Here is a 72,089-nt window from a genome sequence, read left to right as displayed (position 1 = left end):
ATGACAACAGAATTAAACTGGGTGGAATGAGTATTACAATATCCTACTCGAGTAGAAGCATTGTTATTTGACTTTTTTTGTTAATTGACATTTCTTGTTACATTACACAGTAAACAGTGTTAATTTAACACTGATTTAACTATCTTCTGAGTTAAATTAATAACAGGGATGTTATCCTTGTATGGTCACTTTGAAAGGGGCTTATATGGCATCCTGACTGCAATGCCCAACCAACCAATTCAGTGATGCTCTTGAATGTTGTGACCATCTGTTCTTTATGAGAATGATTTCTTATGGATTACCTTATGCTTATTATTTCCAGGCAGTATACATTCCAGACTCAGAGGGGGCAATTCGGATCCAGTACAGTACATGCAGCATGTTTTCATCTCTAACAGGCTGGTACTGTACATACAGTTGCACAATGCCGTCATCTGAAGCCTATACTCTCTAATCACTCTTCATCTCTCCTGCCACTTCACCACTCAGACAGTCTATAGTATACAGTACGTTTCCAGCTGACCTTTACTGCACCAGCATATGGAAATGTCAGAGTAACAGGGCCCCACAGCTGCTGGGCTATACTGAGAGCAGTATAGAATTCATATTTTGACTTGTCCTACCCATGTTTTTTTTAATGTACATCTACTGCTGTATAGAGTCAAATATCTACCATGTCATCCCAAAATCATGTAAACAACCTGACAATAAAAACAAAACAATCATGTATAGACAATAATAAAATGTGTTATTTTTACATTTAAGTAAATGCACTCATTGGTAAGTTTAAGCCTTGATTTAAAGGCAATAACGGGTTGAATCAACTCACAGAGGAAACAATGAAAGGTTACTGAAATTCTTTGAGGTACCATTACAGCTGTTGGATGGATTAAGGCCAGCCATTTGCAACACTAATTGCATGACACCTGTTAGTATTATATTTTTTAAATAGTAAAAAAGTAGCTAATCGTTGCCTATTATTTTCAAGTATAACAAGTATTTTCAAAAAACAATTAGATGCATCATCCTATTCAGCATTGATATCTGAGAAGAAGATGCATTTATCTGGTCTCCCTTACCCTGCCAGCTCCAGCAGTAAGCCCCTCAAGCTGAGACCCTTGGACGACTTCGCTTTTGTCAGAATAAGTATCTGTGGGAGTTTGTTAACCAAACAAATAAAAAATGTGCTATAATTAGCAAAGCTTAAAAAAAGACTCAGTCCATCCATTGTTTTTAAAATATGGGAAAGCTCCTTGAGGAGAAGAGTCCCCTTGACGAGCTAGCGACAGCTTTGTTCCGGAATGGACTCAGGCATACAGTCAGACTCCTGACAGGCGACAGGAATCCCCAGAAACATGAGAACTAAAGATTCTAGGGGGGTAAGCCTAGGAGAAAGTGAGACACTGACCGTCTGGCATAAGGAAATTGCATCTGGAAATTATTTTCAGTCAACACCATTTTGTATAGAAAATAATTTAGGCCTAGTTCTCTACATATTAAAATGATTAGCAGTTGGTAGTTTGTTTTTAAAGCCTCTCCTCTCTTGGAAAGCATGGAAAGTGAGTGGGTGCAATAAATCTTTTAAGATGGCCTGAAGCGAATTGGCACTCACCATACCTAAAGGTAATGGCCCATGAATCATATTTCACTTAAATAGCCTAATCTATTCTACATAATATTTTGTAGCATACTGTTTGTCCTAGTTAGGCCCAGTATGTTGTGAATGTAGAATATATAACAACCCACTGTAGGCTATTACCAGAGTGTACTGTATATAGACCCGGTCTTCACTTGGAAACTATTTTCTAAAGTTCTTGGGAACAAACTCATCTCAGTGTCTGCACACAACAGGTAAGATAGTAATTGAGCACATTAGCCTTATCATATTTCTTAGTTGTCACAAGTAGTAAAGATCCACCAAGAATAGGCTAGGATACTGTCTTTATCTCAGGTCACCATAAGCAGTATGACAGGTCTACATACATAGGCTACAGATACAACAGCGATAACCCTCATGGTAGAATATCCCCTTTCGACCACAACTATTGATTTGATTTAATACTTTATTAGTCAGAAATGTAAACGGCACAAGGTACAGTCAGACATAAGGCTAAAAGGATAACACGAGAAAGTCCTGGGGACTTGTTTCCATTGTGGTCATTGTGGAACTAACCATCACACATCACATGATTGGAATCGAATACTTGTAGTAGTCTTGTGTGTACTATACTACATGTTATTCCTAGTCTGCAGTATATCATATAATGCACACAGTACTTCTTTACTATGGTTGCTCTGGTGCCCTTGACATGGAGGCCATGTGACAGCAGTATACTAGGCTACATGGTAATTATCACAACTGTACCACCAGGCCATTCAATTCACTTGTGTTAGAAGTTCACTTGTGGAGACATTTACTTCAGTTAAATGTCACCTTTGCAGGGATGAGGCACTGAGGTGGATGTGCAGACAGTGCAGCAGTTGTCATGCAGGTGGACATGTGACATATTAACTCTTGAATTGAGAACTTGGCTTGTAATGTAATTTAGACAGCATGTTATGTCGACAGATGCCAGGTGTTGTGATATAGGAGATAAGGCTGCCCCCTGTGTTGACGCAGGTAGTTCTAAAATAAAGATGGCTGACTGATAACACAAGGACCGGTCTCTCTGAATATTATCTTACAGTAATATTGCATGGTGTCAGTGGCAAGCTGCATCTATGCTTAGACCCAAAGGAACTCAACACTGCCATCCGCAGGGGGCAGACTGTTTCATTTGTAGACCTGGCATCCTATAGTGTGTATAGTTTCAATGTACAGATTATAGATTTTTTTTGACATTATACTGTTTAGACTGATGATAGGTTCTTGGTTTACCTATGATCCGAGATTACCATTGCTATACATTTGATGTATTACCTGATGTTTTCCTTGCTTACTGTAAATCCCTCTGGATTAGGCATTTCTGCTAAATGCCTAAATTATAATTGTAAATTGTAAATTGTAGAATGTGCCCTCTGCTGACAGATTTGTTTCGTTTCGTTACAGTTATGCTTTCCAGTTGCAGCGATGCATTCTTTGACGGTAAAATGCAATTAGCTTTTTTTTCTTTGTAATATCATAACTGACATTTGAGCATTGTCTTTATGTGTAGGTGCATTAAGATGCTTCAGTTGCACTTGAACAATCAAGTCATTTTGTGTTTCTTTTTACTAAATTTTTTATCCCGCGATTTTTGTAACCCATATTTTTCACCCGGTGCCAATTTCCTAAGTGATCCTGGGCGCTACACCAGCCCTACACCAGCACTACACCAGTCCCCCACAGTAGGGAGGCCAGGGCCGAGCTCATGCTTCCTTCAGGCATGAGAGCCAACTGACCTTCTTGTCACCTGACAGGGGGGAGTTTCCCTGGTTGGACGTAGCGCGTGGAAGGAACACGTTATTCCAACCAGTTCCCTTCCCCTCCATCAGGCGCCCCGGCTGTCATGGGGGAGGCGGTATAGCGACCAGGATTACTACATGTTTTTGTGAGGGTATTAACTACCCTAGGAGACACGGGGAGAACATGCAAACTCCACACAGAGTAGGCCCTTTCGCCAACCCCACCTAGGGTATGGGCGCTGATGACGCGGAGGAGAAGACACGCCCCCAGCGCCCACAGCGTCCCCGGCAGGAATCGAACCCAGGACCTTCTAGCTGTGAGGCTACAGCGCTACCGACTGCGCCACCGTGCCTCCCGTCATTTTGTGTTTCATGCAGAAATATTTTGTTTAGGTGTTTGGGGGCCTCAGAAAGGTAGGTAGACCAGGAGGAGGTCTTAACGTTGTGGCTTCATATGGATCTCAGACTTCATGTGGCCAAACTTTTACGTCAGTTATCTATGATGTATCTATGATGTATGACTCCATGTGTGGGCATGGTTTCAGCCTGATCTGAGCTGATCTGATGTTGACCTCCATCATAAAAATTAAAGTTAAATTAATATTTAAAAATATCAAACATACATGAAAATTAATTTGCAGAGGTACTACGTTGGCAGTGTGCATGAAAATATGTTGCTGTTCTGTTCAGTGGTTTGTGAGATTAGCCCCAGATATTGATTGATTGAATATTTTATTGATTTTTAAAGTACAGCAGTGCATCGAGTTAAAAACTGCCAAATGGATGAGACACAAAAAAGCCAAAGGCTTGTTTCCATTGTGGTCCATAAAGATTCAATACCCAAACAACTGGACAAACAATGATACAGATTATAAAATATTACGATATATACAATTCATGATAATATAAAAAGGTAGTGTGGGGCCAGAGATACGAATACGTGGAGGATGCCATGCCATAAAGATCTTATACAAAGCACAGAGACTGACTGGTGTCAGTGAATCATTTAACAGTAGGCAAACCAGGCTTTTATCATCATAAGATATCTCATCCTAATTGCATGTACCCCTTGGCTTGTTCTGTCCTTGATCGATGCGTAATTTCAGATTGGATTTTGATCTCTTGTCAAATGTTTATTACAGGATTTGAGTAGGATTTCATAGACTCTGTGGGGAAAATATTTGCTCTACCGATAAAGGCCACATCATGCATGACAACTAATCACAGTTTTACAAAAAACAGACATAAAGTTCAAACTTCTCAGCTCGTCATAAACTTTTAATGCCCATATCGAAACAATTCAATTACCCTACTGATTCAGTTATTGGTCTCTCTCTCTCTCTCTCTCTCTGCCCCTTATTTCCCTCATTATGTAAAAAATAAAAAGTGAATCCAAAGTACAAAGCAAGGTAAACACATAGCTTATCATCAGCTAGTAAACCAAGTAACATTAGACATTCATGAAACTTCAAAAGTCTACACTTCCACCCCTTTCAGAAGCGACAGTATTACAGTATTGCATAGCATCATATCTTAGCATCACAACAAACATAGATTACCAAATGATGGACTTTCCCTGCAGGACAGTGGCATAAGTGTTCTGGAACTGGTTGTCCTTGACTGTGTGATGACTCGTCTTTGTTTACTCACTAAACAGTTACTACATCAGAGGAAACCTGCTCCCAAAAGGACAAAACATTTGTCAGTCAGGACTACAGGGATCGAATATAAGGATTCATTTTTGACCGACTCATTCAGTTTCTACCTTCAAAACAACAGTAAGTTGCATTTTATTACCCACTTCATTGACTCTGCATGAGCTGAAAATATTATCAGTCAACAACTTTTGTCTTATTTCTTGTCGATCATTTTTTGCATGAATGTAGATTGTACAATGGCATATTTTACAGTCAAATCTAATATTTCAATTTTCTTTTGTTTCTTAGCAATGACATTCTGGTTCACCCTCGCTCTATTGTGCTTGGCATGCTGTTGCCATGGCACCATGTCTTGTCCAACACTTTGCAAATGCTACCCCAGAAGAGCTGAGGTGGTCTGTAATGAGGTTCCCCTCACGCAATTCCCATCAGAGGGTCTCCCGGAGAACACAACTCTCCTGACAATACAATACACAAACATCACCTCTATCACAGAGGAAGACCTCAATGCCATACCCCTCCTGGAAGGTCTACACCTATACAGTAACAACTTGAAGAATCTTTCCTCTGATCTTCTCAGGGGTGTTCCTCGCCTGAACACCCTGGATCTCACCGATAACAAATTGGCCTATCTGCCTCCGAATGTCTTCAGCCACGCTCCCCTTCAGACTCTGGTGCTAAAAATCAATCTGCTCGGAAAAGTGCACGGAGAGTGGTTTTCTCACAGCAGTAACCTGACCTTTTTGGACCTGTCAGGGAATCGTTTAACTACAGTCCCTTCAGCCCTGCTTCAGACAATGCCCCATCTGGAGAATCTAGACCTCGCCCACAACCGTCTGGAGAAGATCTCCCCTAATTCGCTGGACAGCCTGACCAAACTCGAAAGACTTAATCTGCAGAATAACAAGCTGACCAGCTTGGATCCCTCTATGTTCACCAACAACCGTAACCTAACGTATCTCTTTGTCTCTGAGAACCAGTTGGAAAATCTCCCTGCGACCATTTTGCAGGGGCTTACTAAACTCCAAGGCGTGAGTCTGGACGACAACCAGCTGACCCATATCCCCCCAGGTCTGCTGGACCAGCTGCCTTCCTTACACGACGAAGGCCTGGACCTGACCATCAACCCCTGGCTGTGTGATGGGAAGGCAGAGTACCTCTGGAGGTGGCTTCAGAAGAACAAGGCCAAGGCTTTCATAGCACAGAACATCATTTGTGCTAAACCTCTGTCTCTAAAAGGACGCTCAGTATTGGCACTGAAAGAGGGTGAACTCAAATCTTAGTCTTAGTTTACTGTTCCTTTAATTATATACTTTGGTGAAAAAAATTTGTCAGTCTGCCCTCCTTCTTTTGCTGCCTGTTAAGTGCTTAATGAGTTTAATCACATACAATACAATAATTGTGATTTGTAACATGTTTTAAGTGTTGTTGTTTTTTTAGTGTTTTAAGTGTTCCTACTATGTAGATGTGATTAAATAAATATTGTTCAAACATGTAAAATGTTTGTAAAAAGTACTACATTTAATGTGTTTGTGCACACAATCAAGTACTTTCATATCATATCACCCTTTAAAAAACCATACTGCCTCCTCAAAATATTTGTATTAATGATATTGGAACTTGTGTGTGGTAAAAAACAAAAAGAGGGAAAAAAGAAGAAAAAAAGATGGTCATATAATCATTCACTGATAGACAAACAGGTGTGTTTGCTTGGTTTTGTTTATCATTATGCAACATTTCTCCAGTGGTAACCAAAACCACACAGGGATAATGTATAAAAGGAGGCACACAAGTCACAATCAAGGTGCAAAGTAACAAGAAACACTACTGTGACCCGCAGGTGAGCTGAGCTATTTAAAATAATCTGACCGATTCTAAAACATAAGTGTTTTTTTTCCTCATATATATTCCAAGACAAAACTACTGTAGAATGATACTTAGAACAGAACTAATGAGTTTATATCCTGCATGTATGTTCTTTTTATACAATGCAACGAGATTACTCAATTCAAAACTTTATTTCAACTCAGAAATCACTGAGGTTACCCTCATTTCTGTGTGTGTGTGTGTGTGTGTGTGTGTGTGTGTGTGTGTGTGTGTGTGTGTGTGTGTGTGTGTGTGTGTGTGTGTGTGTGTGTGTGTGTGTGTGTGTGTGTGTGTGTGTGTGTGTGTGTGATATTTGTATATTTTCTTTGTTAATTTAAAAACAATGTGCTTCTATACCCTGTCTTTGCAATGCAGTGATACTCTGCTTTTTCTTTTTTCTATAGGCCTATTTCTAGATTTAAGAATGTACTTGTGGATTTTGCTGGCCCTCAGCATGCTGGCTGATTGCCACTATCAAAACAGAAGCACTCTTTCTTGCCCGGATCTATGCTCCTGTTCCTTTTCCAATCGGAAAGCTGAGGTGGCTTGCAGTCAAAGCTCCCTAACACATTTCTCCTTGGATGGATTACCACTTAACATCAGTCATTTGTCCATCCAGTCCACCAACCTCAGTATAATTACAAACGGTAAATTGAGTGCTATGCCCTTTTTGAATGACCTGCAACTGTACCATACTAACCTGGAGAGTCTTCCTTCTGATCTTCTGAGGGGTGTTCCTCACCTGAGAACCTTGGATCTCACAGGTAACAAACTGGTTACCCTTCCTCCAAACGTCTTTAGTCACGCTCCTCTCCAAAGCCTGGTGCTGAAGAACAACCTGATTGAAAAAGCAGATGCTGACTGGCTTTCTCACAACAGCAACCTGACCTGGCTGGACTTATCAGGGAACCGTTTAACGGTCGTCCCTTCGCTCTTGCTTCAGAAAATGCCCCATTTGGAGAGTTTGGACCTAGGTTTCAACAACATACAGGTGCTGCAACCAGACGCACTGAAGAGTCTGCCTCTTTTAGACACTCTGAATCTCGCTGGCAACAAATTAAGCATCCTGAGCGCCTCAACGTTCACAAACGCCCACAAACTGAACAAACTGTTCCTGCAGGAGAATCAGTTACGCGAGCTTCCGCCAACACTTCTGCAAAACCTTCATAGCCTTCAGCTCGTGCTACTCCATCAAAACCAGCTGCAGCACCTGCCTTCTGGACTACTGGATACCATCCACCAGGGGGACAGGGGCTCCCTGTGTATGGTCGCCTTATCATTTAACCCTTGGGTGTGTGACATGAAGACAGAGTACTTTTGGAGGTGGCTTACTATGTATCCCCAGAATGTGCTCTTTCTGGAGGAGGTGACATGTGCCAGCCCTGAGGTTCTTAAAAACCGACAGGTGGTGTCTTTAAGTAAGAGTGAGCTAGGTCTCTGAAAATGAAACAGGGCTTAAAATAATTGATGAGAGAGTAGAAAAGACAGGTGGCATCCTCCTCGTCACATTATGTTTTATTTACCTTCTGTGTTGCAGTGAAATGACATCAGATTAGGAATTATTGATGCTATGCACCCCCAGTGTTGCAGTGCACTTCAAATAAAAGTGAAATTAAGCTATCACACTGATTATCTTTTGGGGTTTGGAATTGTTGTGATTAGAAGTTATCTCAAAGGTACATTTGTCATTTTTTCTCTCTTTACCATTATCTTCTTTTGGATATCGACCAGTCCACAGGGTGGCGTACCATGCTGGTTAAATGTTCAAAGCAGGAAACTGAATAGACTGGTTCTCATTGTAAAATGGTCTTGCATACTGTATAACTGCAATCAACCAAGGCAACACTGATTTATGTGAATTTTGTAATGCATCAAAAATAGTGTATTTTTTTTTATATAGATGCCATAGAATTTGTTATATTTGTTATATGAATATTACATACTCATCTCAGGGATACAAAAACACATTTTATGAAGGAGGAATATTGTCCTGGAGGCCTAGTTCTACGACCACATTATAAAATCCTGAGCATTAATTTAACAAAGTGTAAAAACAGACAATTTTTTACCATCTCAGAGTTTTACTTTCATAACGTTCAGGATTTTACACAGTAAAAATTAAATAAAACACCATTACGGTAAAAAAAAAAAAGCCTATCAGTAATGGTAGCTGAAAACAAAACAAAAAAACGATTTTATTTCTAATAATGGTTATTCCTTACTCTCATTCTTATTAGATGCAGGTTACACTACTGTTTCAGTGTTGCCATCTGGCTTTTAATGATAATGTGTGTGTGGGAGTGCGTGGGCAGTATACTGGTTGAATTTTGCCACTGAATTAATCTGTGTATGCATGTCTCACTCCCTGTGTGTGTGTGTGTGTGTGTGTGTGTGTGTGTGTGTGTGTGTGTGTGTGTGTGTACACGCGCACGTGTGTGTACACACGCGTGCCCTCTGGATGCCCACAGACTATCCTCAGGAATCCTTTATCACTGTGAGTGCAATGAAATTTATGACTCTTTTAAAACGTAAAACATCACTGCCTCTAGTCACTTATGAAAATAAACCTTGTTCATAAATACTTTCCAAATAACAAAAAAAAGAAGAAAAAAAAACTCAGACACTGTTTGAATCTGTCAAGGGGGACATTCTATTAACTCATGACCTCATCCCTCAGTCTAACAGGACTACAGGGCAGGACATTAGTCCTGTATTCTTGTAGGTTTGAGAACCACTGGTTCCAGTGTCAATCTCAAAGGAGATGGTGCTGAAGCAAATACTGAGAAGCAGGACCAGCAGGACCCGATGGGGTCAGTCAAATGCTGTGCCTACCAACTGTCTTTCATCCCACATCAATCCCTCAAGAAATTCTCACACTGATGCATAAACCTGATTCCAAAGAAAGCCAGAGGGGCGGAGCTGAATGACTTCAGACCAGTGGTTCTGACATCTCAGCCCATGAAGACCTTTGAGCGTGTCCTCATTAATATTCTGAAGTTGCTCCATCCCTCAATCCTCTGCAATTTGTGTATCAGCCAAGAATAGGAGTTGATGCTGCTGATGCATCTATTTTCATAGGGTTTGAACACCTGGAGCAAACAATGTTTCAGTATTATGTTTGTTTTTTACTTCTCTAGTACCTTCAATAGAAATCAACCTAATCTCTTAGCCAGAAAACCCATCCAACTTCAGGTGAATCAAATTGGATAATTACAGATGTCAGTTTAGACTGAAGGGGTATGTTAATTCCGACCTAGTTTTTACCAACACTGACCACCTCAGGGAACAGCTCTGCAATCTTTTCTACTTTCATGCTATATTTCAAATAGTAATTTGTTCACAGTGCTATGAGGCTTTGGAATAATAATAATGGTTGTATGCCTGACTCAGCTGTATCATCTATTGTCCTTCACACTGTGTGAACATGGAACCAGAAAGTAGGACATGGAACATGCAACATGTTCTAGGGCAGCCTGTGACCTGCCCTAATAACCACTGGTAACTGAGAGTCATATAAAAAGTAGTTGGGCAGTTGGCAATCGGCCATGTCTGTAATAGCAGACATGGTTTGTTATTAGATATGAAGTTAAACTGATATGGGACTAGGTAAATAATACATGTAATTGTCTGAAATTGAGACATGATCATGCCTGTAAGTTATGATGGATATATCTTTATTGGTCTCTGAGGGGAAATTGATGAAGCTATCATCACATAAGGGTGGGCACAAAAAGGATTATTTTATATTATGAAATACCATTTTATATTTCGAAATACAGTCTATTGTTGTTCATTATAAGGAAATGTAGTGGTACGACACATTTTGATCTTTACACAATTTGAATAAAGACTACAAAGCAAATAATGACAATCCCCTTCAGTTAGAATACGGATGAAGTCTGAATGTGCCCATTCTGTCAGAAAATGGCAGAATGAGTGCAAAAAGTGTCCAATGCATGAAGCCAAGAAGAAAAATGTAAAAACACAACAGTAAAGACAATTATCATCTATAGTATGAGGGGGGGGGGGGGGCGGAGGGGGGGGGGACATATTTCCCCCAATTTTTTAGAGCGTGGGGTCCCTGATAATATATCAATAATAATATATCCCATTCAGCCAGGGGTTTATCCAGTGAATCGGGCCAACTGAGAGGGCCCCCGACTGAGGGCCCCGAGGCAGTGAACAAAAACCCAGTTTTATTATATAAACTAGAAAATGTGCTCCTCGGAGCACAAGTCTCCGCCAGCAGACCCGTGCTATTTTAATAGCACGGGTCGTCTTGGTAGAACGGGTCGTCTTGGTAGAATGCGCGTGGTTTTTGGTGTCTGTATGTAGTGTCTGCATCTAAAAAATGTTCTTCTTGAAGCAATGTGTCATATGGGAGTCGTCGTAATTGACTGGTTTGTTCAAATGCTTGTCTGTCTTCTTCATCTTCATTGTCTTGAACAGTTTCAGCAGTTGATTGGTGTGTTTGATCTATGTCAGTTTTCTCTAGTGCTACATAATGTATTTGATCAAGGTGGCCAATTGTTACAGTATTAAGACTTCGGCCTTGTTGTGGGATCAATTCAACTCTATAGTCCTCTTCTGTGTTACTGTTGTAGATGAGTATGCTTTCTTAGCTTTGGCCTTCTGCGCCTTTGCTTGACCAATGTTAGGTGTTCTCAGAGGGACACACACACGCACGGACGGGTGATTGTACTGGAAGGTACTGTTCCAATCAAGACTGATTGATCCTGTCTTACCTCACTTCAAAAAACATAAATGTCTTTTTGAAGTGACACACCTATTTATAGGATTTTATTTCGTCATGCGTCCCTCTAGCCAATCAAAGGCATTGGTGTCAACATATTGACACGTGTCACGTGGAGCTTGACCAATGTTAGCTTGGCTAGGAGGGAGGTGAACACACAGCGGGACGAAGCAAAAACATACTCTCCGCCTCCGGCGGAGACAATAAAAACAAAATAAGCATTTAAACCATCAAACATATACTTTACGTACTCATGCACAACAAGCATGTGTATTTTTATATTCACATAACCCTAACCCTAAGAAATGCTAAGCCAAGTGCCCCCCCCCCACACACACACACACAGAAAAAAAGGCGTCCGAAGGATATCTATCTTATATATCTTCAGCACTGCACGGTGCATAATTATTCCCTCATTAACGTGGGGATTTCACAGTTCACGTTCACCTTCCGTGTCTTGTGTCATGATCAGTTGGAAACAAAGACTGAAGAATGTCATACTCATTAAAAACCTATACCTGCAGCTGGGTGAGATGACTCAGAGAGGCCTCCAGTAGCTCTGAGGCATTATCATGCGTAGAGATAACGACAGCCAGCAGAGCCCTCACTGTGCGCTATTGCGGTCTACCCACGCTTCCTGGCCCGGGACTGACAGGCCTGATTCATACACACACACACACACACACACACACACACACACACACACAACGTCGTACGACCGAGCATAAATTAGGCAACATGATGTTGTTTACTGCAGTGGCTCTCAAACATGTTCATGTCAACATTGATATGTATTTGGCCGCGGACCCTCATCTGAAAATATTTTGTGCCTGGACCCCCGAAACAATATTTATGTATGTTCAAGTTGTAATTGTTACAAGTTTTGTTCTTCTTTTTAGAGCAGATCTGATATTTTCAAATAGCTGATGGTTAAACTGAATTTGCTACCCCTGGGGGTCCCTGGAACCCACTTTGAGAACCACTGGTACAGTATGTGTCCAAGCTTGTGCATTATGCTGAAGCAAATCATGGTTCACCCTCTTCATTAAAATTCTGTGGGATTGAGAAAATTGTGATGCCTATCAGCCTATCTAAAGAAACTGGCCCAGAGAGAAATGCAGTGGATATACACACTCAACACTATGACACCCAATGGACTTAATGACGATTATAGCTTAAAATGCTTTTTGGGTTAAAACTATCTTTGATGCCCCTTCACTGTGTATTGGATGTGTTACTTTATGATATGCCTTACATTATCTGTAATTGCCTGTGTTCTTGCATACTAGTGATTGGACCTTGGTGATTGACTTGAGATTTCAGCTGTTGGTGAACTCTGACCTCTTGTATAAAGTGAGTTGAATCTATGTGATATGAATGCTCTGAGGAAGGCTCATAGCCGAAACGCGTAAGCGTTCATTTTATTGGTGTGCCAATAAAAAGTGGAAATGTGAGTAATTTGTCGTCCATTTAATTGAAATTTTTGGATGTGCTACCCTTTTGGATTTTTTTTTTTTCCTTTTTTTGATATGTATACTGGACTTTGGGTCTGGCACTCCACTGAGAACCCATTGTTGATGCGCAACCTCTTTTTCTTATCCATTTTTATACCCTCAGAGATAAATTGATACTCTTTAGACCGTAATAGTGTGGTGACGGCATTCTATGTGACATGCTGTACTCATCCAACATGCTTGTTTAGTTGATTTAACTGATATATTCTACTGAGGGGATGAGGAAATGGGATTCATTATACTGTACTGATATCTTATTTGGTATTTTTCTTTTCTTTTTATTTATCAGAGACCGTAGACCATGACTCCCACAGAGTTCTTAAGCTGCTCATTTTCAGCTGTAGTTTCTGAAAGGTACAATAGAATACATTATTTCAAGTATTAATGCACAACTTCCTACAATACCCTGCAGTTATTTTGTCATAATAACCACTGTAGGCTATAGCTTTATATCACCTTCAAACAATAACACAGTGTTTTGGAAATGTGTTTTTGTCATAGTGTGTGATCTCATTATTGGCAAGAAGCGAGGGCAGGCCACTCCCTCATGTGATTGGTTATGGTAAATGACCTCCGATGCTCCCCAGGGAATGAGCTAATAGCAGGCTCTTCCATGATGGACCTGGTTAGTAATGTGCATCAACAACTGAACTGTTATTCCCTATAAAAGCTTTAATGGAGGCTCACGCAACAGCCCCGGAATATGCACATTTACATGAACACATTAACTCTATACCAATACCAAATATACTGTAAAAGCTATTCATTCATCCTACATGCTGGCTGCCCCCAACAGCCAACAGCCAACAGCCAACAGCCAACAGCCAACACACACGCACACGCACACGCACACGCACACCCACACGCACACGCACATGTCCAAAGTATGCTTTGGAAAATGGTCTGAAATAATGTATTGAACATGCACGGTACACCATTATCAGACCAAATTATACTCTTCAACTTAGGCAATTTGTAGCAATTGTTGAAATATTAGGCCTTGAATGTGAAATGTTCAAGCATGTTCAATTCACCTAAACTTTACCTTATTTCATGCCATTTTCAGAGTATACATTTATTCTATCCTGCTGCGGATAGACACATAGACAGACAGACAGACAGACAGACACACACCGGGGTAAACGCTTGATTTAACATTAATAGTGAGTAGTTAAGGTGAGTGGGAAGATGCTAATGTCACACATTATTTCCATTAGCCTTCTCACAGGAAACAGAAATTGTCTCACCATTAGCCAGCCCACAAGAAACACATGGCTGCTGATCGAGTAACAGAAAAGTAAAGCCCTTGCTCTTGCTCCCTCTCTCTCTCTCTCTCTTTTCTTTTTACTGGCTCATCATCCCTAACCTTGAACAGGACGCTATAGGAATTAAACACAAGCAGCAACTGGCGAAGAAGATAGACAGGTCTCACCTTTCTGTCTCAGAAGTTCTGCCGGTGCATTTTGACCTTTCAGCTGACCTACAGGAAATAGAACGGCATGTCTTACAATTACAGAAAACGAACCCAAGTACTGTTCTCTCTCACACATATTGGGACCTGCAGAGCAGGAGCAAATTATTAGTTAACCTTTTCTTCCTTCCTAACCTCAGCCATTCCAATTAGAGCAGACACTGTGCCACAGGTCTTTGCTCCAGTATATCTGTTCTCTTCTTGCAAGGGCTGTATAAAGTACATTCTGCAGAATCCCACCTTTTTATATCGTTGCTGTCGGGCAGAAACCTCTTATCTCCATATTCTAACTTTTTGTGTGTTTTCACCCTACTTGATCATACTGCAGCGTCACACAAAAGCATCAAAAGTAGCAGATCTGCAAGCTCAGAACGGGGCGCAAAGCGACACGTTTTGTGCTTGTAGATCTGCTACTTTTGCTGTTTTTGAATTTTGAATCCTGGCTGAATCCCTTGGACATATGAGGTTTCCACCAAACATGCCTTGCCTTATGGCATCACTCTGAAGAGGCTAACAATGTTAATAACCGGGGGGTGGGGTGAGGGGTACCATAATCAGTAAACAGCCATCCTAATGATTATGGGTTTTGAATTTGTGTGACTTTTTTTTGGAGGAGGGGTAGGTCAACCTAAATTCTCCTTTGTGTCTCTCAGTTTTTTCTTCACAGGACCATCAATCGTCCTCCTTGTTCCTCCGTGGGGATCACGAAGGCAGATTGATTTCCACATTGGCGTCCATCTGTAATCACCCACACAGGGACGAGGCACAAAGCTGAGGCAGTTTAATTACTTCACGGTACAAAAGCAAGGACACTGGGGCCAGACCTAATCTGCCGAGGGCTTCTTTTTTTTTTTTTGCACTGGCAGTTTGTCTGGTTTCCAGGCTAGCACTCCATCACTGTTTGAGGTCTAAATCTCTCCTATGACTTCTCATTTCCATTGGAGGCTTCTCTTCAAAATCAGTTTGGTACTTCAAGTTCCCCAAATTCCCCTTTTGAAATACTCTGACCGATGTCAACTCGCTTCATCCTCTGCAAAATTCATCTGGCTCCATTTTTCCTGGAGGGCTTTATATGGTTGCTTTTAATGGGCCTCTCAGCTGTTGTTACTTAGCATGGTCAACGTGGTGCCCACCAGGCTTTCAAATGGGCTTTAGAAAGCCTCTTTAGAAGGCAGGCGCAAAGGTCAAGGCTATACTGCAGGATCCTGTGTTACTGGCAATAAGAAAGGCTTGGACTAGTTGTGAGATTGTATGATGAAGAGGAACTTGTCTGAGACGTTTTCATGGGCTGTGGCAGTCATTAACCAGCCTAAATACTTGCTATGCTATAGGCCCCCTCCCCTTTTTCCCTCTTCACCAATATCTTCACCGTTAATAGCCGATATACAAGCTCACAGAACGTCATGTTGTGAGCTTGTAGATCTGCTATTTTTACTGAATGTTCGCCCAAGAATAGGGACACTCGCGTTCAGCTTATTGATGTGTGGCTTTGGAATGGTTTATTCACAGATGCTTGGGTCATAACTAGTTGTGCCAAAATTCTCTGAACTTCCATTATGTTATATTTTAGACCACTGCAACAAAAATGTATTGACATATGATATTAGCTACTCAGATAAATCGTGCAATGCAAGCCTGAATGTCAAAAGTCATTATGTAAAACACACAATCATATTATTTAAGTAAATGTAAATGTCACCACCAATATTTAAGTAAATGTCACCATTAATGCTATATTTATAACTTAATAATTAATAATTAATAATTTCAGTATACAATGTTGAGTTTTACTTTTCGTGCCAGGAATCAATTGCAGAGTAGGAGTCACACTTTTCCGATGATGGATTGCTCATTTTGAAATGAAACTCTTCACTTGGGAGTGTTGCATTAGCATTTTTAATAATGCAGAGCTGTCATACTTTGACATATTGTAAAGGCATGTTTGAAAAACTCTGTGACATGAATAAATCTTGTATGTCACCGTGGATGAATAAACTAGATGACAGCCTTGCTCAATATTGTTTTTATGACCTCACTCCACTCCCTAAATTAATTGTAATCATTGTAGCAGGCCACTGTAGGAGAAGGATGTTCCACTCCATGAAATATAATTGTCTTCGGATGAGATAATTAGCAGTGGCAAGATCATCATCAACCAGGGGAGGACAGATCCATAGCTTAGGTCTCTCAAGGCCATTTGCCTTAATTAGAGGTCCATACATTTATCAGCAGAAGTGTCGCAAGGCCAATATAACATGGCTAGTGCAGTTAAATGTGTGTGCCTCATAAACCAGTGAGGCCCAGACTGTCAGAAAAGGGCATGAAGGAAATGATTGAAAGATAAGAGAAAACTTTTGCCAGCAGGCCATATATTGTTTGTAATGTGTTTTGTATTTGTATTTGCCAGTACAATAGAGAGCAGTTTGCTTTTTCTGTGTGCTATTTATACCTCTATAATGAGCTTCACTCGCTAATTTGAAGTGAACTAAAAGGGTTTTAACTAAGTTATATGAATTACTGAGAGTAGCCAGAGATTTAAACCCTCGGCTGTAATCATCTCACTTAAAAAAAAGGGAAAAGAAAGAAAGAAAGAAAGAAAGAAAACACATCCAGCTGCAACATTATTTGCAACTGGAGCTGACTACATAATTAACTCTCGAGCATGGACATTTTCATATCAGTCTTTATCATATCAATCATTATAAAACCTTGAATAATGGGGGGGAAAAATCAACATTCCCTTTTTAGTTATTTTTTATTTTTGCTTGGATAAATTAGTTTTGGACACAGTAAGGTTGCATAAAACACGACATACTTAAATACAGAAAACATACAACCAGACACAACTACATTTACATCATTTATGTATTTACATGTCTGCTTCTATCTACAGTGCTTGAGGAAATGTTTGGACTGAATAGAATGAAAGTTTGTTCAATTTGCGCTGTACTGAGTCTGCGACTGCCTGGAGGGGGAAGCTGAAACTCCTGGAGTGCATGGGAATGATGTGAAATGGTTCTCCTGACCTGTGTAAAGATGGTCTCTTTAAAGATGGGCTAAAGAGAAAGGTGCTGACTCACACCTGTGACCTTTTAGAACTGTATGAACCAGACACACGTTGTAAGTGTGAGTGCGGTTGTTTACTACATTTACTGAATTGGTATATCCACCCCTAAGATTTATTTTCTTAATTTCAGGTTCACAGTAAACATGCTGCCGCCTCCATACACCCACAATTGTTATCTCATCCACTGTTCTGATGCAGTATGCTACCGTTGTTGCTCTCCCTCACTTATATTTATGCAGCAACAAATGCATGGCACCGTTAACCCCTCTAAACGGCTGAATAACAAATAAATAATTAGTGATAACTATTTGCCAATTACAAAGACCATAGATTTTCTCTCAGTGGTAATTTATGTTGCGTCAATATCTGTAGTCCTAAAATGTTCATGAGCATTGCAGTCAGTAGCATTACATGTTATTTAATGTGCTTTACATTGCCTGCTTTAAGCAGTCCGATGCTTAAGTGTCACTATTGTATTTTAGAATACACACTGACTCGAAATGTTATTGATTCATGCTAAATTATATCCAGCTCAGCTCAGTTCATACATAATGGATAAAATGCCTGCTCGGAAAGGCCCATTTTCCTCCTACTAACTTAAAGACATTCTAAAATAAAGCATAGAAAAAGGATAGGGAAATGGTTGCTCTGTGAGATGATTGCATACTTACTGTTATTTTCTTGAAGGTCATATTTAATGTGTGTAATTATTGCCATGCAATTACAATACGTAACTGCTCCAGGGTGCACCTACACAGGCTTTTAAACTTTTATGTCGAGGTAATAAGAAAAATGTGTCACTTTATAATGTAGCACTCTGGCACATATACAGTAGTTCCTATATTTCTAAATGTGCCATTATAGAGGAAGAGATTACTTTCCCCATTCCTGCAGCTGAGAATATCTGTCAAACAGATACAGGGATGAACAACAGGCACAATAGGATTTTAAGCCTTAGCATTCTTATTTAAATTAATGCAAGTGACCATCAGTTGAATTTGAATCCACCATTAAAAAAGATGATCTGATTTCAATGCACGGAAACATACTCAACTCCATTATTATATCTGCTAGCTGAGTACCTTATTTTTTGTTTGTTTGTTTTGTTTTGTTTTAAGTAGTTCTGGTTTTACATAATGACTTTTGACATTCAGGCTTGCATTGCACGATTTATCTGAGTAGTTTATATCATATGTCAATACATTTTTGCTGCAGTGGTCTAAAGCATTTTTTAAATCATATTAATAAAAATCGGGGAATCCAAAACCAATATTGACCTGCAAATCTTGAGCTCCTTGAGCTCAACAGTAAACTATTAAGACCAGAAGTTCTCTGATTTATATCTTCAGACCAGCTGTGAAAATCTGAGTGGGGAAAGTGAATGAGTAACTTTACGCCCTCTCAACAACTACCACTGTGGTGAGTCAGGATCTTGTCCTTCAACCCTGCCAACCGAAGTGCTCAGTGGTCAACACAGGTCTGTGATTGTACTGGGTTTTTCTGCAAAAAATCCACACAAACAAACAGGGGAAAACAATCTATTTACACCTATTTACATACAGTAGCTATTTGTTTCGACCTATACAGCATTGGTTCACAAAATGGGGTCCGGGGACCCCCAGGGGTCCTTGGGGGGGCTCCAGATGGTCCCCAGCAAAAGTAGTAGCAAAACACTCCACAATGTTTTCTATGTATGTTTCCAAAACCATTTTGTATACAGGAGGTGTAGATGGATGCCCCTATTTTTAGACAGCTGATGTAAGTAGAAAGTCCTCGCCCATTAAAGGTCGAGGAGAGGGGAATGGGAGCAGACAGGGGGTGTCTCTGTCTGTTGCTGCTGCTGCTGTCATCAAAATGGTTTGGGTAACTCAATACTGATGTACGCATCTGTGTCACAAGGAAACAAGTCAGCAGGATGGAACACGTGAATTACTCCTCACTAGATCCATGTGCCTTCACCTGTTACTGGGTGCACTGCGATATCAAACACCATGTCTTGGGCTGGCAGAGGAATAAATCTGCATCGGAAAGAGATTGTTTCCCCTCCAGAGCGATGTATGAATGCGCACCGGAATGGTATAGGCTGAATCTGAACGACGTTGTCACTGACAACATCCTTGTTGCAGAGACTGCAAACAACGGATGAATAGTAATCCATATGGATTTGTCACCGGTAAATATCGGATTAATCATAACACCAGAAAAATCTGTGAGGGGGGAGAAGTGATATTATGGGGAGTGACAATGTCAGAAATAGATACTAGAGATACATGTTATATAATCAGAAACATACCAAAATGTTCAAACAATTGGAACACCTGCCCCTTTGTTCAACAGTTTGTCTATTGAACCATTGCCCTATATTATAAAAGAAATAGAACTTTGGACATTGCAGTGTACATTCCTTCCTATGAAAGTCAAGCTAGTTAGTTGCTGTATCCACTTTCAGGTTGATTCCATCAACCTGAACCTAAAAGTAGCCTAAACACAGTTTGTGTTTAGGCTACTTTTACCTACAGCTAACACTACCATAATTGCTCCAAATCACTAACGACAACCAACACAGTAAGGGAAGAATTGTCTATCCATACAGAGATTGTTGTGAAAATGAACAATTTATACAAAATGGATGAATAAGCACAGTAGTTATTCTGAACACTCGCTAAATGGCTCAAATCTGTCCATTTTTTTTGGTTGTAAGGATTTACAGGGCTTTACTGTAACTGTCCTACAAGTCATAATAGGTCTCTGTAATAATAATAATAATAATAGTAATAACAATGATAATAAACTTTGTCATGCAAAAAAGCATTTTATGTAGAAGCAGAATCTATGCAAAGGAAATATTCACAGACAGTGACAAGTTGACAACTGAAGCAATCATGAAAAAAGTATTTTATGAACCGAAATCCTGCACACTGCTCTTGCTCAGCAGCATCAGTTTTTATTCAAATTGACAGACGTTTCGGTCCCTCTGGACCTTCCTCAAGAGTGATGATGGTCCAGGGGTCTGTCAAATTGAATAAAACCTGATGCTGCTGAGCAAGAGCAGTGTGCAGGATTTTTGTTCATGAATTTTTTTTTCATGATTGCTTCATGTAGTAGCAGAATGAAATGCCTGTTGGGCAACTGGTGAGAAATTGTTAAGAGCAGAAGAGAGATGTTTGTGCGTGTGCCTGTGCGTGTGCGTGTGCGTGTGTGTGTGTGTGTGTGTGTGTGTGTGTGTGTGTGTGTGCGCGTGTGTGCATGTGCATGTAGGTGCGCGTGCATGTGTCTGTATGCATTTGTGAGCATGAGTGGGTGGTGCATGGTATTTGTATAAGCCTGTGTGCGCGCACTTGTAAATCTAAATTTGCATTGAGCAAGCCAAAGGAACATTGTTCCGCAGCACAATGTGCGCCTTTTACATTCCAGCTCCACCTGTTGGGGTGGACAAAGGGCTTCCCCTTGGCTTTGACATTGTGTGAATCTGTTGCCGGCCCCTGTCTGGAGAGATAGCAGGATGATGCGTGGGACGTGTGTGGGTGGACAGCCTGACGACACGTTGCTACCCTCCATCACAACCTCCCTTCTCCTCGCCCACAAGCCCAACTCAGTGGTCAAGTATGCCACACCATCCCTTTAGGACATGTCTTGTTGCAGCCAATGAAATGTATTTGGCAGGCAACTGCTCTGGCACCTGGCACTGTCACTGAGGCCTAAATTACTGCACAATAGGCCTATATTCTGGAGTGTTGGGCCCAGTTAAATTAACACTCCGCATTTGCAATGTGTGGATAAAACTAACAATGAACTGGAAAGTAGATGGTATGAAGTTGCTGTTGTTAGTCACAGCTATATAGCCAGCCTGATGTGTTAACTCATAATTTAAATTATACTAGTGTATCAGTTCAATTTAAAACAGGAATATTGCAACAATGATGAAGAGGATTTTTTTTCTTGCATTCTCTAACAAAACAGACATTATAGTGTATCAAACAGTGGGTAGGCCTATCACTTAATTAGTTTAATATTAGACAATATTCAGAGGAATAGATTACAGTATATTGCCCTATATATGACAGTGTGATAGCCTATAGCCTATGATTGTGGAGTAGGTTACATACAGTAAACATAGCCTACATGTGGGGAATGTAGCCTACTGGCGCCAAAGCACAGATTATCAATATTTCACTGTTCATTCCTTTCCTAGGTGCAATTCCTTTTGAACAGGTGCAATTTCTTAATTGTCCTTTGAAATGTTCAACCACCTCTTTCTAAGATGCTATGTGCCATTATCCCAGCAATTTTAGTTTAACATAAACCCACTAGTGCAGGGGTCTTCAACAGGGGGTCTGGGACCCCTAGGGGGTCCTCACAATTACTACAGGGGGTCCACCAAATCTTTGTGTGATGGGGAACATTAGCTGAAAATAGCAGATCTACAAGCTCCACAACGCCTCGCGCTGCGAGGTGTTGTAAGCTTGTAGATCTGCTATTTTCGGAGAGTTGGGGTAGAGGGAAAAAAGTGCAGACCAAGTACAGAGCCAACGGTCAAGTTGACTAAATATTGAGGGTTTAAAAGAGAAAATACACATTATAATATGAATCCAACTATGAAATCTATGGAAAAGTTTAATCTGCAACACAATTGTAAACAATGTAGTGGGGGTCCCTGCTTCATCTCTCGCTCAGCTAAGGGGTCCTTGGCCTGAAAAACGTTGAAGACCCCTGCCTGTTAAACATAGCAACTCATTAGGTATTTAGATGTGAACACTTAATTTTCTTACAATTCCTTTCTCAGTTATGTGGTGGTTCATTACAAGATAATATGCTATATTCAGTGACCTCCTCTCTCCATAGGGCTCTGTATCCCTGCACTTCTTGAGGGGGTCTTCAGAAGAGGCATGAGAGCGTCACTGGGAGAAGGGCGCATGGCGTTGTCCCAAACCCCAGCTCCACCGGCACACCTGTGAGAGCCCGGTGATGGAGTCATCCTCAAGTTGTCATCGTCACCCGAGCGCAAGGCCATCAGCTCGATCTCATGCTTGGCCGCGGTCTCTAGCACCTGTTGTTTGTTGTAGAAAATGACAAAATTGTTGATGATGGGATGTATCGGCAGGGCGATGGCGATCACTCCGCAGAGAAAGCTGGCGGCCGCGTTGCACCGACCCAAGGTGGTCTTGGGGTAGATGTCTCCGTACCCCACCGTCGTCATGGTGATGACTGCCCACCAGAAGGACTGCGGGATGCTGGTGAACAAAGTCTCCGGGTGGCTCTGCTCCATGGTGTAGCCCAGCGCGGAGAACAGGAACACTCCCACGCCCATGTACATCAGCAGCAGACCCATCTCCTTCAGGCTGCTGGTTAAGGCTGACGTGAGAGTCTGCAGACCCGCGGAATGGCGTGCCAGTTTGAAAATGCGCGCAATGCGCATTATGCGCAAAGCCTGCACCGCCTGCTGCACGTTGGCCAGCTCCATCATCGCCGCGCCGAGGAACGTCAAAGTGAGCACCACGTAGAAAGGCATGATGGCCATGAAGTCGATGATGTTCATGAAAGATAGGACGAATTTGACCCTATTCGGGGAGGCTATCAGACGCAAGACATATTCGATCGTAAACCATCCGATGCACACGGTCTCGATGACCTCCAGAGTCGGATGCTCCGACATGTTACCTTCTGAGTCTTCCACCTGCAGCTCTGGAATGGTCCCTATGCACATCACCACGGAGGAGACGAGGATGAAGAGGAACGAAGTGATGGCGATGGTGCGCGCGGGGAGCGAGGACTCCGGCTTCTCCATGAGTCTCCACAGGAACATCTGGATCCGCTGGAACCCCCTGGCCGACGGATCCCCCTCTCGGTCCACCAAGATAGTTTTCACTTTCTCGGCGATCTCCTCGAGCTCCACCTCCACGTCGTTCAGGTTGCTTTTGCAGCATTCGTCGAGGAGTTCTGGGTCGATTTTCCAGTACTCCATCTCCTTCATGAAACAAATTGGACAAATTCCTCTTTTCATGTGTACCTCTCCATAATAATACAACTCCATTATGCATTTAAATGCTTCGGGGTCTCTGTCAAAATAAAACTCCCCTGTTTCGGGGTCATAGTCGTCACACAGTGAAGATAGGTCCCCCGAAGTTCCTACTGACCATTTGAGCAGTTCTGCTAAACGTGTCTCAGGGTAACGATTCAAAATGTCTCCATACAGCAATTGTTTGACACCACCAATATTAACGTCAATCTCTGTCTCTTCACTTGCTTCAGAACCATTGCAATCCGCGTATCTTGTCCTTGGAAACCCCCACATTCTGTTCCGAGGTTCACTAATAGCTAGTCAGTGAAATTGATATTGTGGCAAAACTTCACAGTCATACCCAAAAGTGTTTCATAGCCTATATAAGTTAGATCTCCAACGACACGCGCAAACTCTCAATCCATTTGTTTCTCTCTCTCTCTCTCTCTCTCTCTCTCTCTCTCTCTGGTGCCTATTAGTAAAAACAAAATGTCTTTGCTTGACGATCACTGCAATGCATTAACTTGTCTGCTCTGTCTGCGCGCGTCTTTTTTTTGCAGTGGTGCGTGCTCTGAAAGTTGGCGTTGTGCGCGCAGCGTCGCGGGACGCGCACGAGAACAAATCTGCACGGCGTTGGGTGAATAGCAAACAACATGGGTGGATGAAAAAAAAACAGAAACGCGTGGGGAGGGGGAGCCGAATTACAAGGACGGGTCAGCAGTGGTGTAAAGTATATATATGCTACATTTACTCAAGTACAATTTTGAGGTATTTTTACTTTACTGGATTATTTCCAATATTCAGTAGCCTACTTTTACTAATACTCCACTACATTTCAAAGGCATATTGAACTTTTACTACAATTATTTGAAAACTTTAGTTGCTAACTTTGTGGATTTTGATTATTATTACAACACATACATTCAGCCCTTACATTTCGGCCATTTGAAAATAGCCGATCTACAAGTTCACATCTGAGCTTTGATACCATACTCAGATGTACAAATACTTTTGTACTTTTACTTAAGTAAATTTGGAATTCCGGACTTTTACTTGTAACAGAGTATTTCTGCATTGCAGTATCGATACTTTTACTTACATAAAAAAGAGTAGCCTACCTTTTCCACCACTGCGGGTCAGACTCAGGGCATCTTCTTAATGGTAACAATACACAGCATTAACAGTAGCCTATTATGAAGTTGCTGCCCCACCAAAGCAATCAAAAAGAATCTATGTTTTGGTAGCATACCAGAAAAAGGGGGAGCAATAAGGGTTATGGGAAACTTGGTGCATTTGAAATTGTTTAGACCTACATGTATGTAACACATGATTTGAATTAGAAAGCAACGTCTAAGTGCGTTTATAGAATTGGACACACATATTTTTGGTCGTGTTAAATGACTCCACCTAGCGATGATAAGCAAACATTGCACTATATATATATATATATATATATATATATATATATATATATATATATATGTTACAGGGTGAATGGAGAACCAGGGTGATTGAAGAAGGCTCGCTCGTTTTTACCACCCACCCAGCAATTCTGTAGAAGCAACACTAGACACTAGAGGGAGCCACAAGCCAGGCTTGTGCACAAGCATATATGGCCGCTACCACACACACACACACAGTCACACACACACACGCGCGTGCGCGCACGCACACGCGCACATGCTTTCAATGGACTGTTAAGATACTTTTATTGTGTTCTGCTGGCTTTTCTTTTAGTTTCTCCCTGACACACACACACACACACACACACACACACACACACACACACACACACACACACACACACACACACACACACACACACACACACACACACAGTGATCCATGAAAAGAACTATTCTGTCCCTATCGGTTTACAAATCAAACGGCGCTGAGTCGACTAGTGGAGCGTCGGCCGGTCAGTGCGGGCACTCGCGCCCGGAGGCGCGAGGGCGCACTTCCTCGGCCTCAAGCTCCACTAAGTCGGCGCGCCGTGCGTGTGAACGCGTGTTCAGCGTTCCCCTCATAGATATTATGGTTGCTATGTGGGGGGGAACAACAAAAGACAGGTCTCCACTCTCCGTCGGCGCATCAAAGCCCCGCCTCTCCGCGCTCTCCTTCTCCTCCTCCTCGGAGGAGGAGAAGGAGAGAAGGAGAGGACGGGACGGTTTAAAACGCGAGGAGGAGGAGGAGGAGGAGGAGGCTCCTCTTCCTCGCGAGCCTCGCGTAATAACCCCCCGCATCGCAGCGCCGTCCTCCTCCTCCTCCTCACGAGCCTCGCTAATAAACCCTGTCTCGAAAAGCCCCGCATCGCCCCGAAGCCCCGTGCCTAAAAACAAGCGCTCTGTCTTCAATCACCCTGGCTCTCCAAACACCCTGTGACATATATATATATATATATATATACACACACACATATACATCTTATTGTTTTTTTGTTTGTTATTCAACTTTTAGAATGAAGCAAGATACTGCTACTGACAGCATCTAACTGTATACTTATGACTTGGACTTTTTCTATATAGCCTACCAACAGGTGTACAAAAGACTGTTTAACATTATGCAGGGAAATTATAAACTTAGTAAACTTGTAGCTTTTGCCAGTGGACAGAGAAGCACTTTCCAAAGTCGGGTGCTAAAAATGATCAACAGGGGGGCATACAGTACATTTCTCATCGGGGGCACTTTATTTTGAATCACATCACCATAGATATAACAAATGCCTATATACAATATGTCACCTTATTCACATAACCCATCAGAACACAATGATGTACCGAAAAACAGTAGGCTACGCTATGTAAAATGATGCACCAAAAACAAACAGTATAAATGAAACACAATCAAATTAGGCTAGCAACGACGAGACGTAAAGCTCTTATTATGCCTGCCTGTAGTAGTCCTAGCTCCTAGACTTATACTGAAAACTGAAACACATCGTAAAGAAAGTTGTCACCCATACAGAAAACACACTAACACAGTGATGACTGTCTGATCACATCACATTAATGTAACGTGTTGTCACCACGCCAGCTCCACGGCGGGAGGTACACAAAAACAAAACAAAACCTGCGTCTTCACAGCGGGAGTGAGTGAGTGACGATTCCAGCACCATGGACAGTTCATTGGCGCATAACAAATTAGGCTAATAATTTAGCCTGTGCAGTATTTTTTTAATCAAAAATACAACAGACCTACGTGTATGTTTTGTTATTATAATAATTTAATTCACAATTAGAGTGTGGCGAAAAGGCAGTAAATCTTCCTGAGAACAGTGTCCTTCTATTCATTTTGGGCCATTATGTTCCTGAAGCATATCTCCCAGAATGGCATAAAAACAACTCTGCACTATAGGCCTGTATAACGTAACCCTCTATTTGTATTTGAATTTATAATTAACCAATGAATAATGTGTATATATTTAACATTTTGTAAAACATATTAAAATGTTTTTGGGACCAATTTGGATTGGGGTGATGGTGGGGGTCTGCTGGGCCCAAAAGTCCAGTCTGGGAGGGCATTGCCCTAAATGCTCTAAAAGTGACTATATCAGTGTATACTGCTGCAGTGCAGACTCTTGGCCCAATGGCAGTAGGCCCGGCAAGAGGGCCAAGGGAAGACAGTCACTGCCCTGTCACTGCCAACAACAGGTTTTCTCGAGGAGCTATAGGCCTCCCTGGCCCCACTTGCACTGCCAAACATGCCCGGCTATATGCCACATGGTCCCAGTTTTGGTCACTGACGATAAAACAAATTTGAACTGTGACTGGTGAGCAGGCCCCGGTCCCCGATGAGAAGAAAATGTTCCCCAGAGTTGTGGTCTGTAAGACCTGGCACCATTAGTTCTGGCTGGTTAACATCCAAGACGTGTGCATCATTGGTTTACTTTAGACCTATGGTTTGGACCTATACCTAAACGATGGGGACCCATTGTGGATGTGCTCAGGGCCTGCCTCTAGTTGGCACAGAAAATATAGCCCTCCAGCATCACTGAGGGAGAAGACCTGTGCCAGTATTCAGTTTTGGGCACAGTAGTCTGTGTTCCCATTCCTGTCAGCTGCCAGAGAGAACACTTCTACATCAGCCTAGCCAGCCGCTCAGATAATTACACCAGCCAATGGGACCATGATGCCAGCCCAACCAGCCACCTATAGTGCTACGCCGGTCAGCGGGGGTCCATGCAGTCAGGCTTGACTTCACAGAGGACTAGCCACCAGCATCAACACCAGCCCAGCCAAGGAACATAGAGGGAAGACAGTCGTCTGTATACAGTCCTCATCACATTCCGTGATGAGGACTGTACAGACTAAACCATTCCAGCATAAACATTAACACTGAGGATGTTTACCCCGTCTGTCTCCGCCCACGACAACTGCCTTTACCAAAAAGGGAAGCCACAGAGAACAAAAAGAAAATCAAGAGATGGCAGCAGCAGGCATTATCGAACCCTCCAACTTCAGTTGCAAATGGGCTACTCTACTGGACCATGTACTCTGCTGGAAGGACCCTCTGACATGGTCACTATAGTGTAGCTGGTTGGGGGATGTAATTGGGATGGGTTGGCACCATATAGCCCCTCGCCAGCACCGAAGATAACCAGGGGATACGGTGAGACCCCCCACACTGGATGACTCTCATATGAGGACACCAGAGCCATACCAGGCCTGGGAAGTGAAGGGGGCTGAAACAGAAACTGTGTATGACAGAGGTGTCCTCTGGGACTTCGTCCGGGGGTGGATTACTGGCTGTGTAGTTTTTCAGGATGAACCAATGGACAGAGGTCTTTCTAGCATGCCTTGGGGCACACACTAACTAACTATTATTTTTGATTGTGTTTCCGCCAGGCCGAAGGCGTGACCGAGACTATGTATTCTCTCCTGTCCGTGTGTCCTTGTGTGTGTGCGTGTGTTCGTCCGTCCGTCCGTCCGTCCGTCTGTGAGCAGCTAATCTCCGGCACCGTTGGCCGATCGGTGTGAAACCTGGAGGCCAGAGCAGAACAGTTGCCCAAATATTTCACATCGGCCTGTTATAGCGCCACCAGCAGATTTTTGCAAAACACATTTTTGGCTATTGCTCCTACAGATTTTGAGTGGCCCGTTTTGAACAAAATGCCTCAAATCATGAATGCAGCATCCGATTGCCATGAAACTTTCACGCACATTCATCACTAAGGATGAAATGCCACCCTAATTTTTTCATTCTCATGGTGGCGCTATGACAGGCTGATTCGCGTGTTTACATATAACTGGACTGATCGGCATGAAACTTAAACATAAACTCCCTAGAGGCCATTTTTCACATCAGCCTTTTATAGCACCAACAGGAGGCCAAACTTAATTCAATTTGGTACACATCATCTCTGTAGTTATGTTATCATATATGCCAGATTTCTTATATTCCATGTTGTTTAACTACGATTGGCTTTCAAAGTTTGCAGGAGTGGCCCTTTTCTCACAAAATGCTAAAATAATACAGACACTGTTTCATTGCTGTGAAAGTTTGAATAGCTTAAAGTTATACAATGCAGGTCCACAAATAACAATTTTTAGCAGCCTCTGCTGGTCATTACCGTCACTGCAGGCCGTTCGTTTATTCCTCTGTTACCCAGAATTCCATTTGTTTTCACCGGAAGACGGAAGCGTTTCAAAAAGCGTTCTTTTAATTGTTTTATACGATCTGTGGATCTTTTCTCTTAGCCAGTGGAGCTTTAGTTACCGTGAGCTGTTTTCTTTTTCTGTTGTTTTTCGATCTTCAAATCATACAATCTCTTAAAAACAGAGTGAGTTTCCTTTTTGTTATTAGCGCGGTAGTTCTTGGCCAAACAGGAAACCGGTGCGGTAGTTCCTGGCCAAACAGGAAACCGGTGCATTTCCGCTTCCGTTTTCCGGCCAGATGACGTCATTTTCGCGGGAAAGGCGTCCCTGACAGCGTTCAATTGAAAATATATAAATAAAAGGCTTTCGGGGTGAAATTCATGGAGTGGGTGTTGTGAAACATTTGCCACTCACAAAAGATATACAATTTAACTTTAGTTTTATTGAAAAAGTTACCTAGTATTACTTTAACAAAGAAATGCCACCATACCTTTTTCAAAACAGCCTCATGGTGGCAATATAACAGACTTATTTATGCTTTAAACTCCTGAATTGTAGCTCTTACTATCAAAACATATAAAAATTACAATGACTGGATTCCGAACCGAATTGCTGGCCCACAATAACCTACCTGGCCTGGCGGAGACCAGAGTAGCACTTTTTCTAGTTGCATATTGAGTTTTGAGTTGGAAAAAAATGAGAGGTTATTTGTGGTTTTATGTTCATTAACGTTTATTTGTATATTAGGAAAGCATGGGCGTCAGGGGTAGTTCCGTGAGTTTTATCTTTTTAATGCATCCTAGCTGTGTCCTGTAGTGATGTCGCTTCCTGTGAATCTTCAGCTCATCGTCATTTTATCAATGAAAGAGAGGCTATGGTATGAGTGTGTTCCTGGGTGTTATATGATTATTTATATCCTAGAAAGAATCGGTATCTTCGGGGTATCTTTGGTCTAGCTAGGGCTCTAGGCAAGGCAACATAATTTAAAGGAGGAGTTCACCCAAAAAATGACTTATTTTCTATCAATTGCACACCCCATGAAGCCTTGAATTCATGGATTTATTTTTGTTTTTGTGGCATTCCTAAGCCAATAATTTGATTATAATAAATTTGTCCCCATTGATTCCGGTAGGAGACACAAATGCATTTGTGTCTCCTACCGGAATCAATGGGGCTAAATTTATTATAATCAAATAATAAAGGAAGGAATGCGACAAAAACAAAAAAATATCCATGAATTCAAGGCTCCATGGGGTGAGTAATCCATAGAAAAAAAGGTATTTTGGGGGTGAACTACTCCTTTAAAGATCTGTGTTCCGTGAGCAGAAATAACGGAGCAGAAATAAGACTTCCGGTTGACGATCTCTTCAGAATAAGAGTACCCTCTAGAGTAAAAAGAAACCATTGAAAACCATTGAAAAACGGTTCATTTGCACATTAAAACTATGAATTAAGCATTTAAACGAAGCTATATAACACATATTATGTTACTGTGTAACAAAAACGGATTTAAAACATTAATAATTTATCTAAATGGATAAATGCTGTTCAAAGGAGTGCATAGCCTATACAAATTGGACACTGGACAGGAGACGGAGCTTAGTGCCGGAACTTGCAAGGTACGCACGCGTTCGGGGAGACCCCCTCTACACCGCCACACGCTCCGCTAAGCGGCACAGGTGCATTTTGAAAAGTGGCGGGCCGTCCAGTGAGGTCAGGGGTCAGAAAAGGGCCTTTTTCAGTGCATAGCCTATACAAATTGGACACTGGACAGGAGACGGAGCTTAGTGCCGGAACTTGCAAGGTACGCACGCGTTCGGGGAGACCCCCTCTACACCGCCACACGCTCCGCTAAGCGGCACAGGTGCATTTTGAAAAGTGGCGGGCCGTCCAGTGAGGTCAGGGGTCAGAAAAGGGCCTTTTTCAGTGCATAGCCTATACAAATTGGACACTGGACAGGAGACGGAGCTTAGTGCCGGACCTTGCATGGTACGCACGCGTTCGGGGAGACCCCCTCTACACCGCCACACGCTCCGCTAAGCGGCACAGGTGCATTTTGAAAAGTGGCGGGCCGTCCAGTGAGGTCAGGGGTCAGAAAAGGGCCTTTTTCAGTGCATAGCCTATACAAATTGGACACTGGACAGGAGACGGAGCTTAGTGCCGGAACTTGCAAGGTACGCACGCGTTCGGGGAGACCCCCTCTACACCGCCACACGCTCCGCTAAGCGGCACAGGTGCATTTTGAAAAGTGGCGGGCCGTCCAGTGAGGTCAGGGGTCAGAAAAGGGCCTTTTTCAGTGCATAGCCTATACAAATGGGACACTGGACAGGAGACGGAGCTTAGTGCCGGAACTTGCAAGGTACGCACGCGTTCGGGGAGACCCCCTCTACACCGCCACACGCTCCGCTAAGCGGCACAGGTGCATTTTGAAAAGTGGCGGGCCGTCCAGTGAGGTCAGGGGTCAGAAAAGGGCCTTTTTCAGTGCATAGCCTATACAAATTGGACACTGGACAGGAGACGGAGCTTAGTGCCGGAACTTGCATGGTACGCACGCGTTCGGGGAGACCCCCTCTACACCGCCACACGCTCCGCTAAGCGGCACAGGTGCATTTTGAAAAGTGGCGGGCCGTCCAGTGAGGTCAGGGGTCAGAAAAGGGCCTTTTTCAGTGCATAGCCTATACAAATTGGACACTGGACAGGAGACGGAGCTTAGTGCCGGAACTTGCAAGGTACGCACGCGTTCGGGGAGACCCCCTCTACACCGCCACACGCTCCGCTAAGCGGCACAGGTGCATTTTGAAAAGTGGCGGGCCGTCCCATTGGGGAGCCATCGCGGTAGATTTCTCAAAAAAGACAGTGAAGGGTGATGTTATAGCATTAGATGTTGTGATAATGGATTCACTACGTGTGTATGAGCAAGACCTGGTTAAGGTATTTTTTCCACTGCAAAAGTACTTAGCCTTACAGTACTTTGCATTGTATGGCAGAGGTATGAGTATCACATTTAGATATGAGTGTTATCACAGTTGTCCCAATTTCATAGCACAAGAAGACGGCAGCAGCTGTGGTATTTTCACTTGTTTGTTTTCCAAAGCTATTCTGTTTGATGTGAGCCTCAACACTTTCAAAAGCCTTTGTGTGTGGTTGTGTGGGGTTGTGTGGGGTTGCGTCCAATGACCGCGTTTGCGTTTCTGACCCCTGACCTCACTGGACGGCCCGCCACTTTTTTCTACACCTTAGTGCCGCTTAGCGGAGCGTGTGGCGGTGTAGAGGGGGTCTCCCCGAACGCGTGCGTACCATGCAAGTTCCGGCACTAAGCTCCGTCTCCTGTCCAGTGTCCAATTTGTATAGGCTATGCACTGAAAAAGGCCCTTTTCTGACCCCTGACCTCACTGGACGGCCCGCCACTTTTCAAAATGCACCTGTGCCGCTTAGCGGAGCGTGTGGCGGTGTAGAGGGGGTCTCCCCGAACGCGTGCGTACCTTGCAAGTTCCGGCACTAAGCTCCGTCTCCTGTCCAGTGTCCAATTTGTATAGGCTATGCACTGAAAACGGCCCTTTTCTGACCCCTGACCTCACTGGACGGCCCGCCACTTTTGTCTACACCTTAGTGCCGCTTAGCGGAGAGTGTGGCGGTGTAGAGGGGGTCTCCCCGAACGCGTGCGTACCTTGCAAGTTCCGGCACTAAGCTCCGTCTCCTGTCCAGTGTCCAATTTGTATAGGCTATGCACTGAAAAAGGCCCTTTTCTGACCCCTGACCTCACTGGACGGCCCGCCACTTTTCAAAATGCACCTGTGCCGCTTAGCGGAGCGTGTGGTGGTGTAGAGGGGGTCTCCCCGAACGCGTGCGTACCTTGCAAGTTCCGGCACTAAGCTCCGTCTCCTGTCCAGTGTCCAATTTGTATAGGCTATGCACTGAAAAAGGCCCTTTTCTGACCCCTGACCTCACTGGACGGCCCGCCACTTTTCAAAATGCACCTGTGCCGCTTAGCGGAGCGTGTGGCGGTGTAGAGGGGGTCTCCCCGAACGCGTGCGTACCTCAGAAGTTCCGGCACTAAGCACCGTCTTGTAATTATGTAATTCTAGGCGTCTGCTTTAAAATCAGGGTTGGACTGATAACATAATTATTACCTAACTACAGCAGAATGAAAGGAGAGACATTTAGCAGGGAAAAACGAAAGCAATAATATAAGGTTTTCAGGTTACACTTTACACTTGCAGGACAAACATTAATTAGAGAATGCATGCTTAAAGGGTCCTTCTGGCCGATCCACACGGTCACGACTCTTTTCTGTTCTGGCCCCACAGTGGTGGAATGAACTTCCCACTGATGTTAGGACAGCAGAGTCACTGCCCATATTTCGCCGCAGACTGAAAACCCACCTCTTCAGGAAACACTACCCTTCCTCTCTGCCTGACCTACTTGTTGTTAACTAGTTGTACGAACGCTTGTTTTCTATTGCTGTATTGTTTATTGGATCTTGTTTAGTCGATACACTTATTTGTTTTAGCTCATGCTCATTTGATTTAGCTATTTTGTCTCATCTGTTTAAGGAAATAGGTAGCTGATATATTGCACTTTTACCTTAGCGCTAGGTATACTCTTGGTTGCTTGTTTTTGCAGAAAATGCACTAAAGACTTCTGGTGATTAGTAGTTTTCGTTCCCTACCTATGTTGAATACACTTATTGTAAGTCGCTTTGGATAAAAGCGTCTGCTAAATGACTGTAATGTAAAGGTAGGGTAAGTGATATTTTTTGGTTAAAACAAAAAGTATTTTGTTAAAAGGTTAAAATACTATATTCTGATAGTAATCATTGCTATATAGTGTTTTTTCAGTAACAGATGTCTCCCTGTCTCTCCAGCTCTTTAATAAACAGAAAATACATTTTTCGGTAGGTGTCAAAGTCTCAGCCAATCAGGAGAAAGTACCAATTTTTAAGCTTAATTTGTTCCAGCTCAAATTTTATCTGCTCATTTCTTAGTGTCATCACTTCCAATTTCACTTGTTTAATCTGTATCCTGATTGAGTTCTCTGTCCTGGTTGGATAAAATTGGAAATGAAACTGAAACTGAAACAAAAATGCATTTCCTGTTTAATAAAGAGGTGGAGAGACAAGGAGACTCCTAATACTGAACAAACACTCTATATCAATGAGTACTATCAGAATATAGAGCTATTTAACACTAATTTTAACCAAAGCAAATCACTTACCCTACATTTGACCATTCAAAGTGTTTCTAACCTAAATGCAGTGGTTTTCAAACCTTTGAATAAATTCCTGTTACAAATGGCCCATATTTAGGTGTGAAGTGCACATTTGATGGGGGTCAATAGCCTCAATCTGGAACAACCTGGCACTTAGAAGTGATCTAAGCCATTTAAAAAGACATACTGTACATCATAAATGTATTTCTTATATACAATTGTGTCCTTTTTTTAAACTTGCCACTTGGAAGTGTTTTAGTATGATTCATTTAAAAGGCATACATCATAAATGTATTTTTAAAATAGATTTGTGTCTTTTAAAAAATATAAAAAAATGTAGATCTTATTTTGAAGGCAACCGGAAACCTTATTTCTGCTAGCTCGAAAACCGGAAGTCCAATTTCTGCTCACGGAACGGAGCTCCTTTAAAGTCAGCCCTCTGAACCCGATTTTAGATTTTCTTTGTGCAGCTGTTACACTATAATTGGTGACCTGTCTAATTCTGTAATTCGTGTCGTGTGAGATGATATCGGGTTGAATTTTGATTGGCTATTAATAGTGAAAATGGTGACGTGTTCCTTTTAGGTCAAGTTAGGTCAGGTAGGATGATTCAACTAGCATAACACGCATAAATATAATCAAATAGCCCACAGAAGCTCAGCCTCAGTGGCTCTCTCTCTCTGCATGGATAAAAGATCAAAAGGTTTAAATCTGTCAAGTCTTGACTTTCAGTGATAGCCTACTGGACTTTAAATAAGGCAATGAAGGCAAAGACGTTTGTTTATTTGTTTGTTTCTTGTTGAAAATGTGACATGATTTAGGGCCTACAAAAAACATTTAAAAAATAAATGAACATATGTTTATAAACTAGGCTATAGCCTACTTTATAAAAGATTGAAACACTTTTTTCAGTTTCTTTCAGGTGTTTTCCTTGTTTAAAACGTCTTAATATGATGTCATGCTACATGAATACCTAAAATGTATCGCTGATTTATCTTAGACATTTTAAAACAAAGTAAATACGAAATGGAGTCACAGAATTCAATAGGTCACCAATGTCGGTGGAACATCTGTTTCGGTCAGTAATCTACACGGCGCACGCTGATTGGACGCGGCAAAACGTCATCACCAGGGCACCAATCAACGTGGGCCACGGTAAGATTTTACTGTGTACTTTTTAAGCGGCGCTGCGACAGTCAGTGTATATTGGAAGTGGATGAGACCTGCAACAACCATGGGAACGATTCTACTAGGTAAGTTTATTACATTTTCCTCTTTTTGTCCGGTATGTACAATGCCAGTAAGATGGTATTCGCAATAATGTATTCGTGTGTTTTGTATCTGGATAGCTAGAATATAGCTAACGTGTACAAAGCATTCAGGCCTCTGTTGAATGGGTTGATAGTTTTACATCTATGGTTCATAGTTAAAACATGACCTCTGCCCGGTTAATTGTTGTTTTCCTCGCTTATTCTTTTGTGCATTTGAGCTGTATCTATCTCTGTTGGGTGATCCTGTGTTGTTCTTCTCTAGGCCTTTTGTTTTGTTGTCTTAATAAACAGAGACGACCCCCTTAATTTCTTTGTGATTGTTATGTATTCTAGGTGTGTTGGGCTGTTCCCTGGTCCTGGCAGTCCAAGGGTTCTACTCGGCTAGTGATGATGTTGTTGAGCTCAATCCCTCCAACTTCCAGCGGGAGGTGATCCAGAGTGACAGCCTGTGGCTCATTGAGTTCTATGCGCCATGGTGAGTGGATCATCTGATCTGCTGTGGATAAAGTTGATTATTATGAGACACAAATAACAGACAGACACACAAGTTAAGCACACATGCATACAGTATCTTAGCTTCAATGAATGAATACATAGACTTCATTTCTATTGTATTTGCTTTATAGTTTGCATTTTAAAAAGTGCCTGATGGGTATAAACTCTGAACCATATGGACAATATCACAGTTATTATTCAGAAAGAAGTTGGCTTGTGGTATGATTTTCAGAAGTTGACCTTTCATTTTAATTGTGTTGTTACCTATTTGCTGTACAATTTTTAAGTTGTATTTGACATTAGTCTTCTCACAAATGTCCTGTGTCGGGGCTTAAATGACACATCTACCATACGCTTCTCATTCTAACTGTTTATCCATTGTTTGTTTTTTTATAACACTGAGTTGCCTATGAAACTGCAAATTTTTCAGCATTTGAGATAGATTTGTATAGATTGGTTTCTTTCCCTTCTTTTTTTGCACATCTATGTCAATATGAATGCAGTATGTCACTAAATCGCAGTGCCAAAAACTACACATGCCTCCACTGTTTAATCTTCACAGGTGTGGCCACTGTCAAAGCCTGACTGCTGATTGGAAGAAAGCAGCCACAGCCCTAAAGGTAAATTCAATGCAAATCAGTAATTGTATGATAATGACTATAGGTGTGAAGAGTATCTATAGAATATGGAAGCTCTGCTCCAGTCCATAACGATGAAGTACAACGTGTGATTCTACAGGGTATTGTCAAGGTGGGCGCCGTAGACGCAGACCAGCACAAGTCCTTGGGTGGACAGTATGGTGTCAGGGGCTTCCCCACCATCAAGGTCTTTGGAGCTAACAAGAACAAGCCAGATGATTACCAAGGTGACGTAAAAATCAGAAAAGCCAGACCTAGCTAGTTGGCGTCTGCCACTGCATCGTCATTGGTGGTGCATTATTAAATACTGGAACTGACCGCAGTGAGATATCCTGCTGCTTTAGTTAAATAAACGTTAACCTTTGAAATCCTTTCCTCCATCAGGTGGACGCACTGGCCAGGCTATTGTGGATGCAGCCCTGAATGCTGTCAAAACACTGGTTAAGGACCGGCTCAGTGGCAGATCTGGAGGCTCTGACTACAGCAAACAGGTACACAAACTATTCAACCTCAGCATTGCCTTGTTGTTTGACAGTAACCATACCGTCGCCAATACATGTAATTGTCTACTTGGCGTTGGCCATTTATCATACATAAAAGAAAACCATTTTCCCTTTATGTTTTTTTGATTTTGCATTTGTTTACATTTTCTTAACTTGTTAAAATGTTACAAAACATCCCGGTAAAGAGAAGCAGTTGTTGACTCCATATCAGAGGAGCCATGTGGTTGTCTACATGCTCCCGAGGACAATCTTGAATATCTTCTGCTAGACATTTCATATTAATCAGCACTTTAAAACGCCACCTCCTTTTTGTGTTGAAACGAACTTGGTTTGGCTCCTCCTCTTTCTTAGTCCACTTCCTCCTGGCTGCTTATTCCTACTAACAACAACATTGCATGTTTAGGGCAATGGTGCTGACAGGTCTTGAGAGATTAGGGCCCACTTGAAAATCTCAATAGAGTTTTCAGAGCGTGTTTATTTTAATGATCAATCGATTGTGTTCCGCCATGGATCAATGGAACAAACGTATAGTATACTTTAAGTTCCTATTTAGCACTATCACAATTACAACTTTTCAAGGTTTTAGATAACAAAATAGCATGACATTTTATATTTTACAGCTAGATTATAATTTAAAATCTTAAGGGCCCACTAGCAATATCCCCACTGCCCACCAGTGGGCCCCGGCCCACAGGTTAAGACCCACTGCTTTATGCTAAATACATACAGTAGGATGGATGTGCAAAGTGCCACTGGATGACCCATGTCTTTTTTCAGAGTGGTGGTGGCGGTGGCAGCAAGAACGCTGTTGTGGAGCTCACTGATGACAACTTTGACAAGATGGTGCTTGGTAGCAGTGAAGTGTGGCTGGTGGAGTTCTTTGCACCCTGGTGTGGACATTGCAAGAAGTGAGTTTCACATCATAACATTAAACTACACTGATCCACATTTCACACATCTAGTTTCTACCAGCTCACAACATTCTTTAGTTGGCTGTAAATGACAATGTAGTACTATATGATGAGGTTTCCTTCCATAGTACTGTTTTTTTCATGTTAGAACATTTGTACTTCCTGCGGTTTTAATTGATTTGACTGTATACTCAACATCATGATATTTCTTTTGAAAACAGAGGACATCAGTTGGCTAACTGCTTTGTAACTGTACTAGTCTTTTCTTTCAAATGATGAGCATCTTATTTTGAAAACGTCCATGTGCATCTCATTTTCTGATCATTAAATCCTGTCTTTTGTCATCAGCCTTGAGCCTGAGTGGGCAGCTGCAGCCTCAACCATAAAGGATCAGACAAAAGGCAAAATTCACCTGGGAGCTGTGGATGCTACTGTCCACCAGGGTCTTGCTAGCCGCTATGGGGTAAGCGAGAATCTTTATGAACCCCTATTGTGGGAATTTATAGCAACCAGCAGTGCAGCATTAGTAACATACAGACTTAGACTACATAGAGAGATGGACTAGCATGTATAAAACAACTGCGGGAGTCTGTACAGCTCAGGGCAGATTCTATTGCCCACAAAGTGCAAGGGTTCAAACATCAACTTTAGCCTTTCTCCAAAGCGCTCACCGATGGCAGAGGACGCCATGCACACCGAGGCACCAACCTACTCATCGGGAACAGTTAGGGGTTCAGTCAGTGGCTTGCTCAAGAACACTTCGACATGTAGCCAGGAGGAGCCCGGGGTTGAACCGAGTGCCAAAAACAGGAAATGAGTAGCAAGAATTGGTTGAGATTACATTGTCTAGTACAGGTTACTACTGAAAATAAAGCACTCATACTCATGGAGGTACAAATTTGTACTATACTGTTGACGAGTAAACTTCGGAGCGTTCTTTCTCCCCCTACTCTTGTAACGCAAGTGAAATAACTCTACTGTGACTCGTGCTTGCACTGTGAGCAGTCCACTGTGCAGACGGAGACGAGGTGGAACAGTTACTTTCAGTTCATACCGCCTGTCATCAGACTATTGATAGCATGTCATGCTTACAAGAACATGGGTGCCACATGAAAAGGGTTTTATAAAAAAAAAAATTGAAACTTATCGTTGGGCAAGTAACCTGATCGGTGAGTGCCCGCACATCATGTAAATACCTGTAACACCTGTGCAACCCTACTGCAGAGAAGCCAACGTTTGTTATCTTTTATCTCAATTATCTTGTCTTTTGATCAGACAGCTGGGCTGTCTGATCGGTTGAAGTAATTTATTAAACAGGAAGCTGGAGCATTTTAATAGGTTAGTGTCCTGACTATGTCAGGACTGTATAGAGAGCTGGCTGTTATAGTAGTAGCTAACTTTACTCTGTAGGTAAGAAACTTCATACAAATACAAGACACAGACATAGTGGAGTTAAACTTGACAGCAGATTTTAGCCATGGCTGCTTCATTAGGGTACTGTGTCGTTGTTGCCATAGTTTGATAACAAATGTAATTATTGAATAACTGTGTTCTGCGTTCAGATCCGTGGATTCCCCACCATCAAGATCTTCCGTAAAGGGGAGGAGCCTCAGGACTACCAAGGCGGCCGGACCCGCTCTGACATTGTTGCCTCGGCAATGGATCTATTCACTGACAATGCTCCCCCCCCTGAGCTGCTGGAGGTTAGTGCAGCTGTGTACAGGACAGGTTATTTGTGCACACGTGTAAACTGATAGTCCACTTGCTTACAGATTGGAGGCTAACAAATACAAATAAAAACTACAATCCAGTATCGAATAATTAACAAATTACCTTTTCAGCCGACGTTTCGAGACGTCTTAAGGAATAGCTGGTCCATTGCTTTTTTTGTGTGTGTTATCATACTTGTATCTGAATTTGAATCATGAGCAAAGAATAATTTGGTGAGAGCAAATGAATAAATATGTGTTTGTGTGTGTCTCAGATCCTTAATGGAGACGTCTTGAAGAACACTTGTGAAGACAGCCAGCTATGTGTCATTTCTGTACTTCCCCACATCCTGGACACTGGTGAGTGGTGAGGTCACACTCTTAGGGCTCTGTGGTGTGGTTGATGGCTGATTTGGGCAGTCACACCTGGCCTAGGTCAAACTGAGCTAAGCTGGGTATGACTACACACCCATTTGCATGGATCTAATCTGATTCATACAGGATAAGGGTATGGTCAGTCACACATGCGTGTCTGAAGCAGTCGTGTCCTGTTAACTTCCATTCTATGCGAACGAAGGGATGGAGCTTTTAGTTACGGTGTGTTGTAGTGTCACGTGCTGTCGTTTTAAGTTCAACTTGGTTGAGCATTGAAGCGTTTGACGCCTCAGCATGCGTTCGCTGCTCCCCTTCAGTTGCACTTGTGACCTAAAGCTGGACTCGCAGATAAGGATTTTTTAAATCTTAAACGCTGCTGAAATCTTGTAGCATCACACACTACTGGATAATCTTATAAGATTCTCCTATCAGACAATCTCAAACATGCACACAATACAACATTTTAAAATAACGGGGCATCTCACAATACAGGATTTTATTAAGATTCTCGAGCTTGCCCGAACGCAGCATCTCCGATCATTTCATCTCACGTGATCACATGTGGGAGCAGTAGCTGACTAGCAGATGTAAACATTTAACGGAGCCGGATTAATTTGCAGTTGTGACGAGCGGTTGTGATATATTATCTGAGAACACATGTTATAGACCGTGTTCTTGCCACATATCAACAAGCCGCCCTCAGCTCTCCATCACACAACACATTGTTTGGACCGGTCTCTGTGCCAAAAGTCTACTCATTCACTTCACTTCTGTCTCCTTGTAGACTGTCTTTCTCTCGGTCGCGAGCGACTGCGATGTGCCGTTCCACTTTGATAGTGGCGATCCAGATAACAAATCAAACAAGAGCTGCCCTGTACGTCCTGTGAGCAACTCGGGAGGCTTAAGATTGGATCTTTAAACTGCTCACTAGAAGATAATTATGTCCGACACTCGCTCCCTATCTAGGCTGGAGTACGGTTGTTTTCGACCTCAAATCAACCAGATTGTCTTGTAGTCTGAGCCGAACTTAAATCGGCCATTCTCACCCACTCTCAATAGACTGTGCATAACTGTAGTTTTCATTGGCTCAGCCGCATATCTGAACCGGAAACGCATATGAAGGTGTGTGTTTGCGGTTCAAATCGGCTGCTGAGCCAATCCAATGAAGCTATGAGAAACTGACCTGGAACAGGAAATGTTTTATGCCACCTTCTGGAAAAGAGAACTACAGTTCTGTCATGACTGCACATTTCCATCTTCTCTGACTTGTACCATCTTGCCCTCTGCAATAAATTTGACAGGCTCAATGATGGTAGACAGACGACAGCAGTTAAACTAACAAGCTCTTTATTGTCTTGTGCAATACAGAATCGGACTGTGCTGCTTGCCATGCTCTGGTATTCACTCTTAATACAAACTGATTTGGCATATAGGAAACTTACAGGGGTGGGCAGACCTAATGTTTTGTCCGGACAGTGGCTCTTCCTGAGTGTGCGGGGGGATGGTTGATTTATCCTGTGTGCATTGATTAGCTTGGTGCGCAATGAATATTCCATACTTGAACATATAGTCATATATTTAACATAAACAAATATTTGACTGTAAAAATTAAGGTTTGAATAAAAACCCTTGGCGCCTTTACACCTCTATTGAATGTACACATGTTGAATCACACAACTCTCACTTTAATTCAAAATGATCAAATATGTCTTATTATTATTACATACAGACTGGCTGGCTAACTGAAAGAGAACTTCAAGCGAAAAGCTTGCCAAGTGGGGTCAACAACGCGCTCCTTTCCTATTCGTTGCCGCCCGGTCAGAGTTCACCAATGTTGAAACTCCATGCGCTGAACATGTCAATGCTGTCGATGCGCCGGGAAGCCCCCCCCCCCCCCCCCTTTGCACCCATAGAATCTAAGTGGATGGGACTCGTCTGTGTCTGACACACAGGGGTGACTGTGCCCTATAAACTATTCCTACAGGCTCCAAAAAGCCCCCCTCTAGCCAAAGTGTAGATAAAACCATGTGTCAGAGTAAATATGGATTTAAAGGGACACTACACAAAGCATTCAAATCTAATACAGTATATCATGGATTTACTAAATACCAGTTTGTTGTTTATGGAGGAATCAATTACACAGTGTGAACTTAGTTACTGACATTAAAATCATCTGTATCATTCAAAATGTCTCCTTGCAACAGGTGCTGCTGGTAGAAATGGCTACCTGGAGGTCTTGATGAAGATGGCTGAGAAGAACAAGAAGATGATGTGGGGGTAAGAGTTCTATTTGTGAGGGATGATTATGATCAGAGGCTGAGAATGCGTTACAAAAATGTGTGCTGCCTGAGAGTAATCTGTGAGTAAAATAAACTTTTCAGTTGGCTGTGGACAGAGGCTGGAGCTCAGATGGATCTGGAGACCTCTCTGGGTATTGGCGGGTTTGGCTACCCCGCTATGGCCGCCATCAACACCCGCAAGATGAAGTTTGCTCTTCTCCGAGGCTCCTTCAGCGAGACTGGCATTAATGACTTCCTCAGGTAGAGGGCGCTACAGCCTAAATGTTATAAATGAAATTGGTATAGCAGGGTGTCACTGGTGCACAGCATGATGCTTGTCTGGTCTGATTGAATCCTTTGTGGCTCCCCTTTTGTAGGGATTTGTCTGTGGGCCGTGGCTCTACTGCTACTATTGGAGGTGGCGCCTTCCCCAAGATCAGCAAAGTAGACGCCTGGGATGGGAAAGATGGAGAGGTAGGTCGGAAAGACTAGCGATTAATACGTTTACATGTCGGCTGGTGACTAGAGACCCTGCCAGGACCAGAAGGTTCACAGATTAGATCCCAGCCACATTCAGTGTTTCTTGTTAAGTTAAAGTGTACTTCACTTTAACGTGTTCAAGTGGAATGGAAGAAACTTGACTGCTCTAAAAATTGCAAAATATTCTCTGTCCATATTGAATCAAGAAATTCTGCAATTCTTGTCATACATTTATGAAGAGGCCTGTTTCTGGCATACAGTAGGAGCACTGTAAGACACTTACATATTTACAGTAATTCTTGTGTTTCGTCTTGACTGTAGAAGACAAGCCAAATATGTAGACTTAAAACGTGAAAGTCTGACAAAAATAGAAAATATACCTTTTCGCTAATCTACAAATGCGTTTGGACAGAAATCTATGAGCATGGAAGTGCGTGTGCTACCTTATTTGTGTATCTATAGTTTCATCTTGTGTCATTTGTCCTTCACAGCTTCCCGTGGAGGAGGACTACGACCTCAGCGACGTGGATCTCGACGACGATGAACTTGGCAAGGATGAATTATGAGCCAAACGGGGCTAGGGCTGATCCAGACTGGCCTGGTTTGTTCCGGTCTGGACTGGCCAGGCCCTGTGCAACCCGCCTCTCCTCTCCTGTGGATGAATGGGAGGCCAGGTCACTCAGTTACTGAAATACTCCAGAAGAGTCAACCTGGAGAGTCTTAACATCTTTCTTGTCAGTCAGAGGGGGTGGGGGGACGCGGCCTCCAGTGAACTCTGCTCACAGACCTGCTGAATGTTAGATGCTGCACAGTTCTACTGGTCCCGCCCTCTGGGGGAGAGAGGGGAGGAGTTCAGTTGAAGTCGTTTTCAGACATTGTTCTCTCTTTTCTCGTTTAGCCAGCCCCCGTGTCGGCCATCTTATTGTGGCCATTTTCAGTAAGGCTGCACAATTGACTGAAAAGAATCAAAAATCTTGATTTTTATGTCTCACAATTACATAATCGTGAAACCTGCCAAATAATCCTAACTTATTTGATTGGCTGTTGCAACTTGCCCTCGCCTCAACACAACCTTGTGCAACCCCCATCTCCCCATCCTTCAGGCTCACAGAGGCAAAATACAATCACAAGAGGTCATTACAATTTGTCCAAAGAGATATGGCACAATGAGCTACGAAGGCATTAGGAAAATTATATATAATTTGAAAATACATATGTATATAATTATCTTTAATCATGATTATAATATTAAGCAAAATAATCAAGAGCCATAGCCTAATTGTGCAGCCTTAATGTTCAGAAACACTTACATGCCCAACCTGATGTGACTTATATATTTTTTGTAATTCATTTTGTTTGTGGTTTTTAATTCAGTGGTGGAGAGTATGTTGATGGTTTTGCAGCGTGTCTGTCCAGGACAAGAGGAGGGGATACAGTTGGGAGTTTTTGTGTAGATTTTTCTTACACAACTTTATTTCAATTGCGTGAAAACAAAATGACATTTTTATTACAAAAAATAAAAAGGAATAAAAATAATCACTGCCTTCTTATTCATGTAAACTGTGTTACAATATCAGAAATATAAAGATCACGGAGTGCATGCAATACTAAAGGCATATCGAGAATCATATTGAGTACTGTTATAGCATTTTACCAAGTAACATTTCAGTTTTTCTCTTTGAGTGACAACAAAATAGGAAGATAATACCTGCAAGTATAATCCTATTGGTACAAATATGGCACTTGACAAAGTAAAAACACTTTTAAAGTGAGAGCATTTCAAAGTAAAGTATATACAGAATGGCTTAATTGAAGAACATAATTCACTGGGCAGTGACAGAGGAGGGAGCCACATCCATGCAACATGGAGAACTATTTGATGTAAACATTAAGACATTTAGTGAATATGAAAACACCAAAAGGTAATGGCGTGGTGAACAGAACCTCCATCAAGTTAACACCATTAGCTGTATGCATGCAGGTGTGGGTTTTGTCTGTGTATTTGGATTAATGCTTTAACAAGATGACAATTAACCATGCTTAGTTGACTGGAGCCCCACAGGGCTCTAACTATACTATCAATGGAATGAATGGATGGATGGATGCATACTTAGGCAGAGAGAGAGAGAGATAGCGAGATTGTGTGTGTGTGTGTGTGTGTGTGTGAGAGAGAGAGAGAGAGATAGCGATAATGTCTATTTCAGCATCTATCTGTCCCAGTCTTTCATTCTCAGAACTGACGAGATGTGCCCTGGTCAGATTGCAGTAGCCTGACAATGGAGGGGTCACTTTTGGCACCTCTAATGAACTCTTCCAGCGACAGCCTGCCTGTGGAGGAAGAACGCACAACACATTACAGCCTAAATACAGTATAGGGCAAACTTATTGAAGTAATATTTATCCCATGATGGAACTGGAGTTTTAATCTTGGTGGACATTTCCTTTTTTATTTAAGCCAGCAGGTGACGCTGTTGCATCAATTTAACTTCTTAGCGAAGAATTCAAGTGTGCTGGATGATGGTCTTTCCCCCCTGATTTAGTAGCAGTAGATGACAACATAAACCATACACACACCATTTGCTGGGGGTCCCCAGCGAAATTAGGAACAGTTTAAACACTTTACGCCCTATTTTATTTTGTCAGCTATTTGAAAATAGCCGATCTACATGCTCACAACGCATTGCGATGCATTGTGAGCTTGTAGATTGAGAGATGTTGACAAATGCTGATAATTCTTCTCTTATGGAGGTCCCTGGCACACAATCTTCTCAAATGGAGGTCGGACATATGAATTTAGGGTCCTTAACATGAACATGTTTGAGAACCACTGCCATACACTAATAAATCAGGCTTTGGAGTTGAAAGTTTCAAGCACATTGCACTTCTGACCGCACCCAGTCTGTAATGACACAGCAGAGTTGCATTCAGCCAACCCCCCTCTCTCTCTCTCTCGTCATGTATGTTAATGGTGATGCATTGAGCATCAGAGGCCCTATCGTGCGTGGCGCCTCATCCCTTATGCCTAATCTTATTAGTAATGTTGTATTTATTTGAAAAACATTTTAAAATAATGAAAATAGCCAATCTACAAGCTCACATCGCGTCGATGTAGCTATTTTTACTATTTTAAAATGTTTCCCAAAATAATAATATAAGGGATAAGGTCCAGGTTCCAGTTGCCACTATGGTTGCTGAATAGGCAACTGTCTCTTAGCAGAATTGTCATAAATTAAAGGTTCATAAACATGTTTGAGCAAAATTGAGAATGCTACTGATAAACTACATTAGAATGACATTGAAGTGTTCAGGCTTTGTTTCTTTTAAAGTTTTGTAAAAAAAAGTATTCATGATTTTCTATCAAAACTCATCAATAAATATTTACAATCAGTGAGCTATGTCATATAATACTGTAGTGTTGTTTTAGTTTTTTACGTCAAACATAATGTCAAAGGCTGGTGCAAAACATGTATTGTTGGAAATTCAACCAGAAAAACTTTGGAAACCAGTGCAAAACATTGTCAAATTGAAGGCATGCCTACCCAAGTATTTTGCACAGCTGATGGAAAACACCTGCTGTGACATCACTGAGTGGTTAGAAGTGCAATATGTTTGAAAGTGTCAACCCAGAGCAGTGCAACAGACGTTTTCTGCCTTTCGTGTGGATTTACACTTTACAGAGAGGAATATATTTTTCAATAACACTAGATCTACTTGTGGGCAGTTAATGTGAGTGCCTAATGTGTAAACAGCCATGACTACAGTAACTAAAAACATCCCTAAGATACCCCATCCACGATGGGTTGATGAGAAAGTGTTCAAAACTAGCTGGAAAATCAAGCAAGAGGGGAGAGCCACAAATTAAAAATGGTATACAATGATATCTTAACACAATCCCAAACTGAAGAAGCTGGCGTACAGCTGCAATGTTGGTGAGTTTAACATCGTTAAATCAGATAGGACTTTTCTATTTGGATGTATGGGCTGTCAAGGGTTGGTATTGCAACTCTAGATTCCAGATATTAAAAACAGGATCTAAGAGTTGCTTGCGGCTACAAAGCTGCATGACTTCAGCTAATTCAGGTTAGTTCATGGTAGGAAGATAAAGTGAAAGTCAGGTGGGTTTGGCTCTGGCTGGCAGGTGTAACATCTTCAAATTACAATGTAGCCGAGTTTGGATGGATTTATGCTGTTTATTACGTGTATCTGTTCTGCTTGTCTGTTCCCTGGTTGGTGGGGAAACTTGTTAGCTCTCACTCCATAAACATTGGCGCTTCATCGGTTCTTCAGTGGTTCTTTGAGATGGTTGTGGTGCTATATAGCACCTCAGTGGTTTCACATTGACATTCAAATATAGTTGACTACTTTACAAACATTTAGATAGGTCTGTGTGTCTTACCATCATTGTCAACATCCATCTGTCTGAAGATCTTATCTGTCCTTTTCTCTGGTGTTGATTCATCTTCAGGCATCTTCATCACTGATGACACCATCTTGTATATTGCCTGTAGAGGATGGGGGATAAGTGAGCATTTCCATGATCATGTATAGCAGGGATCTTCAACGTTTTTCAGGCCAAGGACCCCTTAGCTGAGAGGGAGATTAAGCAGGGACCCCCTACTACATGTTGTATAAAATTGTGTTACAGATTCAACTTTTTCATTGATTTCATATATAGCTTCATAGACTTGTTTGACAGCACTATGATCAATGTTGTGTAAATTAATGTTTATCTCATTCACACATTCTGATGTGTATTTTCTGACATTTAACCACTTAAACCCTCAATACAACCCTCAATACTTAGTAAACTTGACCTTTGGCTCTGTAGTCTGTACTTAGTCTGCTCTCTTTTCCCTCAACACCAAATCGAAGAGGGATGAATAGCGGTGCTATTCCCCCCCAGTAACTCTGAGGACCTCCTAGGGGTCCTGGACCCCCTGTTGAAGACCCATGATGTATATGGTTGTGGTTTGATAGCCAGTTCCATTTTGAAACTCGTCTGCTACACATGTTTTAATTTCAAAATTGTATAAATCTCAATTGTTTTAGAAGGCTGAAACAGTATTGTACAGATGTTTGCACAGAGAAATCGTTTTCCTCACTCTGGTCCACTGGCAATTTAAGGGACATGACATGTATTTTGTCACGTTTCAATCTTAATAAAAGAACATTCTAGGGCCACAGACTCAGAAATGTTGTACAGTATCTGTGTCTATTATTTGACCATCAATTCATTGCTAATAATATTAACATTTTTCTTACCTTTATTTAACCAGGGTAAATCACATTGAGATTTCTATCTCTTTTTCAAGTGGGCAATGCTTGATACACTGTTACTTGTACACACATTCACACCTGGGAGCTGGCCATTTACAAACACACTGTTATATGCTTACTTTAAGCGACTTGGGCTTGTCTGTAGTTGCTTATTTGGTCTTCCTTCCTACCTAACCGCTTGTTTCTCTTGCAAAATCTGGCAAAACCGATTCACACATGTCACATACACTGATTCCTAAGCAGCTCCACTGGAGCAGTTTTAGAGTTAGGTGTTTTGCTCAAGGGCAGTTTTACTGTTGCATATCCAATTTCAAGAGGGATTATGTTAATGCTGCTAGTGCTAATGCTTAAAGGCTTTAAAAAAAAATAGATATTCTATTTCATATTCAATGTTTTGTTATGCTACAAATAGCAAAAGGTATAATGCATATTAAGGAGTATAACATAAATAAAAACACAAGCATATAGTCAGGGCCACTTTGACCAGGGTTTTTTTGACATTCATTTTTGTCCTCCCAAACCTAGCGGACTGAGCTAATATTGATATGGCCCAGGCAGCAGTTCAGTTAACCATGTTGGAAGAGTAAATATAGCCACTTTGATAAGAGGAATAAAAATAGAAAGGGCAGCCTGTATCCATGATGAAAATTTAAAATATCATATGACTTTAGATTTAGAAAAGGAACAATAACAGTTATAAGTAGAAACCTTAAATATTGTTTATGAGTATAAAAAATATATAAATATTTGACAATTTGCTTGGACCTATTAGGCCCTGCCTGCATTCACTGTAGTTTTAACATACTGAGAATTGCTGAGCAACACAAATACATTTTACACTATACATTTTCTAAAAATAAATAAATACAGATTTCCATAGGATCTGTTGTCTAATCAATGCACTGATCAGGTTACAGGTTCTCAACCTGTGGGCTGGGGCATATTGCTATGTGTGAAACGGAGCATACGCCTCATTTACAGTGGTTTCATTTTGTGCGCACCAAATATATCTGATCTACAAGCTCACAACACGTCACGCTGTGATGCATTGTGAGCTTGTAGATCAGACATATTTGGTGCAGCTCTAGCAGGTGGCACACAGCCAAGTAGGCACTTGCGCGCATTTTGGAGCGTTCTGTGAGGAAAGAGAGGGAGAGACATCTTCACGCAGCTGATAAATATTCTCAAATAGTCTCATAACTTAACGTAAGAATGTTTTGAATCCATAGCGTCATTGTGTCATTCTTTATCTGTCTCTATAGCTATCTACGATATCGCATATCCATTTGGAGAACCGAGGGTCACGTAACACACTAGCACCGCATTGGCATGATTTAATATAATAACCTAACTGAGAATGAGCATGTGAATATTAAGTTGATGGTGATGATGTCAAGATATCACAGGTGTCTGTTGGACATGAGGCATTAAGCTACAGTGATTCTGACCGCAGTAACGTGTAACCATGTACTGCGTTTGGACAACTCTCGCTTCAACGATTCGGAGAGTTTTTGTTTTACCCACATCTCATGACATCATTAGATCACATTATTAATGCTGCTCCTGTAGATTTTAAGCTTGTGTGCTTTCACTTTATGCACGAGGACATTGGTTTTGTAGCTAGAAAAGCATTCTGTGCGTCTTCCACTCCAGATAGGAATGCACCTCACGCCGCAAGCTGGCTCTTTAAGGTGATGGCACCTGACACTCTGATTGGTTTTACTAATGTAACGCCCCAAACACACCCATGACTAATTCAGGGCCCTTTACGCCGGGCGCAGACACATGGCACCCACATTTAGCATCCTCTAGATACTACAATTGCGCTAGACACACCCCCACGGCAGAAGTTAAGACCATGCCTTTGGTGCCTTTGGTGTTAATTTAACTCCAAATAGTGTACAAATGGAACAAAGGGTCCATTTGGTTTAGTTTGTACACTCTTCAGAGTTACAGTAAATGAACACTGGGATTTTATTGTGTGTCCTCTGAAAAACATACCTGCACGATCTCCAGCATCTCTGCACGGCTGATGTATCCATTACCATCCAGGTCATACATGCTGAAGGCCCAGCGCAGCTTCTGTTCCAGGCCGCCACGAGATGTCACACTCAACGCAATGATGAATTCCCGGAAGTCTATGGTGGCATCACCGTTGGTGTCAAAGGTGCGGAAGACGTGCTCTGCGAACTTTGATGCGTCTCCGTATGGGAAAAAGTTGGCATAAATCTTCTTGAACTCCTCAACGGTGAGGTGCCCCGTAGGGCAATCCTTGAGGAAGCCGCGGTACCACTCCTGCAGCTCATGGTCCGAGAATTCTGTGTTTTCCCTCAGGTCGTTCAGGACCTCAGGACGGAGTTTGCTGTTCTGTTTTCCCATGATGCAATGCTCTTTCACAGACAGACAGACCTGGTCTCCTACAATACTTCTCTACTCTATGGACCTGGGCTCCTACGGTACTTCTCTGCTCCAATGGACCTGGTCTCCTACGGTACTTCTCTGCTCCAATGGACCTGGTCCCCTACACTAGTTCTCTGCAATACTCCCCGACGTCCCCGGCTGCCTGGTTTCCTCCGACCCTGTGGGAGAGAACAATTTTCTCATTAATATCCTTGTGTGAATTACATAAATGATTCATTGGCTCAATAAATCCTCACCGTGTGCAGTGTTTTATAATAAAACTTGTGTGTAAGATTAATTACGGTGAGCCAAGTGGTGATGTCATCAAGTGGGGATTTATATGAAGCAAAAAGATAAGATTACAGACTACAATATCCCAATGCCCCTCTCAGTGGGCTGAGAACTGGTCTCTATGTGGATGCAGTTTTAATCGTCTGGCATTGATAATTTATCGACCATTCACTGGTGGATGGATGAATGTCTTAAGGCATAGCAAGTCTCGGTAAAGATAGTTTCTCAAAGGTCAGAGGGATACTCGTGGCCGTTACTTTACTGTATGAGCTACATTGATTAAATATAATGATCAGCACATGTACGTAGACATACTACACATGCATATGTGCACTGATACCTGGGATAATCAAGTATGGTGACTTGGTATGTGAAGGCCAGCTCTCATTCATAACAAGCCAGATACAGATAAACTCTGCATCTGGCTAAAAACTAAAATACAAATGAAAGGGGATATGGTCATGATGTGCAGAATCTTGAGGACAAAGCATTCCTTTGGCTTATGTGCCTTATGTAAATTCTGTCTCCATGGTAACATTTGGAACATTGTGTTTATTTGTGTATACATATTCGGGATTGGGACACGATGGCGCACATAAACAGCTTATCCTGAGGAAGAAACATAACGAGGACATTAACTGTTGGATAGAAAATCACTGTGCAGTCATCACTCATTGAAGTGCAGACAGTAAAACATCAGTTACCTGGAAAGGTGTGTGTGTGTGTGTGTGTGTGTGTGTGTGTGTGTGTGTGTGTGTGTGTGTGTGTGTGTGTGTGTGTGTGTGTGTGTGTGTGTGTGTGTGTGTGTGTGTGTGTGTGTGTGTGTGTGTGTTGCCGTGGGTACATGCGTGTTTGTGTGTGCGTGCTGTTGGTTGAAATTTCTCATGGGGTAGTGGGAAGATTAACCATTTTTCCAGCCAATTTTCCTCAACAAGCAATAACAACAGCCAGAGGGATTGATACTGTGAAATATCGCATTAGTAGGAGCCATTAAAAATAACATCAGATCTGTGCAGGCAGCTGCAGTAATTTGAAGCCATGGTGATCAACAACGTAGTGGTAATACCAGACAGTGTCAGAATCGGGTTTAGTTGTCACATCAAAGGTTTACAGGTGTAAAAAATCAGGCTACTGCCCTCATTGGGTCAATATAGAGCAATGGTTTCCAGCACCTTTGTACCAGACTGTAACTGTTTTATTTAAAGTTCCTGTTCTTTCGTTGAAATACTGAGTATTTCTATTCTCTGATTATTAATTATTTGATGTATGTAAATGTATTCCTGTTGATTATGCTCTATGTTGTATCTCGGCTACATTGAAAATGAGGGCTTGCCCTCAACTGTACTCCGAGTTGAAATAAAGGTTATGATGATGATGATGAAAGAAGTGGGTGGAATTCTTTATATGCGCTCCATGATTTTGTAGTATTCCGTGAGAAGAGAGGATAGAGGTAGACCGTAGAGTGAGAACAGAAGGGAAAGAGATAGAAACAGGTTTGAAGTAAACAAATAAGATATGACCATAGTGTATATTGTATACGGTATGTGATAGTTGGTATATATATGGTGTGTAGGACATTGACATATATGACTCGCATCACAAAGCAAAGAGTTTAGCCTATTATTTCTTCTTTTCTTTCTTTCTTTTTTTGCAGCAAAGAGAACGATCTGAAAAACATGACCTCAAGCGTTCTTTAAAGATATGTGTGTGCTGTAACTGGGTGGGACAACAAAGAGAGATGTGGGAGTACGAATGGAGTAACAAGAGAAATCGTTTCTGGTTATACTAAACAGGGTGCTCTTCCCATTTGCACGCAGCGTGAGTTTAATGACATATTGATCCATCTGAATAACTTCTATCTCGCCTATCTATGTTGCCATAGGAGCTCATTGGAGAGAGAGACAAAGAGTCACAAGAACAGTCATCATCTCTCTTTTGTCCCTGTTCCAATTATCGAAAAGCTATTGGCACCAGAATGATCTACCAAAGATGGAGTTTTTTATGTGCACACGCACCTCATTTCTCATACAGCCATGTGGATGTAATTTCCGGCAATTTCATTGATCAGAATTGTAGTATGCTGTGGAGATTAGAGGGATGGGCAGATTTAGAAGAACAGTGACTGATACAAACCCTCGACAATGTCTTTAAGGCTTCAAATCATTGAAAGTAATGCCCCCCCCACACACACACACACACACACACACACACACACACACACACACACACACACACACACACACACACACACACACACACACACACACACACACACACACACACACACACACGCGCAGTCATGCAGTGTCCTCTTCCGTCATTCTATACAACAAGATCCTTCCCAACCAAGCACATCATGCACGAACACACACAGCCCTGAGACCCATGCCCCTTCCGTTCTAATATACAACATGATCCTTCTATCCAATCACACACACACACACACACACACACACACGCACAAACGCACACACACGCACACACACCTTCCGTCCTAGCATGCAACAGGATGAGGAAGTAGGCTGTGCCTCCACAGGACGGGGTCACATGGACTTTTCCAGGACAGCTCACTGCGCTGCTGGCAGAGCTGGACCAGACATAAATACGGGCGTCGCTATTTATTCCCCTTAGACACAAATCCACATGAAACACTACAAAAATTCCATTCTGGAACACTGAAAAGTGCTGTGTTGATATTTTACTGGGCCTCTGTGTCATGTTCCCAAAAGGAGAGTATAAATAGTTGTTCTTACAAAACGGACAAATATAATCAAATGGAAAAACTATCACTTCTCCGTGGGTTGACTAAAGGGACTGGATGACTTCCCTCCCCCAGAATGTTTTCATATAATTTGGGCAATTGCGCCTTTCATAAGTACACTAGATTTGATAAAGAGATCTAAGGATGGGAGGATAGTTATGGCAGCAATTCGCAAGGTGAACTTTTAAACAGGTCTAATGGATAATGGCTGCCTCCTCATTGTTAATTTCATAACACGGGCACATCTAGCTGCCAGGAAAACATATTGATATAATTATCCCTCCCTACACACACACACACACACACACACACACACACACACACACACACACAGACACATATATAAGGCTGTGTTTGCAGGGCAGAATAACATTTTACGAGTGTTTCCACAGCTGGGGTATTTATAGGCGAATGTTGAGCTTCCATGTGAATTGTGTGCGTGTGGTTAGAAAGCGAGAGAGCTGTGTGTGTGTGTGTGTGTGTGTGTGTGTGTGTGTGTGTGTGTGTGTGTGTGTGTGTGTGTGTGTGTGTGTGTGTGTGTGTGTGTGTGTGTGTGTGTGTGTGTGTGTGTGTGTGTGTGTGTGTGTGTGTGTGTGTGTGTGTGTGTGTGTGTGTGTGTGTGTGTGTGTGTGTGCGTGTGTGTGTGCATGCATTCACCCATACATTGAATATGTAACATTGTCAAGTGTGCACAGACTTGGAGCGCTGCTCGACGTACAACAGCCCGTTGGGAAATTATCCAGCACCAGCACCATGTGTTGAGTCTTTTCAGTTCTCCACAATTACACAGCAACAGGCTCTCCCTTGTCACTCTGTCACTACATTAAACTGCCTTGCTGCAACCCCCCGCCACCTCCGTGCATGGCTGCACGTTCCACTTCTTCCATTGGGGCCCAGCCTGATGTATACTTTGTTGTACGACAGTTGAGCATCCCTTAGCTAATGAGACTGTTTCACATGGGCTCCGAGCTCATGCGTCCCTTCACTCTCTCACACCATGTGGTATTGTGTATATACCCACCAGGCCGACTGGTGTTCCTGTGACACCTTTGACCATCCGAGTTTCACAGTGCCTGCCTCCTTCCCCATATGGAAATTATAATAATATATAGTATGGTGGGTGCTGAAAACAACTGAAAACAACTGATCTATTGGCGGCAAGCGACACCGTCATGCGATGGAGTATAAATTAAGCTTAAGCCTTTGTAGTTTCTATAAACTCAGTGATAGAGAGAGAGAGACAGAGAGAGAGAGAGAGACAGATAGAGAGAGAGCGAAATGGGCAATTATATAGCCTACAGGCACCCATGCACTCATGTAAACACACAAACGCATGCATGAACTCACTCGCACACATGCACATCACACACACACACACACGCACGCACGCACGCACGCACGCAAATAGAGAGGCAGCCATATGCATTCATTTTACTTATAACAAATAATTTCCAAGTAGAGTAGGGTAGCACCTCCATTAAGCATGAGCTGTGTAATCATTGTCTGTGTCACTGAGCTGTTGACAGTGCTCATTATTGCACATGGAAGTGGTGTATAGGTCAAATCCGGGCTCTATAGTGTCAAAGGAATCTTTCCAGTGTGTGGGTCCGGGGAAAAAAAGAATCTCATCCTTTGGTTCAGCTCTTTCCCCTATACTGGATAGCTGATCACTATAAAAGCAACTGCAGCCCTTTAACCATTTGGACAATTCCCAGTCTCCTCCCAGAATAGAATTGGCAGGGCATCTTAATGATGTCACAGGGTCACAGGGAACATTTCCCATCGAACAAACCCGCATAATCTGCCACTGAGAAAATATTATTCTGTCTGTCTGTATTGCAGCTCCTTTTGATAGGAACGCAAATTGAATAAACTGATATGCTTATGGTGGTTGGAGTGAAAGCAGACATTCATTTCACGTGTCAGGGAGGCATGTTGTGCACAGGATGAGCAGCGCTGACTCAGTCTGAGCTGCAGTCAGCCCAGCTCGGTGCTCGGTGCTGGTGCAAATCCATAATGTGGGCAAAGAGTTTTGTCTGATGTGTATTAGGTGCAGGAGAAAGGGCGAGAAAATGAGTTTTCCAGGCGTTCTCGCTTTGGCAAGTGCTTCATACCAGTTTTTTTCTGAACTGCTGTCAGAGGAAACCATACATAGTATAAAGATTGAGTCCCTTGACACATCAGTAGCCAAGGCAACAGGATAGTAGGGCTCAGGAGAGAGGGAGGCGGTGCAACTAGTGATCGGAGGCACAGGGCTGGAGCTATGTGCAGATCAACACGAATACTATATTGTTTTGTATAATAACAAATAATAATAATAATAATAATAATAATAATAATAATATGTATTATTTGTATTTAATCCTCAACGGATTCATCTGCAATTGAATATTCAATATGTACAAAAAGGATAATTTTCAAATGGTATATTCATGCATAAAACAATGTTATGTATTTTTCTCACAATTATTATATTTTTAATATGCAAATGTTAACCACCAAAGCCCTATTTTATAATTTTACAAGATCTATAAGATCATAACGCGTGACGCATTGTGAGATTGTAGATCTAATTTTTTTTGTAGAAGAATTATGAGAACTTAGGGGACATCAGGTTGAAACTGGTTAACTGAATAATAATAGGCCTATACTGCATTTTGGATATCTGAACATTTTGGGTGAAAATAATATTGTAGATTGACGAATTATGACAAGAAAGAAAGTAGCTTGTTTACCTTTCATGTGTATTTTTTATGTGCATCACTTTGTGACTTCTGTTTAGAAAAGTGCATAAATAAAGTTATTATAAAAAATTGGGATGTCCCATAGGCAAATTACCCTGCCAGGCTGCACCTTTAATATATAACCAATAGGTTTGACAAATAATATTTATTTCTTCACTTCCATAGCCTGCACAGTTTTGTGTGAATGTAGGCTAATAAAGAAAGTTGCCATAATCTGGTAGGTTAGACTCAGTAGTGTAAAGTAACCAAGTAGATTTACTCAAGTACTGTACTTAAGTACAGTATTTTTAGGTATTTTTTACTTTACTGGAGTATTTCCAATTTACAGTACTTTTAGTTCTACTCCACTACATCTCAGAGGCAATTGTAGCCAATATTGTAGCCTACTTTTACTCCACTACAATTATTTGAAAACTTTAGTTACTGTATAGTTACTTTGTAGATTTTTATTATTATTACAAAACATATCCGAAATGTATATAGGGCTGAAGTGGTTAATGTATACATTAACCACTTCAGCCCTATATACATTTCGGACATTTGAAAATAGCCAATCTACAAGCTCACAATGCGTCAGAATGCCACGCATTGCCACGTGAGCTTGTAGATCTGCTATTTTCAAAAGATTTTTACACATTTGAAAACGTGTGAAATGGGACATTCTGCATAATTAAATGAGTAGGTCCTACTTTCCACTTTTCATTTTGATACCAATACTTTTGTACTTTTACTCAAGTACATTTGACTTATAACAGAGTATTTCTACATTGCAGTGTTGATACGTTTACTTAAGTAAAACATATGAGTATACTTTTTCCACCACTGTATAAGTATTAGAACATTTGTTAAGGGGGGGAAAGGCCAAAATGTTAATGTAACTTACCGCTTTATGAGTGATCGTCCGGTTGATGGATGGTCTGGTAATATAAACCCACTCCTCCCTTTAGAAACGGGCTGCCGATAACTTCGCTTATTTCACACCTACTCATGAAACTCACACACAAAAACACTTTCAGAGGGTCGAGTAGTTGCCTCAACCTGAACAGAGAGTTGCTTTGTAACAGGGTTTTTGGTTCAGTAAGGTACGTTTTCTTTTTAAATAGGCTATAAAACGTATATATATTTTAAACCGTTAAAGAGTATAATTGCCGACAGGGCAGTGGTAGTTGTATCATTTTGTAGGATGTGGCATAGAGGTCGGTTTTCATTCGACTCGCCCACTTTCATGGGGGGGGGTTATATTTCGTGTAAATGTTATTACACTAATACACGTAATGTAATTTGCTTTCCCGGCGTAATTTGGGTATGAAATTATTTCATTAGGTTGAAATTCTTGAATAAATGCAGCTGTTGAGATAAGTTATGCATTTTTTACATTGTGGAAAACAATCCTCTGATCCCCCTCCACACGCAGAATGAAACATTCCAGATATTCGCTCCTTCCATCCTCCTATATTCGCTGTGTGTCATGCAGTGGTGGAAAGTAACGAAGTACATTTACTCAAGTACTGTACTTAAGTACAATTTTGCGGTATTTTTTACTTTACTGGAGTATTTCCAGTTTTCAGTACTTTTACTTCTACTCCACATCTCAGAGGCAAATATTGTACTTTTACTCTGATGATCCACTACACTTATTTGAAAACTTTAGTTAGCCTACTTTGCAGATATAAATTATTATATTATAAAACATACAATAACCACTTATACGCCCTATTTTATAAACTATCTACAAGTTCACTATGCTTGGATGCGAGTTGTTGAGCTTGTATTTGGCTATTTTCAAACATTTTAGTACTAGGCCTACTTTACGTATATTTTGATGCCGATACTTTTGTACTTTTACTCAAGTAACATTTTGAACACAGGCATTTTACTTGTAATATAATGTGGTATTGCTACTTTTACTTAGGTAAAATATCAGAGTACTTCTTCCTCCACTGGTGTCATGGAAATGTAGAACCCCATTTATTACACTAGTTACAGATGAACTACCATCTCCCCCACATTTACACTATTTTGCTAAAATTATGTTTTCTAAAAGTTTATTTTCTTTCATAGGCCATATGGGCAGGCTACTGTTTTTAGAAGCAGATAAATGCATAGTCAGTCGTAAACATAATTAAGTTATAGCCCATACTATTACTAATTGTAGTAGCCTACAGTGGAAGATAAAAAAAAGAAAAGAAACTTATGTGTTATTACAAAACATTCTGTAGGATGTTTGTGTGGAAGCTAATCTACTTTGCAAAGCAAGTGGATTAATCTAAAATTGATTATTATTATAATTATTTATTCTAAATTTCCCCAGGCGGAGAGAGGGCTATCGATTGTCCAATTGAGAATACCAGTGACGAATGACTTCCCATGGTGAAGTGACGTTGCAGACATGGTGGTATGTATGTCAGCACTTCAGAGTATTGATAAATAATTAACTCTCTCTCTCTCTCTCTCTCTCTCTCTCTCTCTCTCTCTCTCTCTCTCTCTCTCTCTCTCTCTCTCTCTCTCTCTCTCTCTCTCTCTCTCTCTCTCTGACCCTCTGAAGCCTGACACCTGTGTTTCTAAGCACATAGAGTGTTTATGTCCCCCGAATAGTGAAGCCTAGGAGGGGGAGGGAGGGAGGATTCATTGTAACACTAATAACTTGCGTATGATTGACACAAGCTGTGACTGTCAAAATCAGTTTTTTTGTTTTGCATAGATAGGCCTATTGAAGAATGGAATAATAAAAATAAAAACATCTTATTTCTCTGATCAATATTGCAGTTACCTTTTCCCCCAATAGAGGCATCAGGTATCATACTACAACTTAAACCCCATATGGGTAACTAACCGGAGTCCCCCAGGGCTCAATTCTAGTATCTTTTCTGTTTTCTGTTATTGTGGGGAAAGCTTTAGCTGAAAATAGTGTCGATCGGCTTGTCGATCGGCTATTTTCAGCGAAAGCTCTCCCCACAATACCGATGCTGGGGTTAAGTGGTTAACTTACAGATTAGTACATATTGCACTAGCATGATGTGACAGCTTTTGTTCTTTCTCAGAATCCTAATGATCCACTAGAGGACACTAAAGCATACTCCACTCTCATTGTAGGTTTGACCACACTGGGCATAGAGATAACCTTAAAGTTGATGCAGCAATTGATAATTAACTTTATTTCTCTTCTTTAGTTTGTTTCGTTCCCCAATGTGGTGTTGTTTATTCAGTTTCCTTGATGTGTCCTTGTTTTTGGTTTGTGGTGGGACAAAAATAAACGAAATCTTTTAAAAACACATGTTAACCACTAGAACCCTATCATCTCTATATATTCCGGGGCGAACGGTGCATTGTGAGCTTGCAGATCAGCTATTTTTGCCGAAGAGACTTTGGTGTAGAAGAGGGACAAAGCTAGGGGCCCAGTATAGAGCCCAGGGGGACTCCGGTCAGAGAAGTATAGAGTTTCGGTGGTTTAAGTTGAGTGCTCTGCTATCAGATCATTTTAATCACTAAATAGTTTGAAAAGAAAAGCAATGGGTATTTCCCAGAGACGAACCCTCACCTCATAACATTGATAGCTCGATCTGACCTGTTAATTATTGACGAGTTTGTTCCTTCCTACGATTTCCAGACTGTTATGTACGGTCAGTTTTTCTTTCAGCTTGTTTTACATTATAGGGACTCGGAGGTTTTGTTTGCCACGCACACACACACACACACACACACACACTTACATACACGCACACGCACACGCACATGGGCACAGGCACAGGCACTGGCACAGGCACAGGCACAGGCACAGGCACAGGCACAGGCACAGGCACAGGCACAGGCACAGGCACAGGCACAGGCACAGGCACAGGCACAGGCACAGGCACAGGGACAGGGACAGGGACAGGGACAGGGACAGGGACAGGGACAGGCACAAGCACAGCTTTTTTTGTCATGTTTTCAGGTTGACAAAAAGCAAACAACTTAACTGCTTACCTCTTGTGACCCACTGTAAGTTTGTGGCTTAACTGCGGGTCTAGGCTATGTTCAGACTGGCAGCCGAAATCAGATTCTTGGCCTGTCCAGATCAAGCTCAAAATACATCACATTGTGAGCTTGTAGATCGGCTATTTTCAGCGAGTGTTGTATAGATGAGGTTAAACATTACTCACACTCTGTCGTAGGTCATTACCACATCTTGAAACAGATATGTCAGTGATGTCTGTAATGGCGGAAAAATCTATGCAGGAGAGTAAGAAAGGCCTTTGGATTAGTCTGTGTGCAGAAAATGATGATTCATGATGAAAAGCATAAAAGTAGTTAGAGTACAGATACTTTGTTTACTCTTACTCTGCTTACTTACTTAAAGTAAATGTTCCAAGCATGATTAACAAACAATGAGTTCATTTCTGGCAAAGTGACCACAAAGGGAGAGAAGATGGCTCCCACAGGAGATTGATCGGACACAAGAGGCAGATCATGAGTTCACTAGGTGAAAGTGAACTTATGGAGAAAATGTTGTATTTTGTTATACCTAGAAATCACGTGCAGATAACCATATGGCTTAATAGTCACAAGATGGTTAATATTGCCTAATATGAAGAAATAGATGAGAAGAGGAGGGGGAGAGACCTATTGCCTACTGAAAGAACGGGTATAAATATTACTAACGTGTGTGTAATCAGAGAATTGAACGGAGGATTCGAACGGAGATGAGCTCGTGCTATGCTATTTGTGACCTGCTGGCACGAAATAAAGCTTGATGATTGAAGATCCACCTCGACTCGTGTCCTTCCATCTTTCCATACACCTGGTGAAAGAGTATCCTAGTCTACAGGTATCCACTTCATGTCTCAATATACAAATCTGATATGTTCACATGGATATAACAGTGTGGACAGTCAGTCCTAAATAAAAACTTTATTTGTATAGTTTATAAAAAGATCAAATTTGAGAAACACATCGGATTTGCCTGCAGTCTCAACAAAAGCATCTTGCAGTGGGTGCTTTTTTGCATTGCTCCGTACCATATAGTCTATTTAATTCAGTTAACCCTGTGAAAATGTAAACCTTAGCCCTGCCAGTGTGTAAGTGTCAAGCTTTACTTGTGAAGCTACAGTGGAACACTATTTACACTGCCTGTTTGGTTATGTAGTACATATGTCTAGAGTTTGTTACATGACCTTCTGCACTATATCATACAGTACTATGAACTCTTGAGAAATAGTGTGTAAATGCAATTATGACCTCTGCTCTGCAACCACAGTTGTTCACATGTACATTTAGTACAGTGGCCTTGTGGTTAGAGTGTCTGCCCTGAGATTGGGAGGTTGGGGTTCAGGTCCCCGACCGGGTCATACCACAGACTATACAAATGGGACCCAATGCCTCAGCACCAAGGGTTGGATTTGGGATAAGTCCCAGCGACATACTAGCGTCATGTCCAGGTGGTGTACTTGTACATCAAAGCCGGGGAATGTACTTGTACATCAAGCCACCTCACGCTACAGACACAGTTGATAGGCTCCTACCGTATTGGCCACATGGCTCAGGAACTGTTGGTTCCTGATGCTACAGTATATAGACAGTGGTTTGTGACATGCACTCATGCAGGATGCACACATCACATATTGATCTTTCTGTCTATACCTTAAACAGACTGTGGGGCAATGTTCTCACATAGTGTCCTATTAGCCCTGTCAATATTTAGGAACACATGGCATTGAAATCAAGGTTTAACTCAATTTAGATAGTGGTGCATGTCTTTTCACTTATTTTCAACATGTGCAATTTGTACACATACAGCATTTCCTGCAGTCATCATTGGAGCAAGAGAATGGAATCGAGACTCGTGCTCCCTCAAAAGCAGTGAAAAGGTTTCAACAGCACCATGCAGATATGATGATGCACCTCTCATGAAATGTGAGCGAGTAGGCTGGTCATAAATGGACATCAGGGTCCATAAACAAGCCTGACCCCCCATATGTTCTGTTGTTTGAGAAGATTGACTCCAGCTTGACTGCTTGATATTCAGTCCGACATTAATTGTCGATTTGATTTGACTTGATATACTGTATACTCATTGTATTCACTGTTGATAGATTGTATATTATCCAGATATTCACTGTTGAAGGGTTTGATACTTATCTTATCTTACTTCTTGGAAGTTCTTGTTGTTGTGCTAATTTATGCTTTTAAAGTTAGTTTAAAGAGGCCCATCGTAAACGGGGAATGAGTTCTATACAGTGTATGTGAATATGTGACTGGTGCGTTGTGCAAACCACTTCCAAAACATATACCCTTGTATAAAAGGCACTAATGAGCTAATCAGTGAAAGAACAAAGGTTGGATCCAACACAAATGTGCTGATCAATGTCCAATCACAATGTGAGAGTGAGAGTGAGAGAAAGAGAGAGAGAGAACCGCATGGCATGGTTATTGTTATGTACTGTATTTTTCATGGCCAGTATAATCTTGGGTATTATTATTAAGTTAAGGAATCACGTAGCATCTGTTTTCATCAAACAGAGATGAGTTCACACCAGGAGGATCTCATCAGAGAAGACGTTTCATGGAGGAGTTTCGTGTGTGTGTGTGTGTGTGTGTGTGTGTGTGTGTGTGTGTGTGTGTGTGTGTGTGTGTGTGTGTGTGTGTGTGTGTGTGTGTGTGTGTGTGTGTGTGTGTGTGTGTGTGTGTGTGTGTGTGTGTGTGTGTGTGTGTGTGTGTGTGTGTGTGTGACAAAGTAGCCTACTGTATGTGTTTCTGCAAATTATTGCGAGAGTACCTCTGCACATATACAGTACAGTACAGTGCAGGCATCATCCTGCACCCTGTTAAAGGTAGGGTAAGTGATATTTAAAAAAATAAGTGTTAAATAGCTCTATATTCTGATAGTACTCATTGCTATAGAGTGTTTGTTCAGTAACAGGAGTCTCCATGTCTCTCCAGCTCTTTATTAAACAGAAAATGCATTTTCAGGTCAGGATACCAATTTTATCCAATCAGGATAGAGAACTGAAACACTATCACATTTGAGCTGATGGGTAATCTCTCCTGGTTGGCTGGAATTTTGGAACCCACCTCAAAATTTATTTTCTGTTTATTAAAGAGCCGGAGAGATGGGGAGACTCCTGTTACTGACCAAACACTCTATAGCAATGATTACTATCAGAATATAGTGCTTTAACCTTTTAACAAAAAAACATTTGTTTTAACCAAAGAATATCACTTACCCTACCTTTATAATGTTGTCAATGTCATGGGTATACTGCACGCGCAGGCTGTTACACCTGGGGATGAATGCGTACATAAATGTAATACGTGAGAAACCTTGGTGTGTCTTGATGTAATGCTGTTAGTGAAAAATGATCATGTTTGGTCCAATTTGCTATGTCATTCCCTTGATAATGGCAGTGGACCAATGATACTTGGAATGGACACACACTGGTTTGCGACACACTGATACGCTATTCATGACTTCATCGTGTCAGGACTTGTTGCAAACCCTTGCCCTATCAGATTGACTAATAGGTCAGTAATCAGTGGGCGAAGATATTTTATGGTGCTACAGAGTATTACTACATTATTATGTACAGTAAAGGTTATTGGGATAAGAGCACTTGCTTTTGGTAAGTAGGCCCCAGTCTGTTTGTTGTTTATAGGCTATTGGGTACTGTATCAGTTTTGGAAGACATGAGTTATAATTGGAAAGCTCTCAATCCATTGTTTCTGGGAAAATATACAGTAAGTCTTTATGCTTAAATGTCTATAAATAAAACCAATTAAATGGTAAATTATGCAATTACAGTATACGTATAGCGTCTTTATCCGAAGTGCTTTGCAATGTGCATTACATTCACCCATTCACACACAGACGGCGGAGGGAACCATACAAGCCACCCATCTGCTCTTCGGGAACAGTCAGGGCTTATGTTTCTTGTTCAAGGATACTTCGACATGAAGCCAGGCGGGGCTAGGGATCGATCTGATTGCAAGATGGCCAAATGAAATACCACATTATATAAAAACAAATGTTTAGCTGTCATATACTGTTAGCTCTTAGGTCAATAGCAAAGTCGATCAGTTTGAAAGTGGCTTATCTCTCACAAAACAAGGTCAGTCAGTAGATAGATGATAGTGGCTGCATATTCAATCATCTAAATGTTTTAATCTTCATCTTTATTTTATTTCTTTCCCAGGAATGTATTGTGCTTTTACCAGAAGTGTTGGTGGCTCATCATCATTTTCATACATGTAATACCATTTAACACAAGACTATTTCAAAATATATATGAAGGCTGCTGTTTTAAATGATGCATGAATCAAAACTGAACTCATACAATAAATGCAGTCTATCGCATTTCTTTTTATAACATAATCTGTCTATCTTTTTATACATTGTCTGTCTGTCTGTCTGTCTGTCTGTCTGTCTGTCTTTCCTGGGCATAACTTGGGCGCCGCCGTCTGACCGTTTGACTTCATACTTGGCCTGTGTTGCAGATGACCCCCGAGGATGTGTAGTGATTAACAGCAATTATGTCATTAAGTAAGATTAATCAAGTAGAATGAGGGTGAAATTATATATATATATATATATATTTTTTTAAGTTGCTCCAATAAATAATATGCAGAATATGTTGTCTCAGAGTATTTTGTCATAGTATAATCTTGCACACCGTTTGGCTATTTTGATTCACTGAATGATTTGTCGCTCAATCAATGTCTAACAAAATAAACTCAAGAACCATATATTTTCTTTTTTTTAAGAAAAAAGAAATTGATTATTGCCACGAATTAGCAAACACACTTGATTATAATAATAATAATCATTATTATTATTATTAGTAAAATATTATTATTTAGAGTGCAGCAAAATCCTCTTTGAATCTGTATTTAACTCTGTGAATGAAATATGGACTCACACGATCATTTTTACACCCTCAGAGTTAAATGAACTCTCTGGATGTTACTGTGTATGTTTGAATCTTGCATAAGATGCATGATTTTATCAGTTGGCAGTTTGCATGAATGTGAAACTCTCAGGCCTTTTGACCTCAAACCCACTGAACTGTCTGTCATCCCTGGCACCACTGTCATTCAACAAAACAGGGAGGGAATTAATAGCTCAGGAATAACCAAGAATAGCTCAAAGAGGGCTCCGGGGACCCCCAGGCATCCTTGAAGGGGTTCCAGGCAGTCCCCAGCAAAATGAGTTAATAGCCTCACAATCAGTATAACCACTTTAATCCTATTTTATAATTAGGAAACACAAAAATAGACAATATACAGGCTCACAACGTGTCGCATCGCATCTGCTATTTTTTTAAAAATATTTATATATATATTTAAAGCAAATCTTCTATTCTGGGGGTCCCTGGCACAAAATATTTTCAGATGTTGGTCCTCGGCCAAATACATTTCATTTTGTGGTCCTTGACATGAAAATGTTTCAGATACCTACATATGTGACTATCGCCAGGATAATATTTAGTAATCAATCAAGTATATATTGTTCTTGCTAAATGAAATCTTTTTTTAATATTAAAACATCACATGTACACTATCAACAATTAAACTAGTGTGATACCTGTCAGCTTGATTAATAGAGATGATATGATTGATTGAATGTTAAAGTAGGAGCATTCAAAGGTCAGCTGATAACATAGTCGATGCCTGCAGAGCATGACTATTGACTACATGACCATACTTTGGAAAGATAGACAGTTAGATGCCTGGACTGGAAATCGTCTCTAATAATATTACTATATACTGTATACTTATTTGCACAATAATCTGAAAACAATGATTGTTTTCAGATTATTATCATGACCGATTATTGTGCAAATAAATTAACCCACATAAACCCAATTTTATACTTAGTCCGATGATGTCATATGAAAATAGCCGGTCTATGTGAAGCACTGTGACTGTGAACTTGTATACAAGCTTTTTTTTAAAGAGCATTTTGTGAAAATTTGTAAAAATACAAATAAAAAACCTGTGAAGATTTTCACCTATACAATACCCAAAATAGGAACACCATAGGCCTAAAGTTCTGCACACTTGCAAAGGCTTCTCTTGATGGGCTTCTCAAATGATTGAGGTTATCATGAGACATCTCAGATGTGATATGAAACGAAACTGCTCCATGCTTACATAATGACTTCATCTTCTCTTTTTTCTGCTATGCGACAACTGAATTCCCCTGGCGGGATCAATAACGGTCTATCTACTGTATCTATTGCAGCTGATAAAACGGTTGGCCTTTTACCCTTTCGCCTTGTTGATGAAGTAAGAGTGCCTTAAAAGCTCCACTGGGGGAGACTAGACATATCTGTCTCGTCTCCTGTGTGGAGCATGCACTTCACACTCTTATGGGCCTCATTATGTCATGTGTCCTTCTGGCAATAATGCCTGGATAAAAAGGACAATAAGTTATACGTTATCCACATCCCACAGCAATTGTCACATTGTCATGACAAAAGTAAATATTGAAAGAATAAACAAATAATGCTTGACAGTTTTAACTTTTCTCATAAAGTGGGAGATGTTTTGATCACATTATTGAATTTTGATGATCAAATGTTAATTAGCTACACCAAAATGTTGCATGATTTCCACATGCATAATAAGCTACACCAAAATGTTGCATGATTTCCACATGCATACTGTAATAAGCTACACCAAAATGTTGCATGATTTCCACATGCATAATAGCAAAGTCCCTGCATGCTGGATTTCTACTGTATAGTCTCAAATCTTTCGTTGCTTTTGCTTGCCAAAGTAGATGATAAATTAGGCAATGGAATAATTCTATATACGTATGTTTATGTTTATGGCAGATAGTAAAGATGGCTTCCCACAATTCTGTTGCTTACAGTACAGTAGATGTTGCTCAAAGTTGATGTTGTGTTGTGTTGTGGTGTGTTGTGGTACATTTATTTAAAGAAAATGCATTGCACTGAGCAGTACATTTGTACACCAGGTATCATTGTTAAACCTTTATCCTTTTGTAACCCTTTCTTTCAATGTCACTCCTTCCACCCACACACAATTTATCGTTTGCTCTATAGGTTCCATGAGATCAATGACCATTCTGCGAGAGTGTACAGATATTGATCTAATTTGAACCTTGGACAAGTGCCATGGGGCTTAGGATAGGATGATCCCAAGTTGACACCCAGCCACATGTACACAGTAAAGTCCTTAATGTTAACCACTTAAGCTATATTTTCTAATTTGTTGTATGCTGTGAAAATAGCTGGTCAACAAGCTCAGATTGCGTCGCATCATGACAGTCTGTGAACATGTAGATGCTATTTTTGAAAAGTAAATTTCCTTTCATATACTCTCTGAGGTAAATGAACACTGATGATTTTACTGATTTGTTCATAATATGAACAAATCAGTAAAATAATCAGAGTTCTCTAAACTGATTCAGTATATTATACTGAATCAGTATAATGCGCATATATGGGACTGACCGACTTGCTGCGCATCGACGAGTCGTTTGGATAGGTGGTTGTCCAGAATCGCCGATCCGTCCGATATGCCCATATATAGGCATATGGAGATCCAGTTGTCCAGAGCCACCAATCAACCAATATGCCCATATCCATATATGGGCATTTACTGATGACATATACGGAGATCTCCATATATGGGCATATAAGGGACACAGGCAGACAGATACAGAGATATTCATATATGACAACCGGTACGAGGGGTATTGCATCGTTCCTGAGTAGATCGTGCCCCAGTCTAGTGTAGTCTAACTACTGCATGATTAAATACTACATTTTGTTTCATCACACAACCTTTTTGCTACACACAAACGTTCTTTCTTTCTCATCGAAAGGGCCACTCAACAAAGTACAGTATACTGTGCATTCCAAAGTTTCAGCTATAAATGTCAAAAATGGTAATTCAATTCAGAATGTAACCACTGCCAGACAAGGCTTCAAGACCCCTTTGGACTGTTGCTGTGCACATGCTTGTTTGCAAGTGCTATGCAGTAAGCACAATATGGAGTGCTAATCTAGACGGTATCACCACTGTCTAGATTAGCTTTTGAGTTCAGGGCACTGATGGTGGTAATGTATATCGCTACAGGAGTTGATGTTAGGTCATTATTACACAACATGAACTATATAACAGCTTAACTATAGGTAACTAGAAAAAGTGCTCCTCGGAGCACAGGTCTCCGCCAGGTCAGGTAGGTTAGTGTGGGCCAGCAAGGTTCGGAATTCGCCAATCAGGCTGGAATGTGAAAAATCGGACGGATCACTTGACTTCAGAGATAATATGTACCGATTTGCGTGATGTTTGGACAACATTTGTAGGAGTAATATGATTTTTTTTGTTGCACAAATCGGCCTCCTATAATAAGGGCAATGTAGAAAGGGTGGTATTTGTTCCTCAACGTAGTGTAAATGTGCGTGCAAAGTTTCACCGCAATCGGATGCTGCGTTCATGATTTGCGGCATTTTGTTCCAAACGGGCCACTCATGCAAACTTAAGATGTCAATCTTAGCCAATCAGGATGGAATATGAAAAATCAAACAGATCCTTCTTGGTCACATGACTATAGAGATCATGTGTACCGATTTGCGTGAAATTTGGATACAATCTGAAGGAGTAATATCCAAAAATATGTTTTACATAAGTCGGCCTCCTGGTGGCGCTATAAAAGGCAGATGTGAAAAATGCAGGGCAAAGCTTTTTCCTTGGCCTCTAGGGAGTGCACATACATACAAGTTTTACACAGATCGGTGCAGTTATAGGTAAAAACACGAATCGGCCTGCTATTTCACGGAAATTGCATGCTGTGTTCATGATTTGAGGCATTTTGTGCAAAACGGAGCACTCGTGCAAACTTTGGAAGCCATTCATAGCCAATCAGGATGGAATAGGAAAGACCTGTGTACCGATTTGCGTGACGTTTGGATAAAATCTGTGGGAGTACTATCAAAAAATGTGTTTTGCAAAAAGCGGCCTCCTGCTGGCGCTATAACAGGCCCATGTGAAACATTTGGGGCAGAGGTTCTGAATTGGCATCCAGGGAGTTTGTGTGCACAGTTTCGCTGCGATCAAGCCAACGGTGCCGGAGATTAGCTGATCACAGACGGACACACACACGGACACGCGGACGGACGGACAGGGTGCAAAACATACTCTCTCGCCATGCCTTTCGGCCTGGCGGAGACAATAATTGGGGTGTTAGATTATCTCTGAGTGTAAAGAAATAGGTTCAATGTTATAAAAAAAAACAAGTAAATAACTATAACTGCTCTTTAGTGATGAAAAATGTCTTTCCTCAAAATCGTATACGTGAGTGAATACATGACATTATGAGGTTTAGAATAAAACACAGCAATCAAATAAAAATAAATAACTGACTTAGTCACTGAAAGGTCACCAATTTTATTTATGTATTGACTTGAAGTACCTGCCACAATCTGGATTACAGATCCCAAAATCTGTAGTGAAAATATAACCATGTGAATCTGACTTGATACAGTAGATCACAGTTATAACCTTGTGACCTTTGTCTAAGCTTTGCCACTGCAACAGCAAAATCAACACAGTTTCACAAAAGTGAAAAGAATATCAGCATAATTATGAAACCTTTTATTGTCCACAATATTAAATGTGCCTTTGGTTTCACCATAAAAAGACACAATAATTATACATACATGCAGTACACATACACACATACATAGATGGATGCATACTATACATGCAGCAATGGTAGGCTACATCAAATGTAAGAAAATTATATATATTTTCTTTTACCATTATATACGCTATAATGTTATGTTATACGATATAGGTCTAAATAAAATAAAAATGTAAATTCTGACCATAACTGACCCCAGATGAAAAATTTAGTCTATGCCTCAATTTAAAAACATACATACTTATTTACTTACTACTTAATTACTATTTTTGTAGGGTTTATTTAAACATAGCTATACAATGTTGGATTGTTTGCTGGGCAGGGTGAAAGAAGGAAACATCTTAAGTGCCAGCAGCTGACAGCTTTATCATAATTTTTTACATCCAAAAGGACTTTGTCTTTGGAGCAGGCCTTGATCACTCAGCACTCATTAGGAACCATGCATATGATTGACCTGGTTTAAACTGGAGTTGCTGATAATATTTCTCCATTGGTTGTAAAATTACAAAGTACAACACCCCAGAATGAGAATATTAAAATATGACACCCTCTTCAACAAAAGGACAACTCTCTGGAACTGTGAGAAGTAAATGAACAGCTGTTCATCTGGCATCAATTGTAATTGGTGATCATGTAAAATACAAGCAACATGTTTTTTAATGTAATATGTAAAATAGGCTGCCGGCATTATATAGAGTACAGATATATATATTACTCTAATTATTATCATATCAAAATCTCAACAAAGGGGCCTTTATATAGGGCGTATCACATATATAACTTAAAATTAAAGTTCGCTAATGGGGGACTCAAACAGTCGTTGGTGAAATATTGCGAGCGGTGTTTGAAAAAATATTTGAATTATGTATTTTTGATCTTCAAACCCAGTGCACACATTTCCCCTTAATTTTACCTCAATTAAGGGAAGAAACCTGTGGCCTTATTGTATGTTGCACAGCATTGGCCAGTTTAGTACATATGTATGTGGGTCTGTGTAGCCTTTCTAAACCCTTTCCCTTTGGCCCTCCACTTGGGAGGGTAGAGTGGACTTTGAGACTTTAAAGTACTGCCTGTGCCTTCCAGTCCCTTCCAGGCCCACATGGGAGTATAAAAGTCCCATACGAAGACCAAAGGCCTCAGTCTCGTCGGAGTACTCCCCAACCACGTAGGAGAGAGCTTCAAAGAACCCATCATGGGTGACTCAAAGCTCTGCCTGTTCTTGCTCCTAAGCACTTTTGCTTTTGCTTGTGAGTACATTTTTCAAATTTTGCTGCTGAGTTTATTTTGGTTATTTGTGTGTTCGTTTAACCTAACAGTAGTGAGGTTATTGATTGAGGAATATTATATTTAAAGGTGTATTAACTGACGTTTCTTTTTGTAAAAAATAAGTGTTATAAGTAGCTCTTTATTCTGATAGTAATACTTTCTATAGATATTTTGTTTGGTATCAGGGGTCTCCTTGTCTCTCTAACTCTTTAGTAAACAGAAAAATGCATTTTCAGGCTCGGATACCAATTTAATCTAATCAGGAGAGAGAACTCATACAGTTTACACAGAATAAACAAGTGAAATGGGAAGATATGACACAAAGACATGAGCAGGCCAAATTGGAATTGGAACAATATAGCATTGAAGCTGATAAATGGGTACGCTACTCTCACCTTATTGGATGCATTTTCTGTTTATTAAAGAGCTGGAGAGATGGGGAGACCCCTGTTACTGAACAAACCCACTATAGAAATGACTGCTATCAGAATATACTGTAAAGCTTTAACTTTTTAACAATAAACTTTTTTG

At 41.2% G+C, this 72,089-nt stretch overlaps 6 protein-coding genes across 6 annotated transcripts in view; 4 read left to right on the top strand and 2 right to left on the bottom strand.

Annotated features, from left to right (window-relative positions):
- Positions 1–5,332: 5,332 nt before the first annotated feature.
- LOC308102899 (uncharacterized protein) lies at positions 5,333–6,325 on the top strand (the record flags this gene model as incomplete). Its single annotated transcript, XM_080452752.1, has 1 exon — positions 5,333–6,325. The coding sequence occupies one exon, from the start codon at positions 5,333–5,335 to the stop codon at positions 6,323–6,325; it is 993 nt and encodes a 330-aa protein (XP_080308878.1).
- A 1,007-nt stretch (positions 6,326–7,332) lies between these two features.
- Positions 7,333–8,349, top strand: LOC308102898 (uncharacterized protein; the record flags this gene model as incomplete). Its single annotated transcript, XM_080452751.1, has 1 exon — positions 7,333–8,349. One exon carries the CDS (start codon positions 7,333–7,335, stop codon positions 8,347–8,349), a length of 1,017 nt encoding a protein of 338 aa, XP_080308877.1.
- A 13,850-nt stretch (positions 8,350–22,199) lies between these two features.
- Positions 22,200–24,058, bottom strand: LOC308103121 (voltage-gated potassium channel regulatory subunit KCNF1-like). Its single transcript, XM_080452970.1, has one exon. It carries the CDS (start codon positions 24,003–24,005, stop codon positions 22,533–22,535), a length of 1,473 nt encoding a protein of 490 aa, XP_080309096.1. The 5' UTR covers positions 24,006–24,058; the 3' UTR covers positions 22,200–22,532.
- An 11,616-nt stretch (positions 24,059–35,674) lies between these two features.
- On the top strand, positions 35,675–44,657 carry pdia6 (protein disulfide isomerase family A, member 6). The gene is made up of 13 exons (XM_080452981.1): positions 35,675–35,766; positions 36,118–36,259; positions 36,842–36,899; positions 37,018–37,144; positions 37,302–37,408; positions 38,198–38,328; positions 38,680–38,794; positions 39,894–40,034; positions 40,316–40,400; positions 42,620–42,692; positions 42,797–42,955; positions 43,072–43,168; positions 43,666–44,657. Exons 1-13 carry the CDS (start codon positions 35,730–35,732, stop codon positions 43,738–43,740), a joined length of 1,347 nt encoding a protein of 448 aa, XP_080309107.1. The 5' UTR covers positions 35,675–35,729; the 3' UTR covers positions 43,741–44,657.
- Positions 44,658–44,840: 183 nt separating this feature from the next.
- hpcal1 (hippocalcin-like 1) lies at positions 44,841–57,810 on the bottom strand. The gene is made up of 5 exons (XM_080452982.1): positions 57,531–57,810; positions 50,930–51,030; positions 50,453–50,894; positions 47,571–47,676; positions 44,841–45,502 (listed from the first exon to the last, which is right to left on the bottom strand). The coding sequence occupies exons 3-5, from the start codon at positions 50,828–50,830 to the stop codon at positions 45,405–45,407; spliced, it is 582 nt and encodes a 193-aa protein (XP_080309108.1). The 5' UTR covers positions 50,831–50,894; positions 50,930–51,030; positions 57,531–57,810; the 3' UTR covers positions 44,841–45,404.
- Positions 57,811–71,469: 13,659 nt separating this feature from the next.
- Positions 71,470–72,089, top strand: part of LOC308102897 (apolipoprotein B-100-like) — a gene marked incomplete at its 3' end in the record, with an annotated part of 17,776 nt that continues 17,156 nt past the window's right edge. Inside the window, exon 1 of the mRNA XM_080452750.1 lies at positions 71,470–71,539. Coding sequence (XP_080308876.1) covers positions 71,485–71,539 — 55 coding nt within the window. The 5' untranslated portion in view covers positions 71,470–71,484. The remainder of the gene's footprint in view (positions 71,540–72,089) is intronic.

Source organism: Gymnoscopelus braueri (genome assembly GCF_963280865.1).
Source record: "Gymnoscopelus braueri genome assembly, chromosome: 16".
NCBI lineage: Eukaryota > Metazoa > Chordata > Actinopteri > Myctophiformes > Myctophidae > Gymnoscopelus > Gymnoscopelus braueri.
Note: the sequence above shows the minus strand (reverse complement) of the source record. Positions and strands in the feature narration are given on the sequence as shown.

Bases quoted from the DNA above. Each gene is read 5' to 3' on its own strand.
- LOC308103121 (XM_080452970.1), bottom strand. From the start codon at position 24,005: ATGTGGGGGTTTCCAAGGACAAGATACGCGGATTGCAATGGTTCTGAA.
- pdia6 (XM_080452981.1), top strand. From the start codon at position 35,730: ATGAGACCTGCAACAACCATGGGAACGATTCTACTAG. The intron at 35,767-36,117 runs GTAAGTTTATTA...TATGTATTCTAG, and splicing joins CATGGGAACGATTCTACTAG to GTGTGTTGGGCTGTTCCCTG. The intron at 40,401-42,619 runs GTGAGTGGTGAG...TCCTTGCAACAG, and splicing joins TCCCCACATCCTGGACACTG to GTGCTGCTGGTAGAAATGGC.
- hpcal1 (XM_080452982.1), bottom strand. From the start codon at position 50,830: ATGGGAAAACAGAACAGCAAACTCCGTCCTGAGGTCCTGAACGACCTG. The intron at 47,677-50,452 runs GTATGTTTTTCA...CATCCTCTACAG, and splicing joins AGATGCTGGAGATCGTGCAG to GCAATATACAAGATGGTGTC. The intron at 45,503-47,570 runs GTAAGACACACA...CTTCCTCCACAG, and splicing joins GATGGATGTTGACAATGATG to GCAGGCTGTCGCTGGAAGAG.